At 34.8% G+C, this 72,089-nt stretch overlaps 1 long non-coding RNA gene across 5 annotated transcripts; it reads left to right on the forward strand.

The window, feature by feature from the left end:
* Nucleotides 1–13,655: 13,655 nt before the first annotated feature.
* Nucleotides 13,656–44,908, forward strand: LOC140701161 (uncharacterized). Of its 5 annotated transcripts, none has more exons than XR_012080072.1 (4): nt 13,656–14,060; nt 32,050–32,185; nt 40,913–41,056; nt 43,950–44,908. It is a non-coding gene; the product is annotated as an uncharacterized lncRNA (long non-coding RNA). The 5 variants fall into 5 exon arrangements; XR_012080073.1 differs by having other exon boundaries at nt 13,656–14,043; XR_012080074.1 differs by lacking the exon at nt 13,656–14,060 and adding an exon at nt 30,128–30,183.
* The last annotated feature ends 27,181 nt before the right edge of the window (nt 44,909–72,089 follow it).

The raw sequence follows: 72,089 nt of genomic DNA on the forward strand, positions 1-72,089 counted from the left end.
GAAAGATAAAAAGTATCTTTAACATTATTTTACTTAGTGGGCATCCTTGTCTTGTCCCAGATTTTAGTGGGAAGCTTTTGAGTTTTTCACCGTTGAGAACTATGCTGGCTATAGGTTTGTCATATATAGCTTTTATTATGTTGAGATATGTTCCCTCTATACCCACTTTGGCAAGAGTTTTTATCATAAATGGGTGTTGAATTTTATCAAATGCTTTTTCTGCATCGATTGAGATGATCATGTGGTTTTTGTCCTTTCTCTTGTTGATGTGATGTATTACATTGATTGATTTGCGTATGTTGAACCAGCCTTGTGTCCCTGGGATGAACCCCACTTGGTCATGATGTATAATCTTTTTTATGTGTTGTTGGATTCTATTTGCTAAAATTTTGGTGAGGATTTTGGCGTCTATGTTCATCAGTGATATTGGCCTATAATTCTCTTTTTTTGTAGTGTCTTTGCCTGGTTTTGGTATCAGGGTGATGGTGGCTTCATAGAATGAGTTTGGGAGTATTCCCTCCTTTTCAATCGTCTGGAAGAGTTTGAGAAGGACTGGTATGAGTTCTTCTTTGTATGTTTGGTAGAATTCCCCGGTGAAGCCATCCAGTCCTGGACTTTTATTTGTAGGGAGGTTTTTAATTGCTATTTCTATTTCCTTTCTAGTGATCGGATTGTTCAAGTGTTCAGTTTCTTCTTGATTCAGTTTTGGTGGACAGTATGTTTCCAGAAACTTGTCCATCTCCTCTAGGTTATCCAGTTTGGTTCCATATAGTTTTTCATAATATTCTCGTATGATATTCTGTATTTCTATTTTGTTTGTTGTAATTTCTCCATTTTCCTTTCTTATTTTGCTAATTTGTGCTCTCTCTTTTTTCTTCTTTGTGAGTTTGGCCAGAGGTTTGTCGATTTTATTTACTTTTTCAAAAAACCAGCTTTTGGTTTGGTTGATTTTTTCTATGGTCTTGTTAATCTCTATTGTATTTAATTCCTCTCTGATCTTTATTATTTCCTTCCTTCTGCTGCTTTTTGGGGCTTTTTGTTCTTCTTTTTCTAATTGATTCAGGTGGTGGGTTAACTTGTTTATTTGAGATTGTTCTTCTTTTTTGAGGAAGGCCTGTATCGCTATAAACTTCCCTCTTAGCACTGCCTTTGCTGTGTCCCATAGGTTTTGAGTGGTTGTGCTTTCATTATCATTTGTCTCAAGGTCCTGGAAGTCCTAGCCACAGCAATCAGGCAAGAGAAAGAAATAAAAGGGATCCAAATTGGAACAGAAGAGGTAAAAGTGTCATTATATGCTGACGACATGTTACTATATATAGAAAACCCTAAAAGGTCCACAAAAAAGCTACTAGAGCTGATCGAAGAATTCAGCAACGTTGCAGGTTACAAAATTAATGTTCAAAAATCAGTTGCCTTTCTTTACACTAACGATAAATCAACAGAAAAAGAAAGTAAAGAAACAATCCCCTTTAAAATAGCACCCAAATAATAAAATATCTGGGAAGAAATCTAACCAAGGAGGCGAAAGAATTATACACAGAAAACTATAAACCATTGATGAAGGAAATTAAAGAAGACTTTAAAAAATGGAAAGATATTCCATGCTCTTGGATTGGAAGAATCAATATTGTTAAAATGGTCACACTGCCCAAGGCAATCTACAGATTTAATGCAATCCCTATCCAATTACCCAGGACATATTTCACAGAACTAGAACAAATCATAATAAAATTTATATGGAACCATCAAAGACCTAGAATTGCTAAAGCATTACTGAAGAGAAAGAAAGAGGCTGGAGGAATAACTCTCCCAGGCTTCAGACAATACTATAGAACTACAGTCATCAAGACAGCATGGTATTGGTACCAAAACAGACATATAGACCAATGGAACAGAATAGAGAGCCCAGAAATGAACCCACAAACTTTTGGTCAACTCATCTTCGACGAAGGAGGCAAGAATATACAATGGAATAAAGACAGTCTCTTCAGCAAATGGTGTTGGGAAAACTGGACAGCAGCATGTAAAACAATGAAGCTAGAACACACCCTTACACCATATACAAAAATCAACTCAAAATGGATTAAAGACTTAAACATAAGACAAGATACAATAAACCTCCTAGAGGAAAACATAGGCAAAACATTATCTGACATACATTTCAAAAATTTTCTCCTAGAAGAAATAAAAGCAAGAATAAACAAATGGGACCTAATGAAACTTACAAGCTTCTGCAGAGCAAAGGAAACCAGAAATAAAACAAGAAGAAAACCTACAGAATGGGAGAAAATTTTTGCAAGTGAAACTGACAAAGGCTTGATCTCCAAAATATATAAGCAGCTTATACAACTCAATAAGAAAAAAATAAACAACCCAATTCAAAAATGGGCAGAAGACCTAAACAAGCAACTCTCCAAGGAAGACATACAAATGATCAAAAAGCACATGAAAAAATGTTCAATATCACTAATTATCAGAGAAATGCAAATCAAAACTACAATGAGGTATCACCTCACACCAGTCAGAATGGCCGTCATTCAAAAATCCACAAATGACAAATGCTGGAGAGGCTGTGGAGAAAGGGGAACCCTCCTACACTGCTGGTGGGAATGCAGTTTGGTGCAGCCACTATGGAAAACAGTGTGGAGATTCCTCAAAAGACTAGGAATAGACTTACCATATGACCCAGGAATCCCACTCCTGGGCTTGTACCCAGAAGGAAATCTACTTCAGGATGACACCTGCACCCCAATGTTCATAGCAGCACTATTTACAATAGCCAAAACATGGAAACAACCTAAATGTCCATCAACAGGTGACTGGATAAAGAAGAGGTGGTATATTTATACAATGGAATACTACTCAGCCATAAAAACCGACAACATAATGCCATTTGCAGCAACATGGATGATCCTAGAGAATGTCATTCTAAGTGAAGTAAGCCAGAAAGAGAAAGAAAAATACCATATGAGATCACTCATATGTGGAATCTAAAAAACAAAAACAAACAAAAACAAAGCATAAATGCAGGACAGAAATAGACTCATGGACAGAGAATACAGACTTGTGGTTACGGGGGGGGTAGAGGGTGGGAAGGGATAGACTGGGATTTCAAAATTGTAGAATAGATAAACAAGATTACACTGTATAGAACAGGGAAATATACACAAAATGTTATGATAAATCACAGAGAAAAAAATGTGACAATGAGTGTGTATATGTCCATGAATGACTGAAAAATTGTGCTGAACATGCTGAACACTGGAATTTGACACAACACTGTAAAATGATTATGAATCAATAAAAAAATGTAAAAAAAAATTATTTTACTTACAGTGAGTGGATCAATACAATGGAATTAAATGTCTTAACTATTACTTATCCAGAAGTATTATCATGTAGAAAAGTAAAAGATGTTAAAGATTTCATTTAGTTTGTTAACTAACCTTGTTAACTAACCTTGTTACCTTGCATCAAATTGCATAAAACTCATTTTTGCATATTTATTTCCCTTATACACTGATTTTTTTTAGGCTATTTAATACCAAAACAGCAATGACTCTCATTTAGAAAATGGCAATACTTTGGACTCTTTGACAAATTAGTATCTTTGTGTGTGTGTATGGAGTTACAAGTTGGTATATGCTAACACTTAAAACTTTGTATGGTTGCTAAACTATATGAAGTATTGATAAATCATGCTTCTGTACAAATTTAAATCAGTTTATAATAATTGATAAATCATGACTAGACATTTGTTTAAACACATTGATGATTTTAACTCTTACATTTGGTTGACAGCCCATTAGTGAATTATAAATGGTTAATTGATTTAAGCTGTCTTCCAAAAGGCAATAGTTTGAGAACATTATGAGATAGTAGAATATAAACTAAATTTTAACATCCATGCAATAATTAATAGCACTAAATAAAAATTTATATAATAAAGAGCCTTATTCCATTTTTGTAATATTTCTAATCATAAGCTATTTCCATTTGCACACATCTTAATCACATAGTTCATTAATCATATGGACAAACTTCAGTAAAATTATTTTAAGCTTCTCCTATGGACATTTAACAGATGCTTAAAGAGGACTTGATAATTAATGCAAATGTGTATTTGGCAAATGTTCAACATTTTTCTTGAATTCTATAAGAAAGGAGACTTTAGTAAAGTATAATGATTTTTTCAATTTGATAAAATATTAAAAAATAATCTCCTTAGAAGTAGTTTACTATGCAGCATCACATGTATATATACCTGCACATATTTTATGACTATATATTGCAGTTCATAACAATGATATTATAGTTCCACTGCTGCTAAAGAACTTTACTTGCAAAAACTATTTTGTAATTAGATCATGCAACATTTCAGATATATTTAATATTCCATTATGAAAACCCAGTAAACAACTTTGCCAAAAATATATTCAAATATTTTTGTTGTATCAACCAACTATTTAAATTAAATAACATGCATTATTTCAGCCAGTATCTAGTTAACATGCCATCACATCACAGTGAAATATAAGAGAAAACAGATCAAGAAAGCAAACTTTCCTTGGAATGAGAAGGAAGACTGTAACAAAGAATAAGACTATTATCACTCATTTAATCTGAATTGCTATAGATGAAAAGAAAGCCAGTACTTTAACAATATGTCTATTCATTATTCCCACTTTATTAGTCACCCAGAGAAAAATAGATACTGTTTGTGACCAACCTAAAGCTGAAGTATGTCAAATAATATGACGTTACTGTGATGATCCAAAAAAAAAAAAAAAGAGTGGAAACTGACCCACAGAGAGGGACTAAATCCATTATGAAAAATATTCTCCATTGACATCACTATTCTTCAGTTTCAGAGTCATGTTAGAGATCATTATCATCATCTTTAGTTCATAGATGATAGCCTTGAGTAGAGAATTGTGCTCAGTTGTTTTCCTGATAGACAAATAAATATTTATTCCCTTTCAGGCTGGACACTGGAATGAACAAACATGGTGCCCACTGAAACTAAGCTGGGACCCATAGCCTAGAGATAGGTTCAGCCAATCCCAGTAAAAGGCCAGCTGATAAAAAGACTGACACAGGGCCAGCACACTAGGTGAATAAATAAATGCTCACTGTTTAAACAACTTTGTTTTAACAAGAACTGACAAATATTGAAATTAATATCACATACAGAATATTGATACTGGTATGTGATGAAAATCTCCTGAAGGAGGCTGGAAAAATAGTGGCTCACGTTATACAGAGATGAAACATTGGGTAATTATTTTTCACTAACTGGGAAGATTTATATAGTGTCACTAATAAACTTCTCATTTTGCTTTCATCGAAGTTTATAGGCAGAATGTTAATAGTGTGCAATGCATTTGACAAGGTAAAAGGAAAAAGGAAAAAGTGATGAGCTCAGAAAAGAAACAATTAGTTTGTAAACAGAAATGAGAACGAATAAAGAAAGATAATAAACTGAGAATAAAATTGTTTCTAACCACGTCAAAGGAACGGCCACTAAAGTGCAGCGTCTAGAAAAAGACCAATCCAACACGCTGATATTAAGACCTACCATTAAGACAAAGGTACAATCAAAGACATGTACAAAGATTAGATGGCTTCAATATAGAAATTGTCCCACAGCATATTTTTTTACCCAAACTACCTGTAGCCAGGTCTAGAGTTTAGACAGATAGGTAGAGTGGCTGTGTTTTATGGAACATAGAATTGACTGAAATCATACTCACAGTACTCACAATATATTTAGAAGAGCTGTGCTAATGAAAGCACACAGACCCTCGATCACAGGAAACTGAGATGAAAAAGCAAATATATGTGCCATCAATATCATATTAGTAGTAATGAGGCTGAAAGAGTTCTCAGTTGTCAGAGTGGGAGTGTTCTCCAATTCCTCTGAGCTGTGGCCAAGGAGGATCTTGGAGATCCCAGAGAGTGAGACCAAGCACTGGACACTACTGAACTGGAGGCCTGCATCTAAACACACAAAAAAGAAGCCTAAACAAGTACATCATCTGAACACAAGGTAAACAGACTGGAAGCATTTGCCCAGCAGTATTTCAGAAATGCTGTAGACCACTCTGAGGTTTGTGAGGCTCAAATTCTTTCCTCTTTTAAATGTTACAATCCTACCAATTATATACCCCCACCCTACACTTTTGTCTCCATTGTACGTTTAATGTATTTTTTAGTTCATAGGTCTCTGGACTAAGAGCCAAATTTACACTTAAATTGATCACCAGATCCTGGAATTCTAGCTTACTCCTAAATATAGACGAGAATTTTAGCATGTTGTGAGCAAGATGTGTGTGTGTTTTATATACAGAAGGAAACTGGGTATCTGTGAACAAGGTGAGACTGTAATGAAGTGAGTTACTCTTCAGCAAACATCCACTCCCTTCCCTCTTCAGGAGGAATCTTTTTCCTGAAAGTATGATCTTCCACTTAACCAGGTATTTTGATTTGTCCTATGAATATGTGTAGAAGTCCCTTAGCAGAAATTTGAAATGGAATTTACAGTTTGGCTTGCTGTCTTATGCTCCACTGATCTGCCAGAAAAATAGCATATTCCATGTAGCTTTGACCCCTTGAGTCTGAACCCAATTTAAAAAGATGTGAACCCATATCCCAAAATCAATTAACTGGAGCCAAGTCCTGCCAAACCCAGCCAAGCCCAGATAAATCACAACCTAAAGCAAAGCTTCCCAGGGAACTGCCCACAGTGAGCAAGAAACATAAAAGTTTTCAATATAAACCACTAGTGTTTGGGGTGCTTTGTTATACAGCATTATTGTATCAATAGCTGATTTAACCTAAGTAAGATTTTTTTTTCTCCATGAAGTGTAGTAATATTTAATGGTAAACTAGGATAATGCTCCAGAACCTTTGGATTGAATGCTTTATTAAGCGTTTATTTTGTTATAGTTAGGGATAAACAAACTCATTTTTGTGGACATAACATTTCCCTTAAAGAATATACTGTGATGGGAAAATGTATGATTGTTACCATTTTAGTGGATTAATTTACTTGTCACTCAAAATCATGGTTTGTTGATTTCATTTAAAGAAATTGTCACATCATTATGATTATATAAAAATTGACAGCTTAATTTTGTGGAACACAGTAAAGTTATATTAGAATATGAACTTACCATACCTTTTTATGATAGAGAAGTATGGATGTAATAGAAAAGGACAAATCTGACTCCATATTAGATCTGTTCCTTTGGCTTTAACCCTGTGCCCTGTTGTCTAGGCTTAGTCTTGCTAGCTCTGCACTCAGGTAAAGATAACAACTTGCAGAGTAGAGAATAACATTTATTTTGTTGGAAGTTTTGCAGGAGCACCATGAGCTGGCCAACGTGGACAGCTGCAAGAACAAAGAATTCCTACAGACCAAGAGGTTTGCAACAACCAACCACACCTCCTCCCCTTCTTTTGTATAAAAGGAGCCTGTATTCTGACTAGGGGAGGATGGTTCTCCAAGACATTAGTCTGCCATCCTCTTGGTCTGCCAGCTTTCCGAATAAAGTTGCTATTCCTTGCCCGAACACCTCGTCTCTTGATTTATTGGCTTGTCGTGTGGCAAGCAGAACGAGCTTGTCCTCCGTCACATGGAGACCTACAATTTAACAGAACATTGTAACAGATGGAGACTGTGATACAATTATTTTTAGAATTGGCTTACAGAGTTCATTTCTGGAAATATTAAGTACTGTTATGACTTCCATCTGCAAAAAAATTCTCTAAATAAAAATTATTTGTTTGATTTCTTATGAAAATAAGTCCTAATACACTTCCAACAAAATAGTCCATCTACACAGTATTCTCATTTATATCCTATCTAAATTTTCCATTGGTTGCATTTAGGTCACATATCTAAAATATATTAAAATGATATCTCAAATAAATTAGTTCTCTACTTAACATATAAGTTCAATTAAGGCTCATGAGGTGGCAACACTGAACTGGAGCATCCTGCTTAATAGAGGAACTTGAGTAGAAATAATCCTTTCAGGACGTGGATTATCTGTGCATTGAATGTAATAGTGTAAGCACCAATGGTAGCTTGGAAGGCCTTAACATTCATCCCACCCCTCACATCCTAGGTTTTTTGATATGCAACACTGATACTTTCTCATTCTTATCTACAGTGTGAATTGAGGTATCTTCTAAAACATTGCTATTTTTGCCGATCTGCAGCAGACACTCCAAGTAATAGCAGTGTACCTGTGCCGAAAACTCTGCTTCAAATCTGTGTTCTTCCCTTAACATCCAGATCTTTGACCCTAGGTCTCTCTGATAGTGAAATTCTGTAGCCTCTAATTAGTGTAAAGTTTGGAAATTCACAGGCAGAGGAAATAGAAGTCATGGTTGACATTGCATTCCAGTAGAGTTGGAGTGAATTTACACATAGGAAAAGTTAAATATATTTTGCAGCTAGATTTTGGAAAGCCTAAAATCTATGCTAAAGAGTATTGTTTTATTAGCGTGGGAAAAGTATTTAAGTCTTTTTCAGGGACAAAAATAATGAGAAATGTACATTCGGGGAATACATCTTGTGACTAAGTGTGACAAAGTGAATGATACATTTGCAGATAAAAACAAGATGCAAAGGGACCAGGGAAGAACCAATCACTATACAAGAGGAATCAAATAAAATTTAATGGAATTGGCAGTGCAAGAGAGAAGTAATGTAAGTAATGTCACTTTTTTGGTTCAACAGAATTTATCAGGAATAAAGATGACAAGGAAGAATTTCAGATGAAATTGAGACTTTCAGTGTCTTAATTCACATAGGCAAGAGAAGAGACCGAGATGTGGATGCAAAAGAATGTGCTAAACAATTACCATATCTGTATATTTCTCAAATATCTATAAAACAAGTAAATTATATTGTCAAAAATTATGCAGCCTTTAAAAGCATTTCGTGGATGTTTTCTTGCAACCAAAGCATTCAGTTCACTCAAATACTCTGTAAATGTGAGTTAAGCTATGTTATAATTCATTACAATTCATAAGATATGTATATACAGATTGTCTCAAATATTTTTAATTCATATAGAGTAAAACAACTTTTGCAATTTTGATTTCACATTATAACTCTTCATGTTCTCCAAATTAAATGGTTACATTAAAAATATTTTCTTAAAAATCATAAGTTTTAGGTAAGACCTGATATTATGTTCAGTTTGTTTGCTTTCATATTCTTGAGCTACATCCATTTTAAGGACCAACATCTATATGTGGAAGAAACGAAGAGTTAAGTGGTATAATAATTTATTTTCCCATTTATAGCTATGTGAAGGCTTATCTCATTCCTAGATGAAGACATGCACTAAATAATAAGTAATAACGGCCTTGGCTTTTGTTTTATACATAATTTTTGCTTTTGTTACTTGTGTTTGCATTTGGCTTTGTTTGAATTTACCTAAGCAATACTCTTTTCCTATTTGGTATAAGGGGCAGATGAAATAGTTTGTTCACTGTTTCATGTTATCTTAACAATTATCTGGTCATTGCTAAAAAGCTGGGGGAAAAACTAAATTAAAACTGTGTAGTTAGTATAGTTAGTATAGCTGAACTTAAAATGAAAAGAGATGTTCAAGGAGAGATAGATGATTGGTAGATAGATACACAGATACATAGGTACATAGATAGATAGATAGATAGATAGATAGATAGATAGATAGATTTTCTCAGTGATATGATTATAACCAAAAATCTACTTCTCTACTTCTCATTATCAAAGCCTACAATTGATTTGGGTACTTAGAATTAACCAGGCTTCTTTTAAATGAATACATTTTAATAAAGTCACTAATGACTGGTATATGAATCTAAAATTCAATATATTTTACTCTCCACTAATCAGAAAAACAACACTTGTCAAAGAGACCACACACTTGTAATTATAAAGCCATGAACATCAACCCCCCAAAAATTAATCTGATGACTCTTGGGAGCCCTGTGACTATGACACTATATTAAAGGAGCCTCTTGTGTAATGAACATTTTCTGTTTCTTGATCAGTATGGATCCATAGGTGTGTCCACTTTGAGAAAATCCACGGATATGTCCACTTGTAAGTTGGGTACTTTTGTATTTTTTTGTTATACTTCAACAAAAAGTTTTCTTAAAGATCAAGTTGATAATGTCAAGGCTTTGACAAGCCTAATGAACATCCCACAATGATAATATGGCAGTCATTACACATAAGGCACTGCTCTAGAAACACTGCATGACTTAAATAACTTCATCTTAATGTCAACACTATGGGGAAGTTTCAGTTAATGCCCACCTTTGGAATAAGGAAACTGATACATAGATAGTTATGTAACTTGCCTGAGATCACAGACAAGTGAGCAAGATTTAGAATCCCCACATCGTAGTTTCTGAGAGTCAGTGCTTTGCCTCCTCTGACATGATGGTAGCATATTCTTCTTTAGGGAATAAATATTCATGTCTTTCTTTTAATTAGAGTACGTCCTTTATAGTAAGTCTGCTACTATTATAATAGTGAATCTAAAACACTACTGTGCAGTAATATCATAAACTATTTGATCTCATATGTACTGATTCCAAGCAGATTTCCTTCCTTTTGTTGATGCATTTATTTTCAAGATGAATTATAATTCAACTATTTTAGAGTAAAGATGTTAATTACATTTTAATAATTCCTTTTTTTGGTGACTGCACTCCCTCTTCCTGTTGATTGAATTCCAGAAATAGCCTATTCTTTATAGATAACTAGCTTGTTAAGATTTGTTATTTCCCAGAACAAAGACTATAATCCGACAACTCTTGCTTTCAACTGACATTCTTCCATTTCAAAAAAAAAAAAAATCCCTCCTTGTTGATCTTTCACCCACCACAAACACTTCAGTTAATTTTAACTCTCAACAGTCTTTTTTTTTTCACGTACAAACATGCAGTCTTTACCATACTGTCTTTTTCCTTCCTTTTTTTTTCTTCCTAATGTCTCTCTTGCATTTTGCATCTGATCAGTTTCTCTCTTCTCTTCTTTTCCCTTTTCTTCCCTTCTCTTTTCTTCTCTCTTCTCTCTATCTTTGACTCCCTGTCTCTCTCCCTTTTCTCTCTCTCTTCTTATTCTAGGTATTAATAATATTAAGCTTTTCTTCAACTCTTTTGCATTGATGAAGCACCAGTGAGTCAGATGTCAGCCATCATGTATCAGTAACATGAAAACCAATTTGATCACTATTAGAACGTATAAATAATCCCTAAATCAATGGATACTCTTGCCCTTTGATTTCCAAAGAGAAACCCAGCAGGCAATAGAAGAAAAGGATAAATGTAAATTTGAGATTTGCATTCCCCAGTTCCCTTCTTGGGGAATTGCCCTCTACTAAAGTCCCTGCTCCTTCAAATCATTCAGGAATTATCATATCGTATCTGGGGTGTTACCTGTTCCCTGGTTGGTCACTAACTGATATAGTAACGGAGTACTTGGAAAATTTCTGATTGATACCAAAGACTTGACAATTATTCTTATACATGTACGCATCTGATTAACCTAAGGGTTCATTTGTTAAATTTTTGCATAGCTAGTTTGTAAAATACATTCTATCACAGCATATATCATTAATTAATATTTTCTAATATTAGAGAATTTTAATAATTCTATCTAGGTATTTATAATTTTGTAACAAACTCTAATCAACACCATATCTAGAAGTTCCATTATTTTATAAAAAATGCATATAATTAAATAGCAAATGTCTTCTCTTTGACCAAAAAATGTCATTTATCTTTAGGCTTCTGTGTTTTATTACATTTATGTTCTCATATCTTTTAGATTCAAAAATACATTCGGTTGCAAATTTTTATTCCAAATAAGATTAAATGTACATGTTGTCAGGTACAAAATCATTTTGGATGCCACTGTCATCATAAATATGCAGTGGGATAAGATAACATTTTAGATAGTTACTGAGATCATATATAAGCTATGTTCTTTTTTTTTTTTTACCATTATCAGTGGTATTTTTATCTTTCCAGAACTGAAAAATAGATGAAGTATAACAGATAAAAATCTATAAATTCGCATAGGTATTTACCTCTAAGCTGTTTAAGTTTGAACTAATAACTTAAGAATCTATATTATTTTGAAAAATAAGTGATGATAGAAGATATATAATGTAATGAAAATAGCTCAGCATATTCTAGAAAAATGGTCTAATTCTACTTTTTCATCAAACTAATAAAATAATGGAATTTATTCACATTGCTATACTATTTAGCAGAAATAGCCTGGTAACATGAAAATAAAATTGTGTGATTCCAATAGGACACTCAAAATAGACATAAAAGCATAAAAATATTCAAGAAAACCAATTATCGTTATAGTCCATTACGGACTATTAGGTCTCCAGCGTTCCATTAGAAATGCACTTATTTCACTTGCTAATTTTGTTTTTGTGCTTCTCAAATCTCATTTTGAACTTCAAAATCACATTAAACAGCTATCTCAGCATAGTTTGCTTTCCCCCAGTAGATCGAATTTGGAAGGGTGAGAAAATCGAAAAAAGAGGGGAAAAAAAAACTAATTTTACTACATCCCAATTTGATAATATTCTTGAGTAACTGTGACCTTTATAATACAATTAGAATCATAAACACATATATGGTTACTTGTCAATCCGTTTTCTATTCTTTTGCCACTATATCATCAGCATCTTGTGCATTGGTATCTAAATTTTTCTCGCATTTTGTTTATGTGACGTTTATTCCAGTTTAGTCTACCCTGCATCTGCTTTTTTATTGTACCATCTCTTTGCTCAAGTTAATATTCCCTACATCATAGCAAGTTAAGTACGCCTTATTCCTCAGGCTTTTTACAACTTCCTGTACCCATGCTAACTCTGCGTTTTTATTATTTGTCAACTAAAATTATCTTCAAAGAAGCCATTTTTCTTCCCGAGGCCCATCTTTAACATTTTTTCTCTTCTTTTCTCTACATTATAAGCTCTACTTAAATGTTCTTTTGTACTTATCTGAATAACTTCCCTACCCTTCTTAGGCTCACAGTTTCTATTAAGACTTTCATTTCTTTTAAACAAGATTATCTCTTCCCTAACAGAAGCGTAGAGGAGCTAAAACATAAATATGTATATCAAAAATGCTTCCATCTGTAAGAAATCCCGAGTGAAATCATTACATTAAATACAAATTAAATTACCCTTATGGAAATCCACAACATTCCATCCAGCTCTATAGCTACGATGCATGATGTTTCTTTAATACTTTTAATCCTTAATCATTTATTTATTCACTTAATCATTCATTAAAAATATTTATTTACTTACTCACTAAAATTATTTAGCATTATTTTTTCTGCTAGATTCTGGTATGCATATATATGTGTGTGTAGATAGAGATTGTTTTTCCCTCTGCTCACAAATTGCGAAGGTGTTCCTTAATGCAGTGACTATTTGCTGAGGCACAGCAAGACCTTTTTGGCCTCCGCTGTTTTTACTTCGTTCTTTGAACCCCATCTTTCGAGCTCACAGAGAATTTACCTCTGTTGTTTTGATTCTGATGAGACTCTAAGAACAGTCACGGAGGGAAGTGTTCCAGTTCTGGAGTTCAGAGTCTAAGCAAGGCGAGGACGTCAGTCACACGTGGGGCCAATCTCATACGGGTGATGGGGCCCCATGGGGTGAGGAGAGATACAGTTGGGGAAGGTTCAGAGAAGGTAACAGATCCCAAACAGGCTGCGAGAGCCGCTGGCGTGAGATGCGGGAGCCCACGCCGTGTGAGGGGCCGTGCAGAGGGGCCTGCGCCGTCAGATCCGGGGCAGAATGAGGAGGTGGCCACGCAGAGGCAGACGGCGTGGTGTCTGCTGTCAAAGGCCCAGCCTGGTCAAAGGGCCTCTGTGTGTCAGCAGATGCGTTCTGGCCTGGGATGTCAGAATCCAGATGTGAGGCGGAGTGCGTCCATGTGACCGGACAGAATAGGGAGCCAGAAATGAGTCCACACATGGAACCATCATAGCAGGCGAGTGGACACTGTAGGTCAGTGGGTGAAACGATGGACTATTTATTACATGATTCAGGGAATAAAGACTTTTCCTATAACAATAACATAGTATTCTTATTACACATCATACTCAAATTAATTAGACTTGGAAATGAAATAATGCAGATTAATTAATATGAATTAGTGAATATGATTTGATAAATAATATGCATTATACAGAATTTGAAGTATCCTTTAGAATATTAATTAGTGAATAATACAAATTACCCTATAAATCTTCCTGTTCCTCTCTAGGGAAAACAAATTTTAACAAAACAATTTAACATAAAAGAAAGAATTGATAAATAGAACTGTATTAAATTTTAGAAGTTTGGTCCTGAAAATACACATTAAAAAGTATAAGAGGGAAAAAGAAGGCACAAATTGGGAAATATTATTTCAGCACAATAATTTGCCAAAGGATTATAATCTAAAATATATGAAGGACTTCTATAAAAACATAAGCAAATAAAAAAGAACATGGAAGTACAAAGACAAACACATCCTGCTACACATTTTACAGAAAACACAAATGTCCTGCTATTAGGTAGTAAAAACTACCAAATTTAAAAAAAAAGGAGGGGCGTGTAAAATTAAATAAAGCTATTCTATACCGAATAGGTTAGAAATAATTAAGATATTATACCATATCAGTTTTTGTGGTGTTGTGGATAAATAATCCTGTTGTCTGTTCCCATATAAATGTACATTGGTGAACAATTTCAAAAATAATTGAGTCTTATCTAGGAAATTTCTAGGAAATTTGAAGATGAACAAACCCTATGACCCAGAAATGTCTGTCCTACCTTGTCCTACACCTCATTTCTTCCCCTTGTCTGCAAAAGATATGCACAGTAATGTTCATAGCACAATATTTGTGTAACTCAAGCATTGGATATATCTATAGTACAAAGGATAAGTGTATCGTTCTGTATTCATATAATAATTACTATGCAGTTATAAGCTAGAATGTTACAGGCGTGAGTTTCAACAGGAATAATTCTCTGCATCACAATATTCAGCACAGGAAGCATGCTCCCAGAAGAATATAATTTCATTCATATGGAATATAAGAATTAATAAAAATAAATAATATCTTGCTTAGGGATATATGTATAAATAGGAAAAAACAATAAAATGGTCAACATAAATTTCAGGAGAATGTTTGATTCTGGAAAAGAGAAAAGTATATGTTGGGGAGAATGTCTCTAAATTACATTTAATACTTTATTTCTCAATTTCTTATGTTATATTTTAATATTTTATTCTTAACTGGCTCTTATATCAGTATTTTTACTAACACTCACATAAATATTCATATAAACATGTATGAAAGAATGTTAGTAAAAATAGTGCATATATACACACAAAAGTTGCACATTTTTGCACATGTATTGCATTTAAATACATAGTAAAGGAAACAAACTAAAAGCACAGTTATTTAAGTTGCTATATGAATTTCTTGAATATTGTGAGTACCATTCAGGTCGCTTGAAGTTTGCCTCTTTGGGGAAATGATTTATTTATTTTTCAACCATTTGATTAAGGTATGATTGACATATAAAAAGCTGTACATATGTAATACATACAACTTGATGATACACCAGTGAAGCCATCCACCATCACAGCCATAAATATATCCATCACCTCAAAAAGTTTCCCCCCACCCACTTTATTATTATTTGGGTGAGCACATCGTAAAAGAATTTGATAGAAGATCTACAACCCTTTTAGCAAATTTTAAGTCTACAATACAGTATTATCAGCTCCTGGAACTAGGCCATATACTAATTTCACATTCTATCATCATTTAAAAATTCTAGGATTCTACACTGTCAACTAGCCAAGCAACTTAAGGATCTTGGAATATACTATAAACCAGTTACATAAAAGGAATGCCTTTGGGCAAATACCACTATATAATCAATTAGGTTAAAAAAGGCTAGTTGTATGTTACTTAATAATAAATTAGTCCAATCCTAATTTATTAATAATAGATGGTCTGTCAGTAATTATTTTTAGTCCAAAACCCATTTTGTTGCTTAGGAAACCTGGTTAATTTAGAAAAAGTCGTTAAATAAGTGATAAAGTTCACATAATCAGGCACAGAAAACAAGGAGTAGGAAAAAAATAGGTTTCTTGACAAGTAATCCACAGTGGATCATAGCAAAATTGATAAGCAAGAAAACAACCTTGCATTTAAAATAGGCACCAGAAGATACAGTGAAAAAATTATCAGTGTGCAAAGTAAATTTCTAATCAGCACACAATTTAGTTTTTTATACATTCCTAAAACTCATGTATTTTGATAACACTGCTAATTGGTAAGCATAAGATACAGCACAGAAAGAGTTCTGTTTGGTATTTCATCTCATTTTGTAAGCAGGAAATGTAAGATTATAGGATTTTTATGCACATTACATTCAAATTTTCTGAAAGAGCTAATAAAAATGTTATAGATTGTAGAAATTAATTTATGGATAATTCTGAAGGCAGAAAGGCTCTAAATTAACCTTGCCTGAAGGAGAACTCGATGTTCTTATTCATTAAGGCTCCCAGCTGTGCTCAAGTAGAGTGCAGTAGATGTTCGTCTTCTTTCAGATGAGGACTCACAGTGCAAACCTCTTTTCAAAGTTCTTTTATTTATTTATTATTCTATTTCTCAGAGGCAAGAAGGAAATGTGCAGTTGATATAAAATTATTTTTCTCATAATAACATCTAACCAGTGATACTCAGAAATTTCCATCAATAAGCTTCAGTTATATCATGTTCCTTCCAAACCAGTAGGACAATTCAGCACTTAAGACATCAAGGCAGACACCTAAGATAATAACGCATGGAAGCTTTTCATTTTATTTTTGTAATTTGAATTTTTTCCTTGGTAGATTAGGCTAACAACCTGTTCTACCATGGAACATGTTTGTCAAAAGAAAGTCACCATCAAAAAATAGTGTTTTCTTTAATGGATTTTTACGTTGGGTTTCTATTATATGTGGCATAATGAAATACAGTCTTCAGTTTAAAATATTTTCCTGTCTTTGCAGTAAGAAAAACATAAAAGAAAATCTCCTATACCATGGTTAATAGAGTTAATAGAGTAATCTCCTATACTATGGAGAAGAGTAAGTTTTTATCTTATTCTATTAATTGGTTTAAAATACATTTGTATATAATTTAGAGTCTTATGTGCCCAATATTGTGCTAGACACTAAATATAAAGCAGTAAAGAGCATATATGTGATCCTTAGCATTTAGAGCACATATCAAAGTCATCATGCCACTGGCTGGCATAATTTAGTCTCACTTATGGGACAGAAGTTTTAAAATATTTTCTGACTCACAAATCTAAATAAAAGTGTATCCCATAGGAAATTATCAGAGCTGATAGGTGATCTCCCCATGATTACAATAAAAAAGTAAGCAAGCAAATATTCAATCACAAATTAAGATACAGGATATGAGTAAAATGAAGAGGTAAAGAAATGGAGAAAAATTAAGACTGAGAGATGAGAGAGAAAGTATCCCTGGAAAGGTAACTTTAAAACATTTAATAGCTTTTATTAACATGTAATTGATATGACATACAATAAACTGCACATATCTAATGTATATGGCTTGATGAGTTTGGACATAATGCATATGTAAGGATAGAAAACAAGCATGGAAAAGTCTGGGAAAAGAACTTACCAGGAAGGAACGTCATGTGTGACAGCCTTTAGACAGGAAGACAGTGGCTGCGTTTGAGAAAATGGAAAGTGGCCAGATGGGCTAGAACTAAATGGGCAAGAAGGAAAATGATTGAAACTGTAGGTTTTGGAGATAAGTAGGAGCTCTAACAGAAAGGGTCATTTAAGTGAGTTTTAATTTCAATCAAAATACACTGGAAAATTTTAAGTGGTGTAATATGATCCTCTTTTTTTAAGGTAATTTTGCATATCATTTAGAGAATGTATGGGAGGGGTACACAAGAAAAAGGGTGACAGGTGAGGGGAAAATGAGGTAACAAAGACAAAATTGACTTATTCATGGCAGTGGGCATTTAGAGAAGCAGGTAGATACCACAATAAAGGTATACAGCTTCTTTAGGGATTGTCCATAGAGGAATGGAGAATCAAGAGCTAAGTGTAATCTCCATTTTTTGGCTTGGGCAACTAGGTGGATTTGGCACCATTTACAGAGATTGGGACAAGTAGCGATGTCAAAGATGATGATGTTAAATTGTTGAGAAGAATAACAAACACTGGTTTCAGCAGCCCACAATCATGTGTTTGATGCTTTTAGCAAGAGCATTTTCTGTAGAGATTTTTCAGACACAAGAGAAGCAGAGTTAGGAAGCTCTTAAATGGCTCGAGAGAAACAAGAAATGACTTAGTAACTGGAAAAGTATTTCAAGCTAAGGGAAATGTTTTAGTTTGTTTTTTTTCCTCCCAAGGTTCACGTATGATGGTGGTGATATGATAGCGATGATGATTCTAATGATGATGACGGAGATGGTAACGCGATGGCTATAATTATGTCATTGTTCACTTATTGACATGGCAGCTTTTCTTGTGTAAATTAAAAAACAACATATAATCTACATCAAGCCCTCATTTGCTCCCTTGTGAGGGAATCTTGTCCTTCTTATCCTTCACCTTCACTAAATAATTACCCGCAATCATTCAAAAATTAAAGAGAATTGTATTTTTAAATATTTTAGAGCTATTTAGGAAGTTAATGAGTACACCTTTTATATAGTTCTCCGGTCCCATTTTATAGTTTAATTGCAAGTCTCTGTAATTCAGCTGTAATCATTTAAAACTTGAAATGCCAATGTCACTGGCATTAAAAATATGTTTCATCTATGGAACAGAATTCAAACTATATTCTGACTACAAAACTAGAAATGAAAATGTGGTCCGCAGGAAATCCCCAGTGCTGATAGGTAATTTAACCATAATTTCAGTGGTTTTCCTTATTTATCTAATATGCTTACTTAGAAAAACATTTGGCAGAATACGTATCATCTATAAAGCAGGGAATTGAGTCTTTTGTTTTGAGGTACAATTTGTCTAAATGAGAGACCATCTGTTCATATTGAATGAAATAAAATCTGGCAAATAGGGGCAGCCTTTGAATCATGTTGGGCATTAAGATAGCAATAAGTTTAAGTTCAGGTTCAAGATCCAAAAACAGTGGTGTGTGTGCAACTTTCATTACAGCTATAAGACATTGATCTGTGTTAAATGCTTATCTGTCTTGCTCTTCTGTGATGTCTCTTCTCATCACTATTTGTTAAACATTAAATAGCAAGACTGAATTAGTAACAAGGTCATATATTGGAACTTCTTTCTCACGTGTTTGGCTGTGTATTTACTATGGAAATTTTCACCTTTGTTGTTATAAGTGGCTTTTGTTGTTTCCTTTTTTTTTTATTTTCTAGTCTAAAACAGAGCTACAAATATGTATTTTGAAGGAGGATATTGACCAAGATATCCTTACTGTTCCCCTCAGTTTGCTTATACCTCAGTTAGATTCTTTCTGAACTCAGGCCCCAGACCTCCCTCTTCCCAGAACACTTAATTCAGAAAACCTCCAATTATAAATTCTTTCTCTACCCCTTTGATGTATAAATTCCCTCCCAGCCTCTTGCCAGTTTATGAAACTCATGGATCAGAGAATTGTCTCTTTGAACGTAATCGTCAAGGAAGATCGCGCTCGTATCTCCCCATCTTTGTGGAAGGGGAGGAGCCTAACTTCCATAAGTACTTATTAGGGAACACAAAAACGGCCTGATTATGTTGACATACCTCTCCTAGTATTTTTTCCACTAGCTCACTCACTGCTTAAATCTCTCCTTCCTGTTGTTTCAATGGAGTGGAGTTTAATCCCTCTCCCATATGCCAATAATCTTGACCCCTATTGCAGGAGTCTTGAATAAAGTCTTCCTTGTCTGTTTAAGTCTATCCGGTACAAATTTTCTTTGATGTGATAAAAAATAGACATATTCTCCACATATATTATTTTTTGGAAACCCACTGTTTGGGACAATACATTTTCCTTCCATATCCCAGGACACCTAGAATCTTTTTTTTTTTAATGTTAGAAATATGTTTGTTTGGGCTGAAAGCAAAGAAAAATTGTCCTATCCTTAGAGATATGTAGTGCATTTATATTTTACTTTTCTGGAAAATGTTATCTACCTATTGTAAATACATTTGGGAAACAATACCGTTTAAATCTGTAAAGTAATGAATAAAGATCAAGGCAAATGAATTTAATTAAATGGAGTTATGGACCAGAGGTACAGTTCTTCACATACAGTTAACATTTTTAGGAACTCTCATTCATATTCATTCTCCCTCTCTTTCTTTCTCTCTCTCTCTCCCTCCCTCTCTGGCCCTTCCCTCTCTTTACTAGAAAATAAACACTATTAGACTTTAAGGACCTTGAAGACCAGGGTTACAGCTTACATTTTTGTAACTCTTCTGACAAGAAGTAGGTACTTCACAGTTGAATGATTGTTGAAATGAATGATTAGCTACTAAAATCAAATGGGTTAATCTCTTTTGCCTACATTATAGTTTTATTATAAACAAGACAAGTTACATTACCCAGTATTGAATCATAGAGATTATCAATAAAAATAAGTGTTAATAAACTTGAAAGTCTGGAGAAACAAGTCATATTAGAAGAACTGGTTAAGAACATTTATAATAATAATAATAACAATAACAATAATAATGACCAATCTTAATGTTGATGTAATATCTTCCAGGCACTTTTTAATTGCTGTACATTAATCAACTCATTTAATCTCCACAACAAACCTAAGGAAGAGAAACTATTATTATTCTAATTTAAAGGGCCTGGTATACTTTGTCCAGTTTTATAATTAGGAAGTGACAGAGCCAGAACTGAGATCTTCTGTTTTAAAGTCAGTATTTTTATCTAATTTAATGTTGTATTGTAGTACTGAATATGTAGCTTTTCAAATTTACTTCTCTTGAGGCACTTAAACAATTTACCCTGACCCTAAAGCCACTGAAAATAACAAATGGAACCTTTCTTTAGTTAGGAAAGCAGGAGAAGGCACCAGCACAACAAATTACATCACAAAACACTGATCACACCTGACTGAAGGTGGAAAGCACACAGGGGTCACCAGGCACTTCTCTTATTGAGAAATCACAGCAGCTTCAGGGAAAATACACAGTGGACACCTTGTCCAAAGGCCGCTGTCCACCCCTAATATTTTTTGTTGTGAGCCTTGGACATAGGGACCCAACACAAAACCCCTTTTGTTGTTGTGGATCAAAAATACAGCTGCACGACTGCCTTCTCTCTCTTTCCTTGGTCAGCACCACCAAAATGTAATCCCGACTTAGATGGAAGGTGGTTCTTACAAGAAAGGACTGCAAATAAAGGGTTGATCCCAGGACAGCAGCTTCACTAAAAGCGAAAAGGGAAAAAACAAAACAAAACAAACCCTGCACGTAAATGGAGTTTTCCTACTGGGAAACATCAGACTCCTGATCACAGCACCGTGGAAGAAGTTCACATCAGGTTGCAATTTACCTTACTATATAAAAGGATGATTCTAAAGCAACCTGATGGATGATGGTAAAATGGGAGCTGAAACTGCCTTATGGGCAAAATCCATGTTTGTCCATGTTGTGAATAAATAGAAAATTAAAACAGTAAATGGCATATGTTTTAAAAATTGCAAGAACTGTGATAGACCAATGGGTCAGATATTTCAGGGCTTTAGGCAGTTCTTTAGTTCTTTATGCAGCAATCATAGCTCTAACAAAGATTTCAGAAGTCTGCTCTTCACCCTGCTACAGAAAACACATGCTTTCACTGTCTACTTCTACATGCTCTTCTTTAAACATAATTTTCACCAGATAAGAACATTAAATTGTGAGCCTATTCCCTGTGTATTATGTGCTCCTTTGTGGCATGCAGACTTAATTTATAAAAAACTTCTCAAAACATCAATTTCGTGCCACCTGGGTGGTCGTATCTGAGTAAGCTACCTATTGTAAATCAAGTGTCTTGCTGACTAGGTTACATTTTGATCAACAATTTTGTCCTATCTTGGACAGACCACATGAGTAAAATCACTTGCTTTTCAGTTTTCCTTGGGAACATCATCATAATTATCTGAGTTGCTTTTTTTTTTAGATTTGTAAGTACTTCAATGCTATCCAGAAAACAAAGGAATCACCACAGTGATATGAACAATTTTTGTTAAGTTTCTACTTTTCTGGAATAGTATGTCTTTCTATCACTGGTTGTAGTATAAAGTTCCTTTCCATTTGCTGGGGTTTTTTTTAATTTTAATACATCAAATATTGGTGAACTAGCTTAAAATAAAGTAATAATTCTGATTTTCCAAAATAACTTGTACAAAGAAATTAAAAAGTAATTCCAAAAATGTAGGCAATAGATCACGTAGTATTAGTCTCACCAGTAGAAATAACTGTAGTGTTAAGTCTGAATAGGACCACTGTAAAAGCACTACTTTGGTAGAATAAATTCTCTTGTGTTTATTAAAATTTTTCAAGACTTTGAATAAGTTATTATTTTTATTTTCAGTGAAACTGTTTCAGTATAACCAAAGAAATGAGTATAGATTATAAGTCTATAGTTTAATTAATTTTTATAAAGTTAATACACTTGCATAACTAGCATCCAGATCTAGAAACAGAACATTATTAATGTCCCAAAATTGTTTCTTATGCTCCATTCCAATCAAAAAACACCTATCCTGCATGCAAACACTTTAGATCAATTTTACCTTTATTTTAACTTAATGTAAATGGAATCTAGAGTATGTACTCTTTAGTATCTGGCTTATTTGTTCCTCCTTATTTTTGAGATTCTTCTATGTTGATTTGTGTAGTCTTTGTTCACTTTTTCTCATTGCTTGATAGAATACTATTATTAGACACTATGCCAAGTCTAAAAAGGCATTTTGTGTTGTTTCAACTTTTGAATAGTATGATTGGAGCTGTGTTGAATATTTTGCATGCATCTTTTGTTGAATATATGTTAAACAGATTCCACGGGGTGGAGCTTCTGGATCAAATTGCATCTGTCTATTCTGCTTTGTAAGACACCACCAAATTGTTAAGTGATTGCAGCAGTTTATGCCAGTTGTTCCACATGCTTCACAATTCTTGCTATTTTCTGACTTTTTCTTTGTATTCATTATGGTGAGTGTGTAGCGGTAGCATCTTCTGATTTTAATTTACATTTCTCTGAAGAAAATAAAGTTCATAAGTTTTCACATGTTTATTGGTCATTTCAAACCCTCTTGTACGAACTGTCTGTTCAGGACTTTTGTATATTTTTGGTAAACTTCTCTGCTTCTTTCTAACCCATTCTTTTTCATAGATGCTAGTGTGCTGGTGAAATTCCCTACTTTTTCCTTTATTTCCTTTAGCATATTTATCAAAGCTATTTTAAAATCCTTGTCAGCTAATTCTAATATAAATTACTGCGGACCCGAGTTTACTGTGCTTTTCTCCTCATTTTGGTCCTATGGTTTCAGTATGCTTAGTAATTTTTTTTTGATGATACGTAATTGTGTTTTTAAAAGTCTTCAGATGATATTAACTTCCTTGAGTGATGCTTAAGCCTTCCCTCTGCTAAGTAGAGAGAGTGGAGGCTGATCACCTTAACCTAGATGGAGATTGTGCTCACTCCACACAGAGAAAGATCCAAGGAAAGACGTGTACACCTGATTTGCTCCTGGTCACTCAGAATTTTTAAACTACCAGTCTAGTTTCTAGGACTCCTCCCCTGATCAATACCTGACTCTACAATTTTCTCACAAGATTGAGAGAATTCTGCCTGATTTTAGAATTTGGCTTAGACTTTTAGGTTCCATTCTTATAAAATCCCAGATTGGAACATGCTCTGCATGTTTGAGCCCAAGTTCCCACCAGAATCTCTCTGTGCACTACTAATAGATTTCTGCCAATATAAAGGTCCAGTTCTTGGACACCTGTTCAGAATTAGAAATGGCCAAGTCCTCCGGAATAAAAGTGGCTTCAGATGGCTGCTCACCTCTCTGAAGGTCTTTCATCTCTGGAGCGTCAGCCGCTTCAAAGATCTGATGCCTTTAAAGACATGACTTCTCAATTTTATCTGGGTTTTCTAGTTTTCTTTGGTTGGAATGCTGATCTGATTCAAACCACCCCATCCCACGAAGAAGCAGAAGTTCTTAATCACAATGCAGTTTTTAAAAGATATTTAGTGTTTTTATGTATGTGCATATTCATATGTGTGTTAAATAAATATGAATTTAAAATGTGTTAGATTAATTAAAATTACATTTAAACCTAATTTTGGGGTTTTGAAACTTTAAGAATAGGGAGAAGAATGGACATATGTGTAGTGGAGATGCTCTGATTAGAGTTTTTCCACGTGCAGGTTTGAAGTAGTCTGTAATCTCTTTTAAATGAATACCAATTATGTGGCGTGAACTCATAGATTCTGCTTGATTTTTGCAATAAGCCAATGAACATTCTTTCTATTATGTCCTTTCATAATCTCATCAGACAACTTTTACTTCTGGGAACAGATATAAAATTAGAGGGAAAAAGAAGACAAAAATTATTTGGTTTATCCTAGTTTGGGAAGAAAAACAGAAGTAGAGAAATAGAATAAATGTTAAATCCTAAAGGCCGACTAAAAGAGGAATATCGGCAAAGTAGAGGGAAAGGGAAAAAAAAAGAAATGAGCCCATAGAATGAGAAAATAGATTGTATTTTTTTTTTAACAAAAGGAAGGAAAAAACTGTCCTTACTCAATTATTTGTTCCTTCTATGATGTTAAATAAACTTTGTGAGGGTCTAAAAATTGATTTTTGTGTAGACTTGAAACTGGCAATAAATATCTTGTGGTTTGTTTTTTTTTCATTTTACATTTAAAGTTCAGTTTTATCCTTTACTTATAATTTCAAGCTTATTTATTTATTTATTTATTTTTCTATAAGTCTCCGCCTTCTCTGGGGTTTTTTTTTCTTTTCAAAAATTATAATGTTGGGTTTCACATGCTCCTATCTTTTCCATCTAATCACTAATAAAGATATTGTTCAACACTACAAATTATTTCAGGCTGCAGGGGAAGTTAAATATGTCCTACTTTATCTTACAAATTGCAGTCAATACAATTCTCACAATGTGTTTGATTTTCCACAGAGTCCCCATGTGATTTTGTTAGTTTCCCTAAATGAATGCTGCCTGTGTATTTATAGCAAGCTTCAGGCTGTAAGAGTTAGAAACAAAATTCCTTGTTCTTCCTAATCAGAATGCTCCTAGGCACATGTTAAAGCATATTGCCTTTGCTTTCTACTCCATCAGTTACTTCTTTCTACTTGTGGGAGGAAACAGTAAGGAGCAAACTTAACCTAAAGTCATCCATTTGAAAGAAGGTCTACTCAGCAGTTACTCTTTTGATTTATTTAATTCAGCTATACAAAATTTGTAATATATATCTGTATAAATATAATATGCTTAATCGAAGTTTTAACATAAATATTATATTCAGAAGTTACATATCATAACTATTATAAAATACGCCTGATTTTAGTAAACTATTATTTTCCATAAATGCATGTTAATATTAATATTTACTGCTGTTGTTATTGTTATTATTATTATTATTATTATTATTATAATTATACATTATTTGGTGTGGATGATACAGGCATTATTTGGTGTGGATGATACAGGATGATATCCAGATATATTATGGGTTTGGTTTCAGACCACCACAATAAAGCAAATAAGGCAATAAAGTGAGTCAGAAATTTTTTGGTTTCCCAATGCATGGAAAAGTTATGTTTACACTATACTGTGGTCTTTTAAGCGTACAATAGCATTATGTCTGTAAAAACTACATACATACCTTAATTAAAATATTTTATGGCTAAAAAATGCTAACCGTCATCTGAGCCTCCAGCAAGTCATAATCTTTATGCCGGTGGAGGGTTTGAAATGTTGTCAGAATTACCATAATGTGACACGGAGACATAAAATGAGGAAATACTGTTGGGAAAATGGCGCCAATAGACTTGCTCAAGGCAGGGTTGCCACAATCTTCAATTTGCAAATAAAAACCCCAAAATATTTTCAAAGTACAATAAAACAGGGTATGCTTGCATTATAAAAATCACTCACGTAACATTTTACTCATATTTACTCATGAGAAAAGTAACAGTTTGATTTTACTAATATTTTAATAAGATCAATTGTGAAATGTGTATACCATTTCAGAGTCAATATTCTCATTTTTTTTGTTTACAGATAATAAAGAGAAAGAAATTTCATGACCTAAGAAGTCTCAAATTTTGTATTGTGACATAAACTGTGTGCAAAGAACACCTGTTTCTTAAATGTCTATTATTCCTAATTCACAGATATGTTTTACAAGATAAAAGACAGTGAGTCTTTGTATAACACTATTTGTAATTTTACTTTCCACTTCTAGGGAGAAATCTCACTATAGTCTAGAATCCTTAATGCTGCAGCATACATTTTTTACCAGTACAATGAACATAATCTGTGAACCTGAAAACTCCTGAATGTTGAGTTACAGAATCTGTTTTAAAGACACTTTTTTTCTATAAGAATATTCTTCCCTTGCCATAGTAAAAATGCTTTTTTACAGCTAAAATTGTATTATGAGTCATTAGAATGAATCTAGAATCTGCCTAACGAGGTTCTTATACACAGAAACAACATCTCCATCCGCATACATGATACTCAACGATCATTTGAACAAACAATTCTAATGTTCTCCCTGAAGCAAAACAAAGAATTGCAAAAATAATAAGACAAAAACTATTTGGTATGCTTTCCCATTTTTCTATTGGCTCTTGAAATGCAGTACATTTAGCTGATGACTCAAAATAGAAGTTCCCTGATTGTTTTGCAAAGCTGTCCTATTGCATATTTGTCATGGTACTAACACAAACTTTACCCTTCAACAGGGACAATTTCTAATTAGTTCTTTGACTCTCCTAGCATAGTGAGTTGAATTGCATCCCCCCGCCATTCATGTCCACACAGGACCTCAGATTGTGATCTCTTTTTAGAAATAGGATGTTTGCACATGTAGTTAGTTAGTAATCTCTAGATTAAATCATCCTGAATTTAGGATAAGCCTAAATCCAAAGATTTGTATTCTCATAAGTAGAAGAGGACACAGAGGTATATAGAGGGAGGAAGGCTATGTGAAGATGGGGGCAGAAACTGGAGTTAGGCTGCCAAAGAACCTTGGGGTCAGAGAACTTGGAATAGGCAAGAAAGGATTCTTTGCTAGAGCTTTCCGAGAGAGTGTGGCTGACACCTCAATTTCAGATTTCTAGGCTCCAGACCTGTAAGAGCACATATTTTGTTGTTTTAAACCATCCAGTTTGCTGTACTGTGTTATGGCAGCCCCAGGAAACTAATACACCTGGTACTGATTGCTTCGAAGGGGATCCTCACAAGAGACACTCTAAAGAGTTGTTTTATTGGTGTTCCTATAGTAACTTACCCAGACTCCGTGTAATACACAGAGGCAAAGAGAAAACAGCCTGCTGGTAGATGTCTGAGCTAATCCTAGTGGGACCGAAAAACAAGATACGGAGTTATGCAATCATATGTTCAATCATGAATATTCATAAAGTAAATATTTCTAAGAAATCGGTATATGCCGGGCAATGTTCTGGATACTAAGAATATACCAGACATAAAAAGTAAACAAAAACAAAAAACTAGTCTCTGCTGTTAAGGTGCCTTTAATCTATACAGAAAAAATAATACTGTGGATTTCATACATGGTATTTAAATAGTATGAAAATAGTAAGCACAATGTGCTAGAATATTTTAAAATCCATATTAAAATCTATTATTCCATTTAGAACAATGGATCTCAACTTCAATTTATATTAATATCACCTAGGAAGCTTTACAGAAAAATAGAAGCTTGCTCTCCTTCGCAAGAGAGCTTATTTAACTGGTCTATTTATTGTTCCCTTATCACTTTTCTTCTGTTTTTAAATCTCCCTCATTGCTTTCAATGACAGCAGAACTCTGACATTCTCTTGGCTTGCTGGCTTTCAGGACTAGTGCTCTTCCCACCTCATGGTAATAAGGTGATGAAATAGGGGCTGTCCCCTCGCTCTTAATACAGAAGAAACTCCTAGGTGCACTGTTCACCGGCTGGTGGCTGCTCCCACAGCCGGCTGGACAGGGAATAGCCCTGCAGCATGTGGTGGCCACATCCACAGAGAACTCAGTCATGGGATCTGGATCAGGAGGCTGTTCCCTCCCATTCAGATGAAAGGGACTCAAATTGCAACCCATTTATGGTGGGAATCCCATGCCTTTCCAGTTTTAGTAAGTACCCGGGAAGAGCTACCAGTCTTTTGATTAGTCACATCTGAGTCCAGGCTCTTGGCTTCAATTTTCTGTGTTATTAATGACTTCCTTGATGTAAGCTATGCTGTCATAGATTTATCCTCTATACACTTTTCTTCAATCTTCTCACAAAACAATTTTGTGGAGAGCAGACTTTTTGAAAATTTTGGGGTCTCCCTCTGTGTCTCTTTTTCTCTCTTTCACACACACACACACACATATTTGTTACAAGATTTTATTAGGAAATAAATTTTAAAGGAAATATTAAACAGCATATGCTAAATATTAAATGGTGATTTGCAAAAAGACCCTGGATATCACAGATATATTTGTTCCAAACTTACTGAGATTTTTCTCTTTTTCTTTTTTTTAAAAATTTTCTTGAATAAGTGTGAAAAACCTGATTTTCATCCTCATTAAAACCACTAGATTCTTCAAATGTACCTGCTTCTATGTTGAATTTTTAGTAATTTATCTAAATCTGACTAAAGCACTGACCTGGGAACTGACCAAGAATTCTCTTATGGGTCTGCCTCATCCTCATTGCCAGCTCAGACTCAGGTTTAAGCATGTGAATATTGTTTCAGTTTACAACTTTGAAGACCCAAAAGTCTTAACAGGAGAAAATGTTCTTGTACTGTTTATGTATGTTTCCAGTTCATCCTTCCACACTGCCAGAGACAGAACAAATGGACTAGTTGTGCTAGCATTTGCCATCTGATTTCCCGTTGCTATTGCCTCTAAAACATGTCACATTGCCATATCAACTTTAACAACTTCTCTGTGCAGTGACTACACCGTGTATTTACTATGTACTTTTTAAAGTCTCTTTTTTATGATCTCCTTCCATATGGTCATGTCTCATATGACCAGCATATAATTGGCATTTCACAAACATTAGTTCCCTTCTCCCTTCCTCTGACCAAATCAGAAAACTCTGGGGATTGGGAAAAGAAATTTTTAGAAGTAAATCGATGTCAAATTATTTATGAAATTGAGAACCAGAGCTATTTAGACTTGATGCTGTAAGGGGAAAATGTCACCGTAGGTTTTCTGAATGCAGTATGTAGGTAAGTATTATAAATTGTCTTGAAGCCAGGAAATCATCAGTGATATTGTCAAAGTAAATCAGGTATGAGCTAACGAGTGTCAGGTCCAGATAGATGGAAACGAAAATACAGGAGAAAGTTTGACTCTGAGAGTAGTTTGGAAGTAAAAAATCAACAAAAGTTATGGCATAACCTACTAGAATCCAAGATAATTCAACATTTTGAAATCAGGAACTAATGGAGACCACTAATGTCAGAGTCAGATACCAGAAATGGGAAGAATAGCAAATTTTAAGAATATCTATAAAATTAATGTTAAATTTCTTAAGGTACTTAAAATTCCTACAGTAGTGGTGAAGCATTCAAGTACACATCTCCTAAAGATATTGTATGCATGGGAGTGAGCTGAACTTGGCTGTTACGGGTGTTGTAGTTAAAATTATATGAATGTAGTGCACTGGCTTTCAAAGGAAAATCTAGAAATCAGTTTCCTTTAACACGCAAGATTAGATGGTTAGATCCAAGATGAGAGAGAGAGTTTGAGGACAAAAAGAAAAAAAAATTCCATCAAATGTTCTCAATTCCACAGGGGGAAAGAAGAAAGAAGTGAGAAACGCTGACCATGGGAGCTGTTCTTCAAAGAGCAATCAAAACATTGAGAGTAAACTCAGTAGGTGCTAAAAGGAGTGAGTGGGAAGAAAATGGACAAGTGCATAAATTCTCTGAAAATAGCACGTTAAATAGAAAAAAAACTACATTAGAGGAAATAGCAGGATAGAATAGATGCAGTTTCAGTGTTGCTTGACACTTGGAATTCTTGAAGATCTCTTGAGTTGACCAAGGCACTTAATTATAGTGATCATCCATTTCTCTGTTTAGAAAAAGACATTGGTAATACCTGGGTTCCTTATTTCACAGAATAATGAAGAATATAATTGTATAAATAAATGATAGAAGAGAGCCCTGTATACTTGTGTAGAATGTTATTAGTAAGCCCATGATTAGCTACATTATTAGTAACTAGGTATATTGTAACAAAGTCTTATAATTGTTTAGGATAAAACACTGCATTGTTCTCCCCACTAAACATCAGTCAAATTAAAAAGAAATTGTAATCCAAATGGTTTTAGAAGACACGTGTTCTCTGCTTGCTCATTGTCTCTTCAAGAACCAGAAGGCTCTGGAAGTTTCTGGGTCCGAGTCATCATCAGTGCTCTCCTGGATTACTCACTTTCCTACTAACTGATCTCCCTGCTTCTCTGCCCATCAACAGAGTAGTCAGAGTGATCTTTTAAAAACAGAATTTGGATTATGTCATTTCTCTGCTCAGAACCTTCCAAAGGTTCCACATTTTACTCAGAATAAAAATTAAAGTCAAAAACGAGTTGCTAACACCATATTGTAAATCAACTATACTTCAATTTTTAAAAATCAGTATGTTGTAATGATCTATAGTGGAAAAGACCCTGAAAAAAATATATATGTATAACTGAATCATTTTGCTGTAAATCTGAAACTAACACAATATTGTAAATCAAGTATACATAATAAAAAATTAAAAAGAAAACAAGAGTTGTGATTTCTGACATCATCTCCTCACTCTCCAATTCTAACCACAATAGCCTTCATGCTATTCCTTTACTATGTCTGAGAGGTTCCTGACTTAGCCTGGACAAAATGCTACTCTCTAGACATCTCCGTGGCTACCTCCCACAGTGCATGCAAGTCTCACCTGAGCATCAGTTTCTCAGGGAGTCCTACCCTAGGCACTGTATTTAAATTACCACCCCCCTTATTCCCAATCCCAGTACTTTCAAACCCTTTCCTTCAGCTCCATCACTTTTTGCAAAGTACCTGTCACCTTCTAAAATATATAATGTATATACTTTTATAATTATTATTGATATTCTGATTTCTTGAATAACTAATTTCCTTAGCTCCATGAGAACAGAAATCTTTGTGTCTTTTTTCACCCATGCGCCTCTATAGCCGAGTACCTGGCCCATTGTTGGTGTTCGCTGATCACTGGCTGCATGTGGCCATGACCTGCTAGCCGACAGCAGGTTATTCCATTTGTGGAGAGCCATCTATCCCACTGTTCCCACCGCTCTCCAGTAGTAAAAGCACAGGCATGTTTCATTTTACTGTGCCTCGCAGATACCACATTTTTTACAAATTGAATGTTTGTGGCAACCCTGCATTCTCAGATGATGGTCAGCATTTTTTTTAGCAATAATGTATTTTTTAATTAAGGTATCTATTTTTTTTAGACATAACGCTACTGAACACTTAATGGTCTACAGTATAGAATAAACACAACTTTTATATGCACTGGGAAACCAAAAACTCTGTGTGAGTCACTTCACTGTTCTATTGGTTTCATTGTGGTGTTCTGGAACTGAACCCAGAATGTCTCTGAGGTGCCTGTAACAAAGGGACCGGGTTAGCTGAAGAAAATAGGACAGGGAGTTATTATTCTTCCTTAATTAACAATTTACAAGGTGGTATTTGTCCCTTTTATTGTTTTTATTTTCAGCATCCATTTGATTGTGAACCATGGACACAAGGCTTACTTGAATCTGAAGGCAGGTGTACGATCCCACTAAAATGGAAAGAACCTCCCAGAAAATGAAGGCAACACAAAGACAGGAGCAAAGTTCAGCGGCTGAGAGGTAAGTACAGACCCTTAACAGTATCTTTTTAATGTCTGGGTGGAACTTGTCTGTAGTTGAATTCGGTATCCTTTCAAACCACTGAAGTGAGAGAATAAATTCACATTTTTTTTTTTTTACTCACAACAATTTAATTTGTGTTTCTGGCAATTATATCCAAAAAAATCTCTAACTCCGTGGAGAGTAGGAAGTGTTATGCCTTTGTTGCTGTTGTTTATTTCAAAGTAGCTCGGATAGTCATAGTGTGTCTAGAAAGTTTATTTTCCTGAAACGTATGAATTCATTGTGCTATATTATCTCTAATTGACTCCATATTCCCTGAAAATTTGAAGATGACCAAAAGAGTTCATTAAAATAATGTTATACACTATTTAGATACATCAAAATCAAAACTTCTTCTTGATCTGGAAGGTTTTCAAGCTCAGGTTTCTAAGCTCATTTACATCTCTTTGATCATCCATCAACTTTTCCCAATCATTTTCACTTAGAAAATTCAGCTCATCTCCACTCATTTTACATACATACATAGGCCGGTGGCCACCTCTTTCCTGTACTGCAAAAGGTCTGCTTTTTTCCCTTGAGTTTGACTCCTTTTAAATTCACATTTTGTTTGCTCTGAAGTAACATGAGCAAATCTCAACTTCAATTTCCTAAATTGTGCAGGAGCTTTTTGTACGAATTCATATTACACTAAATCTCATGCTTGCCTTCTCATTTATCTCAGATTTCCTTTTAGCTCCCAATCCATTTCATGATCCAGTTTAAAATGCCTATCTCTCTGAAACAGCGAGAGAGAGATGTGCAATCTCATTTAATTTCACTCCCTATTCATCCACCCCTCTGTACAATATTACAACTATTGCTTATAGGAGAACATTTGCTGCCTCCTCTAATGATTACTTTCAGTGTCTTCTGTTTTATCAGCATTCTGTGTCACTTAAAGCTCAGTATAAAACAGTTTTTTTCCTGTGTTTCTCTAAAATTCCTCTTCTATACAATTTTATTTATAGTTTTCATTCTAAATTAAAAACTCCATAGAGTGCAAATGTTCTATAATTTACAGAATTTAATTTCCACAATAATATTGATTTCTTAGTCTATTACTACTTTAAACGAAAATTTACACAGTTCACTCTCACAATTCTCCATGTTAACAACAGAGAAGATGTTGTTATTAAAATAGTTTTGCTTTCACAACTTAATCAGTATCATTCATGTGCTTTTATCTTAGTCTTTGATAGTTCTAATTGCATTAATTCACAAGGTACTCAGCATGCCTATAAATTGCTGTTACTTGCTGCCAGAGTTTTACAAATATTTTGTCTTTTGGACATTCAGTTTCTATAGACTATATTCAGCTTATAGATTGCTTTAAAGTAAAAAAGAGAAAAATCAGGCAATATAATTGCAAAATTGTTACAAACTTAAACACACATGCATATTTATAAATAGATTTCTGTTAAACAAGCATAATTTTTCTATTAAATGTCAACCCTAGGAGAACTTATTATCTATAGTTACTGGTATCTATTAATGGTAATAGACTTGGTGTTGGGACGTCTTGTTCTAGTAAGGATATCCCTTAGCACATCCTCGCCTCACCTGATGGGGAAGGAATGTAACTAAAACAAGGAGAAATATGTGGGGAAAAGGAATTAGAATCATTAGTCTACCTCCACTACCCCACTCAATGCTACTTGAAAAGGTAAACAGCCTTGAATTTGAAAGGGTAAACAGAATGTTTTGAATTTGAATATAATAATTCAATTTTATATAAAATAACTGAATATGTAGTATCATTAAAAAGTCAGGGGGGAAAAAAGCATAAATGCTGAAAATTGAAATCTCACATTCCTTCTACCTTTCTATTCTTTCAAATGCTGGAAGCATAACTTAACTCTTTGAGCCAGAGTTTGAAGCAAACAAGGGTTTACAACTCTTTATGCAAGAATTGATCAGTCAAGAAGAACGACCCAAATATACTGGATGAGAAATCACCCACTAAACACCCTACTCAGATCAGCCTCCAGTGAATGCCACGGTTATCAAGCTTCTCTCTGGGTTCAGAATTTGATGTCAGTTTTTAAAAATATTTTTACTGTCAAATATAAGCTGACAATCAAGAATTATCAGACATCTAAGGAAAGCCTCTAACCTTAAAAAAAATCAAAATAAATAAAAAACAAGTAGTGTGGAAACAAAAATTATGCAGGGATTAAAAAGCTGTTGTTAATATCTTTAGAAATATGAGAAAAGATGGTACAACCTTGATGTCAAAATATAAGAAATTTTCAAGAATTAAAAAGAACTCGGGATTTAAAACATAATAGAAATGAAAACTCAATAGAAGCATTAAATAAAGTTGAAATATTAAAGAAAATCAAGCAAAAGGAGATGAAGAATATGAGATTAAAACGAATTATATTTCTGACCTGAGGATCAGATCAGAAAATCCTGAATATCGGCCTTACCACTTCCAAAAGGAGATGAGAGAGGAAAAATTTTTTTAAAAAGGAAAGAATCATAAGCAAGTTTTCCAGAACCAAAGAATGTGCAAGTCAGATTGAAAGCTGTCACAACTGAGGAAAATAAACTAACACCAATTTCTGCTGCAAAAAGCACATGGTTATGGAATATCATAGCACCATGCACAATATGAAGATTTAAGAAACTTCTGGAGAAAAAAATTTTAAGGTCACATGGAGAAGGATCAGATCAGAATGACTTGAGATTTCTCAGTAGTGACCTTGGAAGCAAGAAGGCAAAGGAGCAGTATCTAAAATACTCTGATGGAAAATGACTTCCAACCAAAACATTGTATGAGGCTAAAACAAGACTATTTTCAGATATTTAAGATCTCAGAAAACTTTTCTCCCAAGGACAAATTTTAAGTAAATTATTGGAAGAGGTGTTCTTCAAGTAAGGAAGTAAACCAAGGAAGAGAAAGAGACAGCATAAAGAAAATGGATCAAGAAAAACAAAAGGAGGGTGAAATTCCCAGGATGGGGGTGAATTGAGAGCCCAACCTGAGCACTTGGCACCAGATATCGGGGACAGCCGGTTCAGACTGGACAAGACCGTCCTGAGGACGAGACACGCAGGTGAGCCAGGCCAGGGTTCTTTTCCGCACCTCGATTGTGTTGGCCACGCATTAGTGAAGTCCTGATCTCTCTCTTTGCACTACTGTCTAAATCCCTTGAGGTCATTTATTCTATCCCACAGAAGTGTTGGCTTTTTCCTTCTCCTGGGAGCTGAAGGTAGGCCACGAGGCAGTTAGAGGCAAAAAGTACAAAGAAACTCATTTTCACTCATAATGTGTTTTCATTCATGAAAGCCTTGAAAAGATGGCTCAAACTAGCATCTTGCCCAATGTTCTGACTATGGTAAGGCCTCTTTTTTCTTTTTAACAACAACAACAAAAGTCTAGTTCTTACTGTGAGCAAGGCACTTTGGTACATAGTTTTGGGTAAATTAACATTCCTAAGGTCACACATTCTCGTCCCTGAAATATGGATAGTTACAGCCCCTAATGCATAGGGTTTCATTTTATTAAGATGAAAAATAACTGTACATACATATGTATCTCATACCTGATACATTGCCAGTACATAATACCATTAGCTACTACTATTATCATTATTATATGCAACTAAAAACCTAATCATTGCATTTTCCTCATTAAGACACTGCAAAGCCTCATCTAAAATCACTTGTACTATCACCCCATTATACACAAGCTCTTCGGAATATCATGCAGGAACCTCCATGCTGTGGACTCTGATATTTCTCCAAGGACATCTCCTGCTGCCGCCTTGTCTTGTGTGACTCACAGGAAAGGCTACACTAATTCTCCTGGAATATCACTACTTTCCCTACCATCCCTGTAAGCATCAGCTGTACCTTTGAACTCAGGTGAGATGTCCTCATTTACAGACATCCCTCTCACACCCATATGAACCCAAGTTGGATGAAGCGCCCCTAAGAGATCTCACATGCCCTGAGCTAACTCTCCTTCCATCCTGTTATAATTGTCTCTTTGTTGTTACCACCCCGTAGAGCCCCCTGAACCCAGAAGATTGTCTTGTTCTTTATATTTTTCTATTTTCACTTTTTAGTTGATTTCAACATACATTTATTTGGTGTCTCCTGTGTTCTAGGCTGTCTTCTGGTTATTCTTTTTTTAAATGCTTTATTTGCTGTTAAAAATGTACCAAGCATTTAAAAAAAATACAGACAGTACTTTACAATACCCTTTTCCTCTGTTTACTATCTAATTGGTTGCAGTTCAGATCCTCTTCCCATGTCTAGAGCTGGAGGTCCGTTGATCAGCTTCCAGCCTCAGACACTGCCCATTAATCCCTCCAGTATTCCTTAATGTACTATCCAAACATGTACAGTAAAACATGAGAAACTTAAATCCCAGAGTGCACCACTAACTTTTGGCTCCAAACCTGAACACCTGGATTTACTAGTGGACTCAGAAGGTCTTACTTCATGCACACAGATCTACTGTTTTGATCAGACTTTTGGTGGGAGTTACAGCCTCTGAGTAAATGCATAACAGTTTCTTATATATCGATAAACATATGAATAAACTTGGGGTCTTATTAAAAGGCAGATTCTGAATTAGTAGATCTAGGATGTGGCTAAAGTTCTGAACTTCTGACTCACTCCAGGTTACACTCATGTTGTCAGTCTGCAAACACACACTTCAGTAGTAAGGGTTTACTAGAGAGATCGGGGGTTTGAGGCACGATAGCAGTGGTGGTGATGATGGTGGTGAGGACACTACAGATTTCTCCAAAGGTAAATTCCTATCACTGGAGCAGCAGAACTAATACTCTGTTGCTGAGAATGTGGCTTTCTTAGCCAAGAAGGAAGATGCTGAAGAAAGAATTACATGTCAATATTTTTAAGCAAACTATAAAGTTCTGTTCTATAATCACATGATTCTTATTAACCCACTTTTACTGAGCACTTGCTTTATAGTTACTGAGTCCTACACACCATCTTTGAAGCCCTTTAAGTGTTGCAGAAAATATGTGTTACAGCTCGGACAGCTCAGGTGTGACAGCAACCTGCATCCGGGCGAGAGACCAAGTAGCGCTCAGATAGGTGGAGAACTCAGGTTTATTTTGCCAGTGGGCCCAGAGGAGTTAACACTCCAAGCTCTGGACCCCGTCTGTAGGTTTACACAGGCCTTTATAGGCTGCCAGTTTACACTTCGCAACATGATATGCAAGTAAAGTATAACAATAGTTGGCTAATTAGGAACAGGGTTTGTAGAAATGGACCAATCAGGGGGGAGAGAAATAACCAATCAGGAGTGAGGGAAGTGGACCAATCAGGAGGGAGAGAAATAACCATTCAGTAGTGAGGGAAATGGGCCAATGAGGAGTGAGCCCATTTTCCTAGAAGTTAGCCATTTCAGAGGCAAAAAGTGAGATAAAGTCGCTGGGCCAGGGAACCAGATGGTGCTGGCAGGAGAGTAGTGGCCCTGCCTGGGGGTCCTGCCGGTCTTTTTATGGGGCTTCCCACCTCACAAGTGCACCTCTGATTTGATTCTATTAGTACCCTTCTTTTACGGATTAGGGAACTAAGGCATGAAGATGCCACATAACTTGCCTCAAAATCAGTAACATCGTAAGTGGTGAACCTGTGATTTGAATCCAGAAAGTCTGACTACTATGCTGATAATCTTAACAAAAGTTCTAGAAATTACAGAATTTTAGAGATAAAATTGGGTAGAGCTGTGAGAAAAGAGAGACAACCCAACCAGTTAACCCGAATAATTATTACAGACTTAACTGATTCTAATAATTGGTTGTTAATCAATTTTAGGTTTTATTACTTTCATCTCTGTTTTTGAAGGTCTTTATCATTTTTAAATAGGAAGTTCAAGCTGGTTATTTCAGAGACGCCAGCCATATGGCATTAAATCAGAAGCCTTATGAATTATTTGGAAGCTTCTTTTGATCTCAGATGTGAAAACAGCATGATCTCATTTTGTGTCAATCCTCTGGATTTATTTTAGAACCGTAACCTATTTAGAATAACTTTTTTGTTTTCTTGGTTCCGAAATGTCAGTTTTAAAAGGCCCTAAAATTCTTAATACCTGACACTTCACAAAATAAATGCCTCCGATTTTGGCTTTGGGAAAAGTTACACAACTAAAAATGGAAATATACATTTGTGGGGTTTTGTGTGTGTGTGTGTGTGAAACATGTTTCCTCAGAAGAGGCACAATATTTTATTCTGCATCAGTAAAAATATAGAACCCCTAACAAAGGACGTGCTGTCCCATTATGTCTTCAGCTGGTGAGACATTACCTAAAGTATTATGTTCTGCTGGGAGCAGACACTTTCAAAGGGTCATTTTAAACTGAAAACTTCCAGAGAAATGTGTCAAAGATGACAAGAGAATTAGAAACCTGTCACATTAAAAGTATTTAAAAGTATACCCAACCTTTAAAGTGAAGATATAAATGAGACAGGACCCTGTTTTCAAATTTTTAAACTACAGGCTAACACATGGAAGAATCGATTGCTTTCTGGGTGGCCTCAGAATAACAGAAGAGGGACGCGTGCCTGAAACCTGCAGGTTGTCTGCTTCATGACCGTTTAAGAAAGACAAAGATGTCCCCCAAATTAAAGCTACCAAAAGCATTCATGGATGAATCAGTTTAGCCAAGCATTTATTTGTTTACTCCTCCGTGAACCTTTTTCGGATTCTTTCTCTGTGACAGACACTTTTCTAACACGACATGATCAGCTACCTTCACTGAGATTTCAATCTAATGCAAAGGATGGGGTGGAGTGTAGACAAAATCAAGAAAAGAAGTTAATATGATAAAAAGTTAAAACTACTTGGGGATGAGGTGGAACCACTGTATGTAAGATTGTCATGGGAGAACTGATACATGCCCTGAGAACTAAAATATGGGAAGGAGCCTCCTATGCAAAGATTAAAGGGATAAATGAACCAATATAAACAAAGACCGTGAGGTGGTCACCAGCTTGGACTTTCAGAGGACCTTAAAGCCTGAGGCTGAGTTGTAATGAATGAGAGAAAGAGTAGTAAATGTTCCGGTCTGAGACTGACAACTGTCTTTCTCCGACCTTAAACAGCTAGGTAAACTCTTAGGAGATCCTCTCCAATTCATATCCTATGAGCATCCAAAACTTCAAGCTTCATATTAAAATTCTTTGAGGTAAACTCTGATGTTTCCTTTGTGCAAGATGGATATTTTAATACCTGCAACAAGGTAAAATTAAAAGGAAATTAGAGATCCCTGTGGCAGGTGGTACTTCCAAGATGGCAGCAACCAAATCGTTCATCCTATATGCCTTTACAAACTAATGTTGACACTCTTCCCATTTGAGAGATAGGCTCTGCCTGTCCTCCTCTGAATCTCTGGACTACAGTGGAAGTGACATCTGATGACTTCCAAAGCTAGGTCATTATAAGGGATGTACCCTCTGCCTGCTAATTCTGGAAACTCAGCCACCCTGATATGAGAAAGCCCATGTCATGTGGACACATGTGAGAAAGAAAGCTTTTGAGATCATTCCAGACCCAGCCACCATCCGACTGGCACCACGAGCAAGACTCTGAGCGAGAAACACGGAACTGGAACCAGTCAGCCCCCAGGACCATGAAACAGAAGAGTGAAATAATTACTGTTGCTTTAATCCACTAACTGTGATGATTTGTTTAAAATACAGAAATAAATAGCTGGAACAAACCAGGTTAAATTCTTACAGAATAATTAATACCTAAGTAGTAATATCTAATTTAGCTATGTGAATATATAGTTTAGGACCCAGGCTATGTGAATATATAGTTTAGGACCCACTTTTCCCCCCCTTTTTTTGGTGGTCCGAAATGAAAATCATTTCCAAAAACTATTTTCTGAAATGCTTCAGGAAGTGTTATGATTTTGATATTCTTTCCTTTTGGCCATAGTCTTCTGTTAAGCTTCACCATTATTGTTTGGAATTTCTTTTATCCTTTGTTTGAAGCTAGTTTGCAGTGGATACTTGTTGTACCTCTTCAGTGTCACTGTCTAACTCCACTGGATTTTCCTGTGATCATCTGCAATTGTATACTGTAATCTACTGCTATTGATTACTTTATCCTGCTTTATGTATTGTGCTTTTCTTTTGCATTGATTCTTGCCTTTTTATCGCTAATATGCTTTGATATGATTTAGACTTTCTTATTTATTTCTTATTCCATACCCTGAATTGTGGTGTTACATATTAGTGCTCAAAATTTGCAAATCATAAATGTGAGTAAGATGGCAATATAAATGGAATTTCTAACTCATTAAATGTAGGTTGTTAAATAATGTTTTATATTCAAAGTATTTGAAAACTAATTTAAAAAGCAATAAATACAACTCAAACCAAATAACAGATGCTTATTTTTGTGATAAAAACAAGAGTCTCCTATGGGGTGACCAAAATGTTTGAGGCCAAGAAGATTTAATATCCTGTGGCATATCTGAAACAATGTTGCAATTCTTGGCTATGCATTTTTAAAAATATGCAAATATAGAACATTGAGACCATATTGTGCGTTCTGTTCCTCCTGGGAGACATAATAGTTAATCATAATGTATCTGTGACTCAAAATATATTCTCCCTTCTGTATAAGAATATACCAGAGAAAGAGAGGGCACTAAAAATCACACAAAGAGATTTATAATCTGCTGTTCTCTACAGATTCATCCCAAGGAAAATGGAATTTAGAATCCTGGTAAGGCTGCAAGACTAGAGTAAAACCCATCTCTAAACTTCAAGAAAAACTGTCTTTCTGTAACAAAGAAGCTAAAGTTTAAAGTACGCCTGAAGTAAAGTGGACTTAAGGTAAGGGACATAAAAATAAATACTGAAGTCTAGTTAGAAGTGTTCTTGCAAAGAATATGTAAAATATTCTGCCATAGTCCATTTCTCTACAGCAATAGTTCTTAATCCCTTTATATACATCTATGGATCAAATGAAGGAAAATTTGAAGTACCAATACCTGGACCCCAACCCTCAAAAAATCTGTTTCAATTGGTCTAGGTTGAGCTTGGACTGCAATATTTTTTTAAACTATCCCATATGGAGTTAATATGTAGTCAGAGCTGAGAATTACAATTTCATATTATCATTTTCCCAAAATATGATCCATGAATCTGGGATTCTAAATTTGTTGTGAAAAAAAGGGAGAGTGAATTCCATTTATAAGTTAAGAAAATTCTGCTTACCAAGGTCACAGGTCTTTCTTCAATTCCCTTCCTTGCTATGATTTCACCATGGAAAAATACATTTCCTCACACCACTAATTTTAGGCTCTGATTCATGGGCATGACATATACCACATCCAAGCAGAGGTTTTGTAAGTCCTGTGTGGTTTAGCGCAGCATGCCCTCCAAGTCATTCACCATGAAAAGAGCTTGCCTTGGGTAGATTTTGCCCCTTCACTCAGGTACCAGAAAGCATGATGCCTGAGGTGACTAGACCTATGTCCAGCTGACCCTTAGAGCTGTGAGTGAAAAATACATGTTTTTTATTGCAAACCACTACAAATTTGGCTTTTTTTTTAAATGTAGCATTATCATAGGTAAAACTATATAACTGCTAGCCTTTATTATGACTCTCTCTAGGATCAAAATTGCAATATCAGGCAATTTTGCAAACTTCTATTTCATTATAGAACTTCCTGTTTCAGGAATCATCTCAGATAATTCATTTTCAGCAGAACATGCTATGGCAAATGCAAAATGCGTAACGAACACTTAACAAAATATTTTATGGAACTAGACTGGAATCGTGGGTGACTTTATTGATATCAACCAGAAATTTACCAATTGGAGATAAAGCTTCTATATTCTAAGTATAAATGAAGAAGTAATAACTAGAAAAACTTGGGGGAAAAGCTGAATACTTCATAGAACTGAAGGCATGAAAAAATTTATGTGGGCCAGATCTTGGGTTGGTAGTTAAAATTACAAAGCTGAATAAAGAAGTAATCTAAGTTTTTAAAAATAACTTTATTGAGGAATATTTTACATATCGTGTAATTGATCCATTTCAAGTGTATAATTCAATGATACTTTAGTAAATTTACCAAGTTATTCAACCATCGAAATAAATTAGGTTTCGATTTTCCATTACTCCAGTAATCCTTTATGCATATTTACTGTTAATTTCCCTCTCCTCCATCCCAGTCAATCACCAATCTACTTTCTACCTTCAAAGATTTGCCTTTTCTAGACACATAACATAAATGGAATAATACAATATGATTTCTTATATCTGACTTTCTTTCACTGTGTATAATGTTCATCCATATCATAGCATGTATACATGGTTGGTCCTTTTACAGTGGACTAGCAGTCTGCTGTATGGTTATAACACATTTTGTCTATCCATTCTACAAGCTGATGGACAAGCGGGTTATTTTCACTCATGGGCTGTTATGAATAGTGTCAATAAGAACATTGTGTGCAGGTCTTTGTGTGGATATGTTTTTATTTCTCTCCAGTAGATACCCAGGAGTCAATTTCTGGGTTGAGAAGTAATCAGACTTTATGGAGTTTTAGTCCATTGGAAAAGGCAAACACTATATATACAGAAAACGGTGTGATAGTGGCTGTAATCGTGGTACACAATAAATTTGTTGGAAGCAAAGTTACAGGTTCCAGGTACACTTGAGTTGAAAGTATACAGGTAATTAAAAGTTATTAAAGGAAAGAGAATAGGGAGGGTTATTCAAATCAGTAATGACAGGAAGAGTGAAAGCATAACTTGTGAAACAACATGAAAATGCCTCAAAGGAAGGCATTGTTACGCAGTTTGGGAAACTGGCCCAATTCCTGCAATCTGACTCAGGGCTGCATCTGTCCCAGAGGAACAATTTTTCTTTTAAGCACTAAGATACTGTGAGGTTGGCCTGCTGTCTACTTGAGGTAACTTTTTAAAACCATCAATTTGGGGCTCAGGGATATGCTTTTAAAAATGTTCACAAAAGCATTATATAGTACAGCTTTGCATGGTAGGTCCTGTATGTCACTGAAAGGACTTTGAGTTTTCTGGTTTAGTGTTTTCCACATTTATTCACCCAGTGATCCATAGTAAATGAGCATGCTCACCTGTTGAACCAAGGTAAGCATGCAGCTGCCCCTAGCCAGGGACAATGCAGAAGTCGGGGTCCCCTTGCTGTGGCCCTGAGAGGGGAGGATGTAATTACCTAAGCACACCTGTAACCAATTCATGAAGATGCATGGTGAAAGGAGGAAGAGGAAGAGGGGAAAAATCAATAGGTATTAAAAAGCTTATCTTAGGGATTAATCAGTATGTTCAGTTGAAACAGCCTGCTGCAGGCAGTAAGACAAGTTTGAAGTTATTGAGACATGAAGAAGGAGGAAAAATTGAGATGTTGAATCTGCAATCCAGGCAAGAAACTATGAGAGCTTACCCGAGACAGCCAGTGTAGGAAAGAAAAATGGAGACTGAGTTTAAGAACTATTTAGGGCATCAAATTTGCATGGACTACTGAAGAAAGGGGGAGATTGTAGAACGACTCCTAGTTTATTTATTATAGTTGGTAGCTGAGTTCAGGATGGATACTTCCACTAAGACATAAAATAGAGGAGAAAAAACACGTTTGACAGGATATTTTAGATGATAAATAATATAATCCATAGTAAAAAAAACTGTGCATAATATAATCTAACTGGAACTATTAATTTTTTATGTGCAATTGCAATTGAGGGATGATAAAACATCAAAGACTGATTCATGGAGGAACATCAGCAGAGTGACAGAAGAGTTTTCTGCCATCATTCCCCCCTCGTCCTCCACCACCTGCCACAGAACATTGGTTTTGACAATCTCCATGGACAAGGATACCTTTGTGGGGACCCAGGAGTCTGGTGGAGAAGATCTAGCTCACCACTGGAGCATAAAATCTGAATTAGACGTATTAAATAGTGTAAGGACAGTTTCACTTCTTCACGCTTCCCCAAGGCAGAAGACGTCAATGCCAAGAGAGACCCACATAGACTGACGTTCTTCCTGTGGGGAGAGTGAGAGATGGGGAGTCGTGGCTTCTTCAGCCGTGTGGGACACTGCCCGTGAGGCCCGCTATTTTCATGCACACCCAAACTGGAGGCACTGCAACCAGGACTCACACTTGATCAAAGGCCCTGGGTCTTGCTAACTGCTGAGAGGACTCTGACAGGAAGCCGGCCCCAGGGCAGCTGGGGACACTTTGCCTGCAGACCTCCCCAACCTGGCCACGGGCACCCCCTCACCCACCTCCCCAGCTGTCGGCTCCTCATGCTCACTCCCGTGGACAGTGAGAGCAAGCTTCTACAGACAGCTCACTGGCACACACAGAGAGCCACCCAGCTCTGCAGGGTGGGAGAAGCCCCAAACTTCCCCAAATCTAATAAGAGTAAGAAATGGTAAAAATTGGCAAAACATTTTGCTGTACCCTAAAGTCTGCCTCTAACCAAATTCACATCATCTTATTGTATGGCTTAGCAAGAAAAAAAGTTCACAAGACTCATTTTTCTAAGAGATCAGTCATAATGGATTTTTAGAAAATTATTCCAAAGATCATCTGGAGGAAGCAGGTGGAAAAAGTCAAAATTGTTTTGAAAAATAGGTGCTGTGTGGGACGATCACTTGCTCTCACTAGTTATTAAAACACATGTCATAGAATAATGCTTTTGAAATACTAAATGATTTCTTTGGTCTTGGGTCTGGGTATGACAGGGAAGTCATTAAACATGTCTGCAAGACTATGCCTTTGAATTTCAACAGCCAAACTATCAGTTTCCAGAGGTCCAGGCTGATGTAAAAGCAGTGCTTGTGCAGCAGGGGGCAGTGTGGGTGGTGCTGTTTCACTCCATCCCTTGTCCCCCTGCCTTTGGAACTATGTAAGTCCCTTGAACGTAACAACTTTGCACTGGGGAATAAAAAAGATGTCCTGGGTTTACTGAACTAAATCAGCCTGGAAAGTTGGGGATTAAAATAGAAACCTAGTCTAGGAAAAAAAAATAGGTAGTAGAGGAAAGAATAATTATCAGTGCAAATAATTTATTTTTATATTTGGGACTCTTTTTAAGTTTCTGGCTCACCACCATGTGTGTGTCATTAAAAGCTTTGCTGGTTTCTCCTCTTCCTTGAAAGGTCCTTTATGGTGGACCCTCGTGCTAGCTCACTTCCAAGCCAGGCGTGGAAAGTAAAGCCCATTTTGGAGAGTTGGGCATCACCCACCACCTCAACTTACCCGAGACTGGGGTCTCCCTGCACCAGGGCTCCTGGTGAGAGCCTGCACTCCAGGGAAGCTCTCGTGACAAGGGTGTGATCTGGGATCTCCAGCACTGATCATGCATGGCAGTGACTTTTCTGAGTGGCTTCTTAGGCAGAAGTCTCCACAAACTCCTCAGCTCCTTTTCTATCACTGAGATCAGGTGCTTTAACTTCATGTCTACCAATAGCTGAGTATTGATCATGAAGGATGGAGACGAGGCACAAAGAGAAGGTGGTGATATCCAGAACTGAAAAATATGGGGAACCCAGGAACATGCACGAAAGATTCAAAGAAAACGGGAGAAAAGTCTTTTATTCATCCAGGCTCAGAGCAAATGGTTTTACAAAGCGAACTTCACCCTACTCAACCTACTTTGGCAAGTTAAACCTTATCATAAGATATTTTCAGATCTTAGATCAAGCATCACATACTTGGAGAAAAATCCTTCCTACCATTTCTTCATCCAAGAAAAGTTTAATCAGTTCCATTAGCTAACCTCCTTTCTTTTCATATCCCAGCTCGATTTTCAGCCTCTTTCACACAGTTTCTTTTTTTGCCCCTTTGATATCTAGTAATAGCTTTTAAAGTGTATCTTTTCCTTTTTTCAGAAACGTTAAAACTGTTTTCTTTAATAAACATTGAATTGTTAAAAAATAACTCAAATGTTTACATTCCTTAGGATTCTCTAACCCAGCGCTAAGTTCAACCTTGTGCCCATCTGCTTTGGAAGGGTACCAGTGATGAACACAATGGGTGATCCTAACTTCCCAGACCTAGTTAGTTTTGATCATTTGCTCGGCCTCCCTGCAACTTCTCCCACAAAGGGAAAGTGGGCGTGCCCAAGTCTTCCCCTTCCTAGCTCATACTGTAAAAATCAGCTATAAAAATATATCACACAGTGACCATTGCTACTTATTGTGAGAAAGATACAAGAGAAAGATACAAGAATTATTATAATTATGTGCTATCTACTGTGTAGTTCCTATATTCTTTTTCCATATATTAAACTAGATTTTTAAGTAGTGAATAGGATCTATGTTCAATGTATTTTGTATTCAATTACATATTTAACAACTTGAATATGATAGGGACTTAGATATTTTACTTCGTAAATATTTTAGAATAATATTAAAATATATAATAACTTACGTTGACTTCTCATTATTGCAAGATTTGCTTATTGAACAAAATTTGTTAGCTTAATTTTTATTGCACGTTATAGACTCATGAACTCTTAGGGAAAACTGCAGTCTCAATCTGTGGTACTTGTTTTAGAGTCTCCCTCTGAGCTCCTTTTTAGCCATTACGTAACTTCTGGACAGAAAACTTACAAGAAAACAAATCAGGCTTTGTGCCTGTTGACCTAGGGCTGACTGCAAATCCTTGTGTTTTCTGAATAACATCTTTCCTCTAAAAGCATGTTAAAATGGTACCAAGAGCTTATTTTTAAATTATAACATTCTATCCCCACATTATACATGATATAAAAATCAGTATTTTAATATTTCTTTACATTTCGGATAGACCAAATTCATAAGAAAATATATTTTGGAAAGTTTCAACATATAAGTATGCAGTTATATTTTAAAATGTTGCAAACATAGGCCTATTTATCTCATTCTGAAACCAATAAACTTATCTATGTGGAATTGTAATGTTATTTTTGAGGGCAACCAACTAAAACTGCCATTTATGTATTATATATGACTTGCTTCTGTAGCTCTAATGACATTTTTATTTTTGATCAAAATTCCGAGAAGATTCATGACAGCTGATACTAAAACCACTGAAGCAAAGGTTTACATAATTTTGGAAAAGATTTTTAATAAATCAGGAAGGATTTTCTATCACTTTATCTAAAGGTCTAACATCTTCTGAAGGATTTAATTATTTGAAGTCCTAAAGCTAGAGACTTTCCCAAATATTGTCTCGTTTCCTTTCCTTCATAAAGGACATAAAGTTAACCTTATATTCCCTGTGAAACTACATGACCACTCCCAACCCAAATATACCACCACCACAAGCTCAGATAACTGTATAAAGAGTGGATAACACAATTGGATTCCTTCTCTGGGGAGTCTGGAATGGAGGAAATGCGATGCTGAGTCACTTAGCTATGCCTGATTGACCTGTAAAGCTGTGTACATCCTATCTGTCTCTGAGATTCCCATTCTGGGGATGCTTTGATTTGCCACCTGCTGGTATGCGGCAGCCCCATACAGAAACGAGATGGAAATACATACACAGAGAGAAAAATAAGAATCCAAGATCTTAAAAGACAGAGGTGACGTTCCAAGCCATTGGAAAGCCTATATATACTTTCTAAAATTAAATTCCATTTTATTTACCTCTATACTTACAATAAATTTAAGTTAATTGGTTTCTTTAAGCTAGTACTTTAGTGTATATATTTAAAAACTGTTTTGAAACAAAGTTCAACTTCAAAAAGAAGAAAATCTTTTCTCCTTACTAAGACATATTTTTATGTCCTGTTTTGGGGTTGCAAAGCAAATGGGGCACTAACCAGGAGGGAGCTGGAATCTTCCCCTAACAAGGGGAAATAATTTTCCATTGCTAAAATATGAACTCCTCCAGTTTTGGAGACAGATTTATTTTCTCTCTCTAATTCCAAATAACACTGAAAATCTGAGTTTGAATTTGTCCTAGGTTTAACTGCCTGTATAAAGATAAAGATTAATTAACCTCTAACAATCAACAATCTCCGAATATTTTAGAAGTACCAGTTATGACACTATGCACATGACAAATAAAAGAAACAGCATTACTTCCATTTTCAAGAAGTTATGCTTTAAGGAAATAACTATATAATATCAAATAGTAATATGAGAAAATTAAAAGTCTCATAAATATTTACAACAGTGGACTACAAACTTCTCTCTCTCCCAGGAATTTTTGCACTATTAATTTTAATAAGGACCCCAAGATTTTTCATTTATGTGGGTTTTGTTTATTGATATCGCTGTGTTAGAAATTAAAACTGAAAAATTTAAAAAATATTTACTAATAATTTTTAAATAATAACATACACATAAGTGTTAATAAAAATAGCATCTTTTGATGACAAATACTTATTCTCCAAAGAAAAAAGTAAGTTTAGTGAGAATGGTGTTGTTTTATACTTTTGTGAATCTCTTTAAATGTCTGGTTTCCACAGCTGAATTTTTCACTACTTCTGCACTCAATTTCTTGAGATATGTTGCTTTGGTGGAAGTATATGAGGAAGATCCAGCCTTTTACAGAAGTATTTGAAAAAAGGGAGGACTTCCTAGACCCACTGAAAGGGTCTCAGGATCCTCCAAGGTGCCTCAGATCATGTTTTGAAAACTACTGAGGCACAAGTTTAATTTTGACATAAATTATAAGTAATGAATGAAAAAAATACTTTTGAATATTAAAGGACACACAGATTTTTGGGGAGGCTATCTACATTGATCTTAGGAATCAAACAATATTATTCCCGGTTGGAAGATGGAGAATATGTGAGGTCTGCAAGACCAGACCAAAAGCCTATGGCCATGCAAAGGTAGGAAGTCTCCGCCCAATTGTTTTTTACTTTTTGTTTGTTTCCTAAGGAATTTGTGATGGTGGAAATATTGGACTTTCCCAGCCTGGGTTTGAATCCCTGTCAATCACTAACTGTATCACCTTTAATTAGCATCATTTCAGCTCAGTGTACTTAAAAGCAATGAGGGAAATTTCAGTGAGGCTGACAGAGTTGAAACCACTTGCTTCTGAGGGTGGAGGAAACGTTACATGAAATATCTTTAATGCGTTGTCAGGCACAAGGCATTAAATGCTCAGTAAATGGGGTCTGTTATTTTATGAGATAATATTTTTCTGCATATTGAAGCATTGTTCACTACATAACACTGCCTAGAAAGATGTCTGAGGTTTAAATAACTGGAAAAGATCATCTATATTTTTGTGAAAGCTATAAGGCCTGCCATATAGCTTGGAAACTTTTAACTGAGAGGAACCACCATAGCTTAATATATGATGAGAAAAATATCTTGAATCCTTGATCTTGTTCATTTTTGTCAACATTTTAAGCTAACTCCTCACACATGGAGTTAATATTTTACAAAAAAACTGACTTTGTAGCCTCAAAGGTCTCAATACTGTTCTTTTCAACTTGAATTGGTGTTTAGACCTATTTTAGAACTAGGCAACATGGAAGGCAGCTTTTTACATCACTTAAGATATTTTCCTTGCATATTTACTTCCACAGAGTGATTATAATTCAAAGCAGATGTTGCATTTATAGGAAGAAATATGAATTGGTATTTTTATTCATTAGAGTAACACATTCTGTCAATTTGGTAAATAACTTTGAAAATTATATGTTTTTTTTTCTCTTTCAAAACTCTAAACTTGGAGAAAGGAACTTCACTTTGTATAGTGCTAAGCCTTTAAATATTACGATTTTTAGGAGGCACTTTTCAACTAAATAATGCATTTTAATAGAACAAAATTTATCTGAGATATCAAAAAAAGCTTTGCTATTGTATTTATTTATTAAACCTTAAACTACATATTCAATAAATTTCAGCTTATATGCATGCAATAACATATATACATACATTAAGTCAAATGAAAGAGAAAGAGCCACCTCAAACTAAGATAAAGACAAGAAAGAGTTAATATTTTAGGTGATTGCATAAAGGACTAAAGAGGTAGTAAATTTGCATTTATAATTTACTTCTGAGATCCTAACCAGGGTAATAAAAAGTGAAACATAATTATAAATGTATCACAATTCATTTGATTTGAAATTCTATTGAAGACCTCAACAATTCTAATTCTAGTAGTAGGATGTTAAGCCTATAGATGAAACTTTTCATTAAATTGTATATTATTAGCAAAAAAAAGTATAATAAAATACAGAAGGCAGTCCTTATAAGGAAGTACAACAAGGAGGAGAACTTATTCAAGACTATTATCCATCCACTGCCCAACCTAAGCTCCAACATTTAAGACGGTTTGACTGTTTATACATCAGGAAGGAAGATCATATTGAATAATTTCTCAAATAAGATGGCTTTCAATTAGGCATCTAGGAAATTGTAGGAACAGAAGGAAATGCAAGTAACTTTGATTGTAATAACAGTATTTCAAGGAAATGGTTTCTGCTCAAGAATAATAAGATCAAATAGGATACTCTCTTAAAACCAAGGAAGGTTAACAGGAGAAAAGGAGGCTGTAGGATTTTGGACTTGTGTACATGGCACTTTATCAATAAATAGAGGGGAGCACAAAAGAGTCATTGGAGGCAATGCCTTTTCCTTCACAGTTTTTTTTTTCTTTCCCCTAGAGTTAGTGCAGAATGGGAGTGGTTGGGAAATTTTATTTTATAATTCATTTTTTATTATAGTCTTAGGGTCATCCTTTTTAGTCAAATGTCTGATCTTTTAGAAGTATTCGCTATATCCTCACTTCAGAAAATCTAGCTGCTTGTTGCTTAATGGCAATTTTTTTTCCATTAACTACACTGTAAAATAAAATTTAAAAAAATATATCTTTACATATGTATGTGTGTATATATGTATGTATCTTTCTGATATACCACAAAATTAACTGAAAATAATGAGCAGAGAGCTAACATTTAACCAACTGTCAGAGCATGTGAAATAAGCAATTCAAGTCCTAATACTTACTGTAAGATTCTTCTCAGCACCCAAACTGCAAACTGCAGCAGGAAAAGCCATGGTCTGTTCCATTTTGCATCTCCAGCATGGAGCAAAATGTTTGATGCTGTTACTGTTGTGTGTTTAATAAATGTCACATGTTTAATAGGGAGGGAAGAGAAATCGTCTACCTTGTTGTCATGGCAACAAATTAAAATACTTTAAAGGGATAAATTTATTTTTCCTTGGTTATGTCTTCATTAGAGAAAAAATTTCCAGGAGTGGAAAATAAGTCCTGTTTGACAGCAGATTGCTTGCCTTTTTGAGGCAGTGAAATGTTTGGCTGAAAATGAACATTTTCTTCTCTTTCTTTAGTGTTTATGTGAGAGAATGTGGGGGGTTGCTTTGTTTTCTATCAAGTTGTAATAAATATCTTGAGTGGCAAATATTGGGTTCGCTGGAGTTCATAAAAATGTGCTGAATGAAGGATACAGTGTTAACGAATAATTTTAACCTTATACTTGCAAAGAATTTTTCTAATTTAGTGAATTTTCTCTTTTTCTCTTTACCCTGCAAATACGAAAGTGAGAGAAGCTATACGATTCATGGAACAGTTTCTCAAGCTTGAAGAATGTATAGGCCCTTTTTTACTTAAAAAAAAAAATCCTCAGTGATCTCTTATCAATTTAAACTACTTTGTGGTATTAATTAAATACTTTAAAAATATAAATCTTGGGATAAACTCCAAGTTATTCTTGGAATTTATAACTACAAAACCAAAGGAAATTTAAAAATTAAGTACAAGAACAATTCCAAAACCCATAAAACTAAAATTAACTACATAAATTTACAGTAATGGATCATATGTTACTAACAGTAAATTTCTGACTTCAATTTTAATATGACATGATTCCTCTGGTGAAAATTTCTCTTCAGTTTCACAAGCCCAGTCAATCCTAAGTCATGCAATGATTCAATTTCTCTTTTTTCTCACATATAAGTGCTACCAAACCTTGGTTTCTGCAATGTCCTGCAAATGTAATTGGACTTCACGTGTAACAAATATATCGTGTATGTTACCTTTCTATCTCATTTTTATTAACTTGTCATCATTAAACTACTACCTGGAGCCAATGAAATCATAAACCCAAAAGCAACTATGACATGAAATAATGGACCTGTACTTGGGCATATAAATGATACAGGATATGCCTATACAAAGTTATAATTAAAGTGAAAATATAAAATTAAAATAAAAATTCTAGTAGAGAACTTGTGACACCTAAAAATATGTCCACAGACCTCTGTTTGTCTGTGGTAGCAAGTCTGAGAAACATTAGTTAGTAAACATGGGGAAAAAAATACCATTTGTCATACAAACAATAAATGTCACACAAATGGTATTAGGAAGCATTTTAGTTGTTAGGAATCATTTAAATTTGATTAAATTTATGAGGATATTTATAAGTTGATTAACTAGAAATCTGAATCCACTCTTTTTTTTGTACTTTTGGACCCAAATCTTTGAAATACTATTTAATTTACCATAATTTAGCTTAAAACTGAATTTTCAGTAAAGATGAGAGAAATTACTTCAGCATAGTCATGACTTTCTTTTCAGTGCATGCATTTAAATTATGTAAGTACCTTTACATTCGATTTTCTAAGTATTGCAATAATGGCAACTATACAAACACTCAAGAGTAATATTTGATTGGATAGTTTTAACATTAATGTTGAATGCAACTGTTGTAGGAAAAGTAGATTTTAATTACTGAAGTAGGAGGTTTGGAACCTCTGTGGAAATGCTAAAAAGGACTCTGGTTACAGTTGGGGCCTTAAAACATTTACTAGTTCTTGATTACTCCTAATTTATTTAGAAATTTAAGTCTTTCATCTTTCCTTAAAGGTAGTATCTCCCTAGTACTAGCCTGAAGCTTATTATGTATTATCGAGTTCTTGTTTTAACCACAAAAAAGAAGTAGTATGCACCATTTTTCACTTAGTCATTTTCTCAAGTAAGTAGGGAAAATTAACTTTTTCAGATATCTCAAATATCTGTTTACATAATGGGTGTTTTTTTCCTAATATTAAAAGTAAAACATGTTTATTGTAAAAATGTCAGTAATAGAGATCATCATGGCTTTAAATTAATAGAATTATACCATCTATTGATTGTACTATCTCAGTCTTTCCATTTTACCTGAAGTCACGCGAAGATGGAATATTCAGTCTTTTTTATCCTCTTGATCAAAATCTCAATATGTTTCATTTAAGGGGTAAGTTTATTTCCATGTGACTGTAACCTATACTTCCATAGGTCATGGAATTCCACAGGTCATCTTCCCAAACTATTTGTAAAAATGAAGTCACATTTGTAGTAATAACCCATTTTTTTACTGGCTTTCATTTTCAGGAGTGCTGCATAAAGTAAACACATTTGCAAATCTCCTGACTGTTTTTGTTTGTTTATTTGTTTTGGTTTCATGTTTTGGTTAGGTTTGGTTTAACTCTAGAGACTTTTTCCATGTGCTCATAAATATGTTGAAGAAATTCCCTCTCAAGTTTTACCTGCTTCGTCTACACTGCAGCTTTTTAGCAGAACAGTGTCATCTGGGCTCTGCTATTACATCTGGAATATACCACGTTTTCAGGACAGAAGTATAATTTTTATAGAGACTTCACTGCTTCTTCTAGACACCACCATTGCTTGCATTCATAGTATTTATACATTTATTTTTATCACAATTGGCTATCCCTGACGATGTTGAATTTTACCTGAATCCTGAGCTCTTGGAAAAAAGTGATGGTTAAAAAGTCCCCCAGCCTTTTGTGTTCCAGGAAGTGGCTCACTGCAAAGAATCACCCTTCCTCATGTGACTTAGTAAGACTCATAGACGCCCACCTTGTTTACCTATGACAAGGTTGGACACAGAGCCTCCAAATTCTCATTCTTTGCCACGTAGGTAATTAGCTGGTGAGCAACCACTCATCCTGGGGTGATGGCCTTAGCCACCTATGTCTTAACCTCACTCAAAAAGTATTCTTTGAGAACAGAACTGGAGGGGTTTGGAACCAAGTTATTTTTTAGAAATGTATCTACTGTGTTTTTTTGCATTTATTGATGTACTAGTTTTTCATATTGATGCACTATTTCTTAAGATGAGGAAGAAAAAAAATCAACATAATTTGTAAATTATAGTCCTTAATAGTTCTATATCCAAACAGCCATTTTGGGTGAGTAAGCAGCATTCTAAAAGGAAGAAAAAATATATAAAAGAAGATGAGTGAAGGATCTTTTCTTTTTCACTGCTATAACAATGCACCCAATGGCTGAAACACATTCAATATTCAATATGTATTTTTTGAATGAATTAAGGAAGCTGCTGTGTAAAATAACAATATCATATGCTTCAGAAGAGAAAAGGACATGAATTCTAAGTTACAAATTTGACCAGGTATCGTTCTAAATGTACAAAAATGTTTATACTTACAGTAAAAGAGAGAGAAAAGGAAGAGAAAATGTTTAGATGAAGAAGAGAAAAACAAATTAGCTGCCACCTCCAGCCCATTTCAGAAAGGAACACTTTGAAGGTTCTTAACTAAGATTACCAAACACATTTTTTAAAAATATAGACATGACTATAAACTTTCATCATCATAATGGTTACCACTTATGTAATTTCCTATATGTAGGCATTACACAAAGAATATTACATGCCTGATTTTCCTACTCCATGCGATAGCTCCATTAAGTAGATATTATTACCCCAACTTAACAGACTGAAAACCTGAGGCTTAAATAACTTGCCTAAGTATATAGAGAAAGAAAGCTATACAAATTCATCTATTTGAATCCTTTCTACCAAAATTTATAGATTCCTGCCAATATTGTTTGGAATGTTCATATGCACCTTTCCAATAATAGATCTAATATTTTTAAAGGCATTGTTAAAAATTATCTCATTGCTTTAAAGACTCTTTATTGACCCTTTTACCAGACATTTACATTTTTTTCAAAATTGTGTCTTAAACACATCCTGTACTTGGACATATATCGGATTCTTATGAATTTATAATTGTTGTGTGTAGATTAATAATTATTAACCTTCCATTTGACTTATCAGCTAAAAAGATTTATTTGTCTCTACTCTACACTTAAAAAAATACATCTTTTAAAGAAATGGAAGCTGTTCACCTAAGTTTAAAGTTAAGCAGAAAAACATAAGAAAAATTAACTCAAGAATTCATATGAAAAGAAGATGTAGAAAATGACTCACTTTGTGGATATGATTTAAATTCTGGATCATTTAGTCCAAATAATAATTTTATTACTGGCCACTACATATATTTGTGTAGATTTTCAATACTTATTTTAAAGCAACTTCACCAAATAGCTCATATTGTATTAATCTCCTGATCCTTCTCCATTTGTTTCATGGTTTTATCTCTCTGTAACAAAAATGGAAACGATACAGATGAACAAATTGTTGATCTATTTGGTCAATGCGACTATTCCGAACAACTTGGTTACAAAATAGCCTATGTTCCTTTAAATGAGTTTTTAAAATGCATCTAGATATTCATCGTGTGCTGGTCAAACTTGGCATCAGTTTTTGCATATTTTAATTAAAGGGATTAATTTAGTTTACTGCTATCTAATTTTTTGGCTTTAAAATATTATAAACATATATTTTTAAAATGAAAGTGCACTCAACCAAACAGTTAATTGTAATGTACAAAATAGATACAACTTCTTTTTAATATTTCAATCATGTTTAATTGAGTGCAACTATAATTTTAAACTTATTAAAAACAGACTCACAGGCATAGAAAACAAACTTATTGTTACCAGGGGAGACGTGGGGGGAAGGGATAAATTTAGAGTTCAAGATTTGCAGATACTAGTATATATAAAATAGATAAACAACAAGTTTATACTGTATAGCACAGGGAACTATATTCAATATCTTGTAGAAACTTATGGTGAAAAAATATGAAAATGAATATATGTATGTTCATATATGACTGAAGCATTATGCTGTACACCAGAAATTGACACAACACTGTAAACTGACTCTACTTCAATAAAAAGTATATATACCAAAAATAAATAAATAAATAAAAATAAAGACTTTGTGGCATGGGAAAAAAAATTACCTGTATAGATGCAGCATGAAACATTCATGTAACTTACTTAGACACATCTATATTTAATAAATGCCTCCCTCACTGACATTCACAACGTATCAAATACTAACCTTAGACATGTATTTTCACGTATGCAATATGAAGTCTATAAGTATATGGACAAATGAAATGAAAAGTGGAAACAATGACTGAGCTAAGTTAGGAACAGCTCCTACATTTAGTGTAAATATTTTAAAGGTTTGAATCATGCAGATTTGCTCTTTTCTTTGAGAGCTGCCAACAGTGAACAAGTAGTAATCTAAGCCATATTTATTACGAAACTGTATCTGAAAAGATTTGTAGTATTGTCAAAAAGCTTTCTGGAAAGAGTCATCATTAAACAGCATTTCTAAGAGAGCACTAAAACAGCATAACCAAATGCATATCATTCTCAGTCTAATGCCATTGCTGGTGTATATTTAGCTAGATTCTACTCGTAAATTCTCAGAGTATATGAAGCAGATCAGGTAAAATATAAATGATAATTCAAATAGGTTAATCCTTTTTATATATTATCCTCCAAATTTAATAGAAACTATTTTTCCTAACGTGATATGTCTGCTTTGCAGAGCTATCCTTTGAAAAAGGTTCAGGTACAGCCAACCGGTAATAAATGTTCTTAGGATATTTTACATCTTAGCCTAGAAAACTGCATCCCACTAGACTAGTCATTTACTTGAGTAATAAATTCTTTTAGGGGCATTTGTAAGGAGAGCCAGGATGGATTTTATTCTCTTCTGTAGCATTATTCATATTTTACAAAAGTGAGCTTTTGGCTTTCTTTGGGTCAATTTTATTACACTTTAGGCAAGTTGCAGTGAATCCCATTCTTCACACACTTGATTTGTGAAGAGAGACAGAGAGTTCACTTCAGGAGAGAAAAGCATGTAAATCTTGATGAAATCTGAAAAATGAAAGAAATGTCCAAAGAAAAATTAAGTCTGCCGGTACCCGGTCTTATTTCATTATAGTCTGCATGTGTGTGAATCTTTTTAATTTGTGAGACATGGATTTGGGAGTATCTCTAAAGTAAAATTTCAAAACAGTCATTGTAAGCAATTATTTCCTCAGAGAAAATAAAAATAGGGCTACAGAAGTCCCGCAAGGCTTATGTCAAACGAGTGCATGAAACAAGCTGAGTTCATGTAGTTTATTAATTATTAAGATTCGTACTTTTAGTACCAACATTATGAAAACACGAAAGGAAAGAACATGACTCTTAGAAGAATTCGGTGCATGTGGTTATTGTCCTTGTGACAGAGTCCAGCCTGTTAGGTTGAATGCTACCAGCACTGCAGTGGCAGGTGGGGAACAAGCCACACTTCCTGGGTACCATACCCTGAACTTGCCTTTTTACACCTACAGCGCCTTGAAAATCCATTGTTCTTTCCCGCTCATATCTAAATCCCATCTGTCACAAAGAGGCGTCTTGCACAGCAATGATTCCTCAGGACATGCTCCTCTCTCTCTCAAATCCAGTAAAACTGAGAAATTTGGAGTGAAAAAGAAGGCTTTCTTAAGAATATGGCCATTTGTCACCTAAGTAAATTAATATAATATGGAGACCACATACTTTTCTTGTTCCCTAACAGAGCTGGAACCCTACTTTCCAATGCTCCTACTCAGTAGTCTTGTGACCTCACATATGTCACTAAATTTATATTAGACACTAAGACAGCTAAGCTGTGGTGGTAACCATCCTTATTCGTTAGGATTGCTGAGCTTTTTACACTTGCATGTTATTTCACAACTCAAACTATATTCAGCTTCTACATAGAATGTCTGAATTCTCAACATCCATTTCCTAGAGCCATAGAATAAAAAAGTAGATCACCCGAAGATACAGCCAGGTAATGCACAGATTATAGTCCGAGCTATGGCTCTGCTCCAAGGCCCAGTGGCTTCAGGAGTTGGCGTAGTCTTTATAAAGCTCCCCGGATTCCTTTTGAAAGGAGTTGGAATTGTCTTTTTTTGGTCAATTTTATTACCACTAGATGACTGGCAAGCTTAAAAATAACACTAAAATCAGGACGGATGGGGTTTTGGCCCCTTTTCCACAGTCCTTTTCTCTAATCACGGTTCTTCAAATGCTATGATTCAAATGGTGAAGAGACAGCAAAGGGAGGTGTTCCACGCAAAAAATTCACTGAAGACCGGAGGGAAAATCATTTCAGCCTGAAGGCCTAGGGCCTCAGACTGCGTCACACGTTCTCACTCCCCTTGGGCAGAGTCCCTTCCTTGTGTTAAATACCCAGCACTGTCATTAGAGACACATTTACATAGAAAGAGCCCTACAGCACTTAATGGTCGTGAATCAAATTTGTGAAGAGCGCCTATTTTGTGCAAAGCACAAACACTAGGTTCTAGGTGGGGCTAGACATTTTGCATGATAAATAGCCAAATTGGGACAAATTAAAAACTGTGATAAATCTTATAAAACAAATAGATTCTGTGGGAGAGACTAATTTACCCTGAGTATTTAGTGTAATCCTCTCTGAGATATTTAGAAACTATATCTAAATAATTAATAAAGATATTTGACAAGGAGGTATTTATACAGAGAACTGGGGGAAAACAGGGAGGTGGAAACACAAAAACAAGAGGATAAATGTAATCAAGAATTTTCTAGTTCTTTAACCAAAAAATATCATTGCATTATTGACCTGAATGAGCACACCTAATTCTCTAGTAAGAGAAAAGGGGAAAGGGCTTTGCAGCATCTGCTTTCTTTTCCTTTTTTACCCGTTTGTGGTTTCTGCCTCCCAGATGACTTCCTGTCGTCCTTAAACCACCAGCGGCTTTGCTGCTCCGCACTTTGCTTCATCCTTTTCTTTTTCAAGGGTTTTCCAATATCCTGAGTTTCCCAAGGCAAGTTTACAGTTTTCAGTATATTAACTAAAAGCACTAACATCCTAATGATCCCAAGTTTAAAATGCCATCCATGATTTGACCAATCTAGCCAACTCTCAAACTGGCCATTTCCACTTAGATGCCAAAGAATCATCAAAATATTCACTGGCGAGAAAATAAAATCCAGATTTCAGTTCCACCCTGCAAGAAAATCTGTTCTCTTTTTCAGTAATTGTACCAATGTATTTCTAGTTACTTAATCCAAAAATCTAAGCCCAGGCTCTATAGTTACCTTCTTGCCCAAGCCACCACCAAATGTTTCCTGGACTTTTGCAATTGCCCCCTGACAGTGGGCATCTCCTTCTACACTTGCCACCACTGTCCCTCCCATCTATGCTTTCAACAGTACTAGATTTACAGCTTGAAACAAGAACTGGATTATATTGTTTGTGGGAAAAACTTCTAGTTATTTAACGACACCCATTCCTACCTTTGTTTATAGATGAGTCGCTAGGTTCAAGTTAGACATGTGGCTGTCCAGGTAAGGACAACGCATTCCATCTTTTATGCAGCTTGATATGACACGTGACTAAGTGTTGTCCGGCTGCCAGGGAGCTGCAGTGATGTGTGCTACTTCAGGGCTGTGCACTTAGAAAGAGAGTGACATGCACTCCCCTGGCCTTTCCCACTGGTGGGTAGGTGGTGTCTTCTGGAGAACGCAGAACTGGAAGCCACCTTTTGAGAATTCCAGAGTCTTAGTACCAGGTTAGCAGACCAGGCCCTCTTATCTCAGGGCTGTTACAAAGAAGCAAAAATAAATTTTAACCTTCAAAAAATGTTTGCATGTTTGATTTCTTTGTTACAACAGTTTAGAGTGAATTCTAAGTGTGACAGGTTATATTTTTGCAAAAATGACTGCTATTCTGTGTCTTATTCTGCGTTCTCTTCTTGCAGCATGACTTTGACCACCCTCCTATCAGGAGGTAAGGTCTATACTCTTTTCTCTCGAATCCTGGAGGACTTATATCTATGACAGAAAAAAATGCTATGTGACTTCCAAGGCTAGGTCATAAAATTCTACCTGGTTCTCTCACTGTATTTATTCTTGTAATCCAGCCACCATAGTGTAACAAAACTCAGACCAGCCCACGTGGAGAGACAACATTGAGGAGGCACTGCATATACAAGAAGAGAGACATGGCCAGCCCCCAGCAGCCCGCCTGCTGTTTTAGCTCCAGTCACCTCTCACGGCAAGTGTACGAAAAACCCCTCCACAGTAGCCTCATGAGGGACTCAAGTCAGAGCAACGCTTATCTCAGTGAGTTTTGTGCTTGTGGCTTCTACACCACAGAGTAAACACCAATAAAATTTATGGAAAGCTCACAAAGTTGTACTAGTGCCCCACCAGACTGGACTGAAAGGAACAGAAACCACATCAAATAAAAGCAAGCCTCTGGACTTCTCAACTTCCATAGGCAGGAAGCAGGCTACATTTTATGGAATGGGGACGATATTTCAGAGCACAGAACCAAGATCCCAAACAGAGAAGCCACAAGCCATAAAGAATCATTCCTGGGAAGCAGCACTGAGATCCAATTCATGAACAAACGATACTTTCCCAGCTGAATTTAAAGATTATTATGGACAATGACTCCTCTGTGCCTACTATCCACCTCACCCCCTTCGGTGTTAACCTCTGTCTATCCAGCCTTGCATGTTACGTGTGTGGGGGGTCAGAGAAGGTGCCTCTTCATTTCCTAGGGGTTCACTTCAAGGAAAGCTGAGTCTGGGGAGATGTGACCAAGGAACAGCACTTAAGAGCCTCATCCACCACTTGTGTCATCATTTAGATCTTGTGCCTGATGCTGTAATGAGATGAAATGTCTGGAGGGTCTTGGTCAAGGTAAGCATATACTGCATGTGGGAGAAATGTAAGTAATAATTTGCCAAAAGGGAAGATGTGGCCCCAAAATTCTACTTCACTCCTAACATTGAGAAATAGATTCTATATCTCTTCCTGAAATCTGGGCTCTGCACACACAACCAAGACTGTATGGCAAAAATAACACTGCGCCAACTTCTGGAATGAGGCTCAAAGAAACTAGTAGTTTCCACTTCCTGACTCTTGAGGCCCTCACCTTATACCCAGCTACCACGCTGTGAAGAAGCCCAAGCTCCCAGTGAGGACTGTCTGGAGAAATTCACATGGAGAGGAACAGAGGTCCCTGGCCATCAGCACCACCTGAGTTTCCAGTCAACTGCCAGCATTAACCTGCAGCCACAGAAGAGATCCATTTTTAAAGTGGAGCCTCCAGCTCCCTGGAGGACCCTGACGATGTCACGTTAGAGCTGAGACCAGCCTTCCTTTCACCAGATTATAGATTACTGAGCCAAAGAAAACATTTTTTATGCCAACCAGCTCGACGTGGTCTGTTAAAGAACAGAACACTAATTATACATAATTTTCTCACTTACAGTCCTCCAAAGATTTCACAATGAATTGGGGAAGGGTGGACACAAGCCCAGATTACTTACCAGTGCCTAATAAGCCTTCTTGACTTGGTCTTTGACCATATGTCCTAAGGTAGACCCAGAGGTCAATGAAATAGAACGGAGTCCAAGAATATTTAGGATTGATAAACCTGCTGGTTCACGAGGTTTAGATGGTTAAAATGATAAATAACTAACATTTTCTAAAAAGTATAGTAGGATAGACTTTGAAATGGACTGTATTTGGCCTATATTTGAGCAAGTTGTAGACATTCATTACTGTGTTACTCTTGCCCATCAGTTGAGTCTAGAATTTGGCCTTCTTATAGGACACTTAAATTTATCATAATTTTTTTATCTCCTCCTTGCAAGCCGCTGCACATTCCTTTAAGACCATCTGGTTCCAAGACAACTTAGTTAAAACAAAATTTCACTCCAGACGATATGTAAATAAAGACACCATTTTTTTTTTGCCTGTTATTACTTTCAGCTAATATTCATTGAGTACATACATTTGCAGGAACTAATTTAAGCACTGTAGTTGTATTAATAAAATTAATATTATTTCTCCATTAGGTTGCTAGGATATAAACGAACAAACTGAAGCATGGTGAGGTTAAGTGCTATATTTCAAACAAAACACAAATTTAAATGTGACTGAATCAGAATTTCTAGATTTTAATGGATCTAGACAACTTTCTTAACTTGACTTTGCTCCATTTCATTTTCTTCAGGATACCTCCACTTGCATGCCCTACAGTCAAAAAAAATTTTTTAACCTACAAAATTGACTTCATTGTATACTCTTGAAAATGAATAAATCTGTCCCTTTTCTTGTAGCTCATATGGGGTGAATGGCCATTATGATAACCAGAAGTCTGGAAGTAGTTCCTCTTTTATGACCCTCATATTCAAATACTCAACCAAATTCTATTGACTTTATCTTCTTTATAGTTCCCTAATCAATTCACTCCAAAGCATTCCCATATCTGTCTTAGTTCAGGCTAGTGCCATTGTTTTAGAAATTGCTATAACATACTCTGAAATGGTACTCTTTATTTCTCTTGGTATCTGATCTGTTCAGACATTGCTACAATAAGTAATATACCTAACAATCAAATCTGATCATGGTATCAGGGCTAGATAAAATTTTGCAATGATTTTCCACTTTACCCTGAATTATTAATTTATTTTAATCACTTTATCTGTCTCTGTATTAGAATGTGAGCTCCTTGAAGGCAAACTTGATATTTAACCTACCCCAGGATCTGATACTAATAAAGAGCTAAAAATATGTTTTTTAAAACAATTTTTTAAATGAAAAGGGTATATGAATATAAACTTACATTTTGTAAACTGCAGAAATCTGGCTTATGTTTTCATTACATTTTTATTCTTTTTTGGTCAGGATCCAGAGTAAAGTAAAAATTAAAATGAAGGGCTCACATAAATTTAAAATAGATAGCTTTAAAAATGAGTAGTGTAAGAATGATTTCCTTGATCAAATATATTTTTAAACAAACCAAGAGCATATCAGATGCTGAAGTACCCTCAAATTGAAAATCTTGTAATTATTTAAATTTTGAAACATTATTATGAAATAATATTTAATAAATTATTATGAGAAAAATTATATTATAAGAATGAATTGAGGAAGAGAGTTCTAACTATTAAAAAAATCAGAAAATAGTAAAAATATAATAGGTATGAAAGTCAGTCTGTAAAGGCATTCAAATGTACTTTAAAATGAACATTTTATTAATTGAGGAAAAACCCAACTAGTTTCAGTTATTTTGAAAAGTTGGTAGGGAAAATTTATCTCAGTTGTATGACAAACATTTAAATTGCCTACCTGCTGTTTGTTAACATAGAGATCTGAAGAGAGACAATGATTTTCTGCTTTATTTTGTTTTGTTTTCACTTTTTTTGTTTTCCTGATTTCTTTTCTCCTTTTGTCCTTCCTTCCTTCTTTAATAAAATCATACTCTATCCAGGTATTTCTTTATGTTAATGGTAACTTTTACATAATACATTTTATAGGTAAGGAAAAGTGGTTTTTCACACTAAAAGTAATTGTTCAAGGTTAAAGAGATCGTGTCAGAGTCAGATTTTAACTTTCCAAGTTTTAAGGCTGTGTTCTTTATACTGTGCATGTCACATTTTTCAGGTGCATAACAAGAACCAAGTGAAGGGACAGAGAGTCTGGGGGAAGCTTCTGAGCAAGCAGTAGTGATACATCAAGGAGTAAGGGAAAGTAGAGCTGTCTAAAAGAAGAAAGAGGTGACTCTGGTAGGCCAGGATGCATATAGAGACATAGACGGCATGGTAGAAAGAGGGAAGAAATGGCAGGTATCTTGTGTGCAACTGTCATAATTTATAACCTAGAGACACTATCATAATTATAGAATTTCACAGAGAAAAATTTAAAAACCCACATTTAATATATCCATATATAAGCAAGATTAGGAAAAACACAATAGCGCGCGGGCTTTTAGAGACAGTTAGGTGGAACTGTTGGTAGAACCACCAAGGGAAAGTGTGAAAAATTTAAGAAGGAAAAAAATTATAATGTGCTCCACATACCCTTTACCACGCGATTTTCTTAAAATCTAAATTTAAGTTAAATATATAACTGAAATGTAAAGACAATGAACAAATATGCCTTTTAATATGACCATGCATTGACCTATTTCTTGTAGATACATAAATAAAAAATAAAATTGGCACACTTCCTCTCAAATCCAGCTGGTTTGCCCTTAAATGGTGACATCTGCATGTAATATGCTGGATGAAAATGCATATCTACATTATTAAGCATACATATCAATTCCAGTGTAATTTAATTTTTATTTAATACAAATGTAGAGATATTAAAACAATAAATCTATTTTAAGTATATTGATGTACAAAACATGTAAATCTGTGGATATTCATTTCTCTAACATTGCTATACAAGCAATCATTTCAAATGTCTGCAAATATTTTGTAAGGCTAAACATAATCTAAGTAGAATAATGTTTTCATATTATAATTAATTGGAGAAAATTCACATTGATAAATAAAATATAATTCCTGAAATTATTATATTATTAATGTTCAATAACGTTCCCTGAATGAAATGTCACACTGGATTCTTATTCTGTCAGTTCAGAACTGGAAAGCATTTTTCCATTTATTCAGTGAAGACTGTATAGTGAGGTGGGAAAGTAGCAAATTAATTGCCATTCAGACTTCTGCTTCTGTAGTGGAAGGTGAACAGAGAAAGAATTGAGTTAAGAAAGGACAATGCATTTTTTGCAAATTCTTTGGATTCAGTGCTTAAATGTTGTGAATGCCTATTATATGGAGATTTCTTTTCTTTACGGTTGCTGTCAATTCCAATTCCTTTCACAAAATATTATATAAAATTCCTGCAAAATACCATAATGGGCTTGCATAAAATGTAAATTTTTCTTGCTTCAATGCACTCTAAAGAATTAGGATATATATTTAATAGATATTTATAAGGAATTAAAGAAAATGTATTTCTTAAAATATTGTATATAGATATTAAAGTATATGCTATAATTCTTTGTTTTGGAGGAAACTAATATCCACGTATCAGTAAAGTGACATTATCCTTTGTATGTAAAAACTATTTTTAGAAGTAACTTTTCAGACCCATTTCTCACAAGTTCTGTGTTCAACACATTTTGGTCTAAGAAATACTTCAGAAACTGAACATTTATATTTGTGTTTTAGGGTGTTTATACTCATCACTGAAAGATTTTTTGACTAAAATGTTTATTTACATAAAATGAAGAAGTTAAGAATAAAAATATCTTTAAAATTGTTCTTAAGGAAATTGGGTTAACCTTCTGAATATTAGGTTGTTAACTAAGTTTAACAAATTATCAAAAGTTGATGATGATGATAAGTTGATGATAATAATGATAAATTGTTAACATTGAGTTCTTGTCAATCTTGCCTGTGAACAGGGAAACCAAGTCCTTCTTAGTCACAGTTCACTTGGTGTCAAGTTCAATGCCAACCCATGGTAGGAGTTTTCAGTTAGCTGTTTTGAATAATTTTGGATTTTTAAGAAACTATAAAAGAATAACTTAAAGGGTTTTTTTCTGGAGAAAAAAAAAAAGCTTATTATTCTTCCAAGTCAGAACTACAGTGAATACTTCAGTCCAAAAAAAATCACTAAGAAATACATTAAGAAATCAAAGTTGCAAGTCTTTGATAAATTTTCTAATAATGGACTCTCCCCAGCTGAATAATTCCAATTTTGAATCACTTCATAATTTTAAGGCTCAAGAATGTGATCCAATGAACTATTTTTCCTTTCAATTTTTCTGATATATCTTTATAGAGAAACCAAGTTAAAATGAACATTTGGTCGTATAATTTACCATACAGACAAACTGTAAACTTGCCAAAAATGTAATTTCTTTATGTTTTATTAAGATTAAGTACTTGAAGTATATTATTGGATATTTACTTAAGAATAATTACATGTATGCTATAAGAATATATGTGTGCATTCAATTTTTTTCTGGTTAGGAAGAAAAAAGAAGATATATAAAATTTCTAATAGCACCTTTTTTTCAAAGTTGTTACAGTGAACTTCAAAGTTTTGACTATCATCTCTTTCAGCAAGGGAACTTTTATCTATTTACCTACCTAACTATACATCTATCTATCTATAGCTATACCTACAGGAAGAAAAGAGAAAAAGAGAGAAATTAACACTTGGAACTTGTTAGTAACCAAGGGAAGATGCCATTTAACTTGAGATATATTTTTTTGAGCACTTATGACCAATGTGAACAGCAGAAAATACAAAAGGAGTTAAACATAATATTTAACATCAAGTATCTTATAAATTCGGAATTATTAGGCAAGTATACAAAAACCATAATGTAATTTCAGGAAGATATGTTCCAAAAGAAGTTCAAAATACAATGATTATTTTAAAAACAAATAAGTTACATGCATCAAAAATGAATAAAGGTGGCCACAAAGCTGACTTGAGCATTGAAAATTAAGTAGTTCTCACAGTGAGAGATGGAAGGGGATGCAGGCAGGTGGCCAGGACAGCTTGGGGGAGGTGTAAGAGAAGGTGTGCCAATTTAAGAACCAAGCAATATTCCAATAAGGCTGTGAAGCGTGATATCTCTAAAGGACGTTGGGACAAAAGCGTGGAGAGATAAGTTGTACCCACATTGTAGTTTGGCTTATATTTTAGTAAGGGAAAAGATACAATACTATCTTTGATAAATATAAAAATAGGATAATTTAAGGTAGTGATGAGCTCTATAAAGGAAATGTTGGAGCATGATTTGGGGAGAATATAGTGAATATCACGTATAGGGTGGTTCAGAGAAAGCCTCTCTGAGGATTGCACATTTAGCTAAGACATGACTGATAAGAACTAGAAAGTAGAACACATATCCAACATTAATGAATCATTATTTACAAATTATCTTTCAATGAGGTTTTGGTTGTTTCATAATTCAATTTTAATTGTGATAAAGTTAATTTTTTTTAATTAGGATGAATCCTCTCAAATTTTGATATTCACCTCTAACTCAACCAACTCAGAGACACAGTTTCTCAGAATACTGACATCTGTCCCTCCTGCAATGCAAAAAGGTTCCCAATGAAGTAAGACAAACTATCATTGTATTCAGTATACATAAAAATAAACTTTTAAAAACTTTCTCATGAGAAAACAAATTGAAACAAACCTCAGGAAACTTTGCAAAAGAAGGAAAAAATATGATTTACCCCATTTCTCTCTCCCTCAACCCAATAAGACATTCTTAACATTGGAGGTGCTATTCATTGTGTAGGGAATATAATGATGATTTAGATCTATGAAAATGGAGAGGATGGGCAAAAGAGAAAATAAGTTTTCTATCATTTCTGCAACTGTAGTCTCTGAAAATCTTAATTAGGGGACTTCCTTACATTATTTTTAGCACTGTAGCTATGGTAATAATTAATCAGTCCTCCTGTTACAAATGCCACTGGTATAAAAAATTGAGATAAAAAGTTGCAGTTAATAATAACTACATTACTACATTTTAGTTGTGAAAAATGAGAAGATTTTATTATTAAGTATACCAAGACTACATTAATATTAATTAATATAGTAGTAATTATTTATGCAAATGGTGAATGAAAGGAAGTAGTGAATTTAGAACAAGAAGACTCTGGCAATGTCACAAACTAAGATCAATTTTATCAAAAAATAAAAATAAGGAGAAATAACATCTCCTCTGTCTCATATGGTCATTGTGGAGAAAAAAAATGAGACAATATATGTCAAAGTTTTGGTTATCACTAAATCACCGTATAAATGGAAGAAATTGTTACTCTTCTTTACACAGGCATTGTTGTAATTTTATTCCATATTTACACCTTTATTTCCAAAGAATATGATTTCTAGGGGCTCAGAAATAAAGAAATTTCAAGAGCTGAATCAAGAAGTCATTGGACTATGTAGGTTCAAGTTCTATAACATTAACAAGACTATTTCTAGGTGGCAGGTATAAAGGCTTAACAACAAGACATCAGACAACTGCGGGTCCTCCTATGAGATTGACATGCTATGGCAATAGACTGGCCGGTGGCGGGTGGCCGGCGGGGAGGCAGACCTGGGTAAACAGGCAAGGGAGCGAACTCCTCTCTCAGACAGTATACAACACCTCTCACAGTGATCACGCTCCCTCCCCAGCGTCACACAGGTCACAGGTAGCTGATTTGAAACTGCAGGTTTATGTGTCCTGGAGTCCAGGTCAAGCGTGTATGTTGTGTACTGTAAGAATTATGTCTCCCAATTAAGTGTCTCAAATAACTGTTAAAAATAAAGTATTACATTGTATGTTGAAAGTCTAAGGATTGTGACATAAAATACTCAGTTGAGCGTTATTGTGTTAAAAGCATATGTTAATAGCTGTTCCAAGTACAAGGCCTCAGAACTAGCAAGAAAATGATTTATAGCTTTTAAGAAACCTTCAGTTAGTCATACTGTTTAATACTGTAATATCATTGCTCACATAGCTATAGACTTTATGCAGTTTTTTAAAATAATAAATACCTGAGATACTATAAATTGTCTCCAGAGTTTTGCCAGGATTTGTAGTGTTCTGAGGTTTGAAGTGGTGGTTGACTGTATCGGTACCCTGGGGCATTCAGTTAAAACAGTGCGGTAATTAACCAGAGCAAGAAGTCGATGAAGTCAGCTCTGATTAACTCAAGGGATCCTGGAAAGGTACAGCTGGGATTTAAATTAAAATATTATAGTAAGTAAGCAAGTTTGATGAAAATAATCTTTTATCTTGTCTTAAGAAATTTTGCCAGCCACTTGGCAACCCTATCTGATCCGCCCAACACAGAAGTCCCTTGCTATCTAATTACTTGACTGGCTCGTGTGTGAAAATGAAGAATTCGTGTTATAAAGGCATCTCACTTTTCAGCCATGTTTGACTTTCTGGGTTTCCAGTGATCAACTCTAGGATAGCTAATAAATCTGAACTGCCCTGCAGTATTATGTTGATATAAGCAGTGGCAAGGAGCTCCGGGCAAATATATTTTAACAGGGGTTTTCTGGAAGCAATATCCTAACATAAGTTATTGAATTTTTTGGCTTTACAGCCTAAAGATGTCAGGGAAAATATCTAGAGGCAGTGGGCTTCTTGATCTTTCAAACCCCAATGTTCCCCTTTACAGCGAGTCCTGGACTTACTTATTTTGTATTCAGTAACTCTGACATGATATTCTTCACTTGGTGAGAAAGCAGAGGTGTTGTAATGAGAGGCCACAGAGTGTTTTCAGTTTGTATCCCTTTCTCATTGAGAAAGGAAGAAAATGAGTTTCCATGGGGCGGTTTTGTGCTGTGAATATGTCTTTAGATGGCCAACTTTATGAATGAGTATCCAGCTAAGCAAGTTCATCCAATAGAAAATCTCAAAGGAGAAATTCTGTCAGCCTTTAGTGACAGTTTTTAACCAGTTCATGATATACCATTTAGACAAATGTTTTCCTGTTATAAATATTTTTAATATTTAATAAGAGCAGAATGGCAAAAACTAAAACCTGCACCTGGAGCTATATAGCTAGCAGCTTTCGCCATAGGACACCCAAAACCCAACGATTGTTGACTCTCTGACCTGCCACTCAAAAAAACCCCCTGCAGGAGGTTCTCTGGTTCCTATTGGGTTTGGGAGATCCCTGAAGCCATACATCTGAATGATAGTGGCTAAACTCCATCCAGGCACCTGGCAAGCCAGATGAACTCACTGCATCCTTTGACAGCAGATTAAATGTTATTTGACTAAATATCTGTATTTCTGTGGTTTTCCTGTGGGGGGAAAACTACTCATAACCAACCTGATAGTTGTCATGAGTTCAGAAAATCAACAATTTGCCTAATATTACACAGTCAGTTTACAGTAAGGAAGACACATATGTCTACATTGGAACTGCTATTTGCTTACTAATACATCCCATTGCTTTCTATTAGGTGCAGGGCACTTTCTTGTGTCCTGAAATTTCTACCAATCTCCCTATTCAGGACACCAGTTTTCTGTTGGAAACTATGCCATCTCCAAGTTTTATGACTTTTGATGTATCTCTGGATCTCAGTTTCATCATCTATATGTTGATAGAAGTATGCATTTCATTTACATCAGAAAAATATTTGAATCTTCAGCAGTACATTTCTTTCCTTTTCTTCATTACATTAGTGGATTTTTAAGATTCCCTTATCAGTCTTTCAGTGCAACTATCAATCTACATGAAGTTCAGGGAAATGGGGAACAGATTAAAAGGACACCACAGAAGTCAATCAGTACAATCTAGATTAAGGGAATGATCCAAATTTTTCATCAGATATTTTGCAAAGAGAAGATCCAGCGAGAGGCAGAGAGAGAGAGGGAAAGAGAAATAAAGAGAGAGATGGAGCTAGTGCTCAGATAAGGAACATACAGATTTAAAGAGGCTTGAAAAGCATATTAACAAGTGTGTTATATATAAACATTATTTGAACTTAATTTGAAAAACAATAAAAATTTGTGAGAAAATTTGAACTTTAGTTACTTGATGACATTAAGGAATTATTGTTAATCTTTCTGTGTGAAATTATTTTGTTGCTATGCTTTAAAAAGTGCACCTTTGGGGAGGGTATAGCTCAAGCGGTAGAGCGCATGCTTAGTGTACACAAGGTCCTGGGTTCAAACCCCAGTACCTTCTCTAAAAATAAATGAATAAGTAAAACCAATGACCTCCCCCTCCAAAAAAAAAAAAGTTAAAAAAGATTAAAAAAAAAAGTGCACATTTATCTTAGGGATGCAGTTGAAATATTTGTGGATGAAATAAAATGTTGTGTGATTTTTACTTCCATAAATCCAGGGATTGAATGAGTAGGAGTATAGATGAAGAAATGAATTATAAAAATTATGAAAATTATGAAAAGCTGTGTTATGGGTACATATCTAACATTTTCAGTAATAAATGTTTAAATGTGCTTAAACAATTAAAAGTAAATATTGTTGATAAAAGTAATATATGGAATTTATAATCCTAAACATAATTTCAATCTAGTTCAATAAATTATGAATCTGATTTACATATACTGAACTTGAGAGCCTAAATAACCCTTGGCTTCGACACAAATAAAGCAGTCATAAAGTTAGTCACCATTATGAGTGCTTCAGATTTCACTGATCTTATACTGACCATGTTATAATTTTATGTGTCCTATTTATTTGTCTCTTTATTAATCTGTTTATTATTAACTTACTTCTCTTCTGAAAAGGGCAAGGTCTCTTTTACTGCCTTTAGAATATGACCAGAGAACTTTCACTACCATCACTACAAGATATAAATTATAATCACAGATTTGTACCTTAACCAAAACAAGGCAAGTCTACATTCTTTCACGCACATTCATTCAATAAAAATACATGGACCCCAGAGGCCCTACATATTTGCTAGTACGAAAATGCAAATTGGGTTTTCACAAATATTCTTCAAGGGAGAGTGAAAACTTGGTTTACAAATAGTAATAAAGATTCGTTTTATACAAAAATCTATCTAAAACATTTTTTTCTGATAGACTCTATTAACAGCTTTATTTATCCATTTCATCTTGATATGATTTCTTAGATGTAACAAATTGAAACAAAATGTGTCAACATATAATAATACTGATACAAAAATATGCCTTTACTATCAATTACTTATTCTGGTGATTACACATTTTCTGTGACAAGAATATATTTTCAGATTTTGAAGAAATATTGCTTCACTCAAGTTTTAAAAAATTGTATGTAAGATACAGAACCTCCAAAATTATATATTTAATTAATTTATATTTTTCTGAAATAATTTTTCATGAAATTCTATAATTTTATGTTAACATTA

Source organism: Vicugna pacos, chromosome 14 (genome assembly GCF_048564905.1).
Source record: "Vicugna pacos chromosome 14, VicPac4, whole genome shotgun sequence".
Classification (NCBI taxonomy): Eukaryota; Metazoa; Chordata; class Mammalia; order Artiodactyla; family Camelidae; genus Vicugna; species Vicugna pacos.